The 60,948-nt window shown below is 39.3% G+C and overlaps 1 protein-coding gene across 1 annotated transcript; it reads right to left on the bottom strand.

The window, feature by feature from the left end:
• Positions 1–2,054: 2,054 nt before the first annotated feature.
• LOC148123088 (cytochrome P450 3A11-like) lies at positions 2,055–33,486 on the bottom strand. Its single transcript, XM_087903269.1, has 13 exons — positions 33,346–33,486; positions 32,322–32,415; positions 30,674–30,726; positions 20,055–20,154; positions 15,741–15,854; positions 15,563–15,651; positions 15,119–15,267; positions 11,292–11,419; positions 10,309–10,378; positions 7,921–8,081; positions 6,923–7,149; positions 5,334–5,496; positions 2,055–2,581 (listed from the first exon to the last, which is right to left on the bottom strand). The coding sequence occupies exons 1-13, from the start codon at positions 33,414–33,416 to the stop codon at positions 2,486–2,488; spliced, it is 1,515 nt and encodes a 504-aa protein (XP_087759395.1). The 5' UTR covers positions 33,417–33,486; the 3' UTR covers positions 2,055–2,485.
• Between the last annotated feature and the right edge of the window lie 27,462 nt (positions 33,487–60,948).

The raw sequence follows: 60,948 nt of genomic DNA, 5'->3' as shown, positions 1-60,948 counted from the left end.
GGAACAAAAGGGCAGAGGCAAGTGCACCTGGATTTTTATCTATTTTCTTTGGCCCCAAGGGGACACACCCTAAACAGAATGTGATTGGCTGAGCTTCCCCATCAAAATAGTGTTTTCTTCTTAGATCTCAAATATCTAGTTTATGGTCCATAGAGATGACTCTGTGGGTAAATGAGCTTGCTGCTGAGTCTGATGAGCTGAGCTTAATCCCTGATAATCCACATAGAGGAACGATAGAACCGATGTCCACAAGTTGTCCTCTGACCTCCACAGACACAGCATGGTATTCATGGGTATTCACAGAGAGAAATAAAGAAATTAATAAAAATTTTAAAACATTTTTAGTATTTTAAAAATTTTATTTGATGTGAATGAATGTTTGTATAGCCTTGGCTGTCCTAGAATTCACTCTGTTGACCAGACTGGTCTTTAACTCAGAGGCCTACCTGCCTCTGTCTCCCAAGTGCTGGGATTAAATGTCTGTGCCACCACTACCTAGCCAATTTAGCAGGTAATAAACAGAAAAGAAGACATGAAATTGAAAGGGCATTTTGTAGGACTTTCAGAGGAATTTGAGTGGGGGAGTAAAGGATGTTTATGAACAAAATATATTCTGTGTATGCATGAAATTTCTTATAGCCTAAGATTTAATTATATTTTTAAAAGTATTTTGTTTTATTATTTTGAGTGAGGTATTCCAGACCCATAAAGACAATTACTACATTACTCACTCTTAAATGGTCTTCAAACATAAAGCAAAGAAAACCAGCCTATAATTCACAATCCCAGAGAACCTAGACAACAATGAGGACCCTAAGAGACACATACATACATCTAATCTACATGGGAAGTAGAAAAAGACAAGTCTCCTGAGTAATATGCAGCATGGGGAACTTGAAGAGAGTAGAAGGGGAGGAGAGATGCAGGGAGGGGAGCAGATAAAATGTAGAACTCAATAAAAATCAATAAAAATTTTGTTTTGAATCCTCCTTCATTAATATGTCTATTTTCATGATGTAAAAACATCATGTTATAGGATAGTGTTCACAGTAGTAGAAGGAGCTTTACACAATACTGGATTATAAAAGGAATTAACAGTCTCACTCAGCTGTGAATGACATTAGCTACAATAAGGACCTGTTTGAAAGATATGCCCACTGGTGCAATTGTCGCACAAATATTATGGGAATAGCCAACCACTTTTTAATTGAATTTCAGGCCCATTCCATGAGATGGAACCCATACCCAACACTGTCAATGAGGTTAAGAACCTGAGACTAGATAAAAAGTCCTAAGAGAATACCTACTATTACTAATATATTAAATGAATTAATATATTAAATGAATATAGCAATAAAAAGATTCCTAATGACATAGTGCTGTATCAATAGAATCACTCAACCCTCATCAGAAAGGCTTCTTCCTGTAGTAGACAGTAATTAACAAGAAAACCTACAACTTGTCAGGATGAAGTGAGAAAGAGACTTTGGAATGCTTGGCTCTGACCAGCATGACTATGTCATACCTCTTCCATTCAGGCTCAAAGATCCATGTGGAATAGAAGGCAGAAAGGTTCTAAGAGCCAGAGGTGTGGATGACTTCAAGAAAACAGCATTTTCCAGACAAGCAGCATGACAGATGCACATACGAACTCCCAGGGACTGTGACAGAATTTACAAGATCTGCATGAGCGCAAACCAGACAAAATCTGAGTGTAGAGGAGCTCAGAATCCTCCCCCTAGCCAAGGAGATATTGTCAATTGATAGGTCCTGAGAGAAGGAAAGCCAGTTTTCATCAATGGGGTGACACTGGGTTTGTCAACTGCACTCCAGGGCAGGCCTCACACCCAGGAATTGCTACCTACTTGAACTGGACTCCATGGTTCTTTAGATTAGTTTTGAAACCATGAGAGATAATATAGAGCTGGATAAAAAGGGAGATGGGGAAAGATCTGGAGGACTTGCAGAAAAGGAATTAAATGACCAAAATATATTGTATGAAGCACTCAAAGAATATAAAATATGTTTAAATTGGATTTTTAAAGAAAGAGATATTTATATTTTCAGTTCATTTTTATTGTAGAATATGGAGTCAATACATATGATTCAAATTTTACAATTAGTGTTGTTACAATAATTCACATTTTCATCAAAAATTTATTGATCAATTCCAGAGACATGGTTACTCTCCAAAAAGCTCAAAAAATTGATGGAGACAGCAAGAATTGGATGGAGATGATCTCTTGAGGATCAGAGAAGATGAATTCCTCATTCTCTCAGCTGCCTTAGTCATTTCCTTTACATTGGATGATACTCTATTTTGACAATGAGAAAGCTCAGTGGATGTATTGAATCCTTAACCATGTATCAAGTTCAGTTGATTAATTCTCATCTTCATGTCAGTTTTATTCATGAAGTAAGTTAAAGATTCCAGTATTCTTAGACAGAACCTGAAGAGGAACACTGCAGACTCCTTGAGGAAAAGTCACGCTCCAGTTATGAGCACATCCCGTGGTACAACCTTTAGAACAATGGGTTTTTCTGGTTTAAGAAGTGGTTTTCTGTGTAATTTCAATGGAATCTGCAACCATGAAAGAAAAAATATTGAGAATCAATGAGTGAGCCAACAACAACCCATAATAAAAAGTAAAACTCATTCAGAATGATGTTTTGCAGGTACATCTAAGCTGCATTTGAAGTCATATGCTTGGACTTCCTTATTCTCTGAGCTGTGTCCATTAGATGGTGAAAGCATGATTCCAATATGTATAAGGCAATACATTTATTGAGACTCTACTGAATACAGGGCTTGAGATGAAGCCATGCTTATTTATGCTATTTCTGTTCTATGCTACTATAAAATGCTTTAATTTTTAAATTAAATTAATTTTTAAAGTTTAATTTTTGTTTTGTTTTATTTTTTTAAGATAGGGTTTCACTCTGTAGCTGTGTCTGTCCTGCATCTTATTATGTAGACCACGCAGGCCTTAGCTCACAGAGATGAGTTCTGTTCTCTCAGTGCTGGTATTAAATGCATGTGCCACTAAGCCTGGTCAATTTAACATATTTGAGCCTGATTCTTAGTTACTATATCATATTGCTTTTTCATCTTGAAAAGTTATTTTTGGTTTGTTGACATTTGTAAGCTAACCCTGAGAGGATAGATACTTTTCCACTCTACGAACAGTCCTCACAGCCTAGATCATATGTCACTAGTACAGTTGTCTCCATTCAGATAAGTCTTTAGGAGGATAGATATTTGCTTGCTTTCCTAGCATCTATTTTGGCTTTCAAAGATGGGATAAATGAAGAATTCTGAGTCCTCCTGTGTTTTCAGTGGTGCCTTAGTCCCATTCTATTCAGAGACAGAGGGGAGAAGTGGAATAGTCTTTTGTTCACAAGAGAAGGGAAGGGAACAAAGTTGTCATGGAGATAGAGAGGTGTCAAATTTAAGATGTCTGGAGCTTGCCAGAGCATCTGCCCTTTGACAGGTGTGCCATTGGCTCTCAAAACTTGACCCTTGCTTTGTCTGTCTAAATCTCTGTACATGTTTATGATTTAAATGCTTTAGGGAGAAAGTAGTAAAATAACTGAGGTCATGTGTTGACAAAGCTACATAACTTCCTTAAACCACAAATCACAGAACATCTATTTTCATCCCTCTATTCATTCAATAAAACTAATAGACAAAGAGAAGCCACATTTTAAATACACAAATCTCATAAATTTTAGCCACCCCTTTGCATGAAGCAGGAACAAATTGTTCAGGAAAATGCAAATGCTTTCTCTAAATGTCCTATCACATTCTTTGAAAATGTTAAGTAATATACATGTGTTTTCATGAAGGCCTAAAAAAGATGTGAATAAAATTTATATACAAGTGTTATTTGTTATTTTAAAATTAGTCTTAATGCTTTTTTATAAAAGAATATTATAATAGTAAGCTCTACTTCAAAACATTTACCAAAGGCTTTCAATGCACGAATTCTCCACAAAGAAGCATTTGGAGTTTGTGGAAGGAAAGAAAAGATATGGGATATCCTTCAATAGTGAGAGAAAAATCACAACTAAACTGGGGGCTTTAATGAGAAAGTATTAGCACAGTTAATAAATACAACCTGCAGAAGACAAAAGTAGAATATAAAGCACATGAGGAAATAAATCCAAGATAAAGATTCATTTGAGGAATTAACAAGAACTTGAATTTGAGAGCAGAATATGAAGGGAAAAAAGAATACATTGTTTATGGAAACATTATAGATGTTTGTTTTCTGGTGCATAGATCCTGAGAAGTGAGGCAAACCATCAAGATGTCCCATAAAGTTGGAGCTCGTCAAAACTGTCAACTTTGTAAAGATTTATTTTTATTGTGTTTTTTTACCTGCACATGTGTTTGTATACCACATATGTACAGTCTCAAAGGAAGCAAGAGAAGGACATAAGAGGCCCTGGAAGTGAATTTACAAATGGTTGTTAGGCAACTTGTGGGTGATGGGAAATGAAATCACGTCCTTTGTAAGAGCAGTTAGTACTCTTAACTGTTGAGCCATTTCTTGAGCCCTAACATTCATTTCTATTTTGCAATAATGATTCTCAACTTGGTCATCACACGGAAAGCCAGAGATGGGCTTTTAAAGCCACAATCTGGGTAAATTATTTTAGGATTTCAGACATGAATCTAGGAATCAAGAATTTCTGTTTTGCTTTTATATGTGGTGTCATATGCTTCTTCTGGCTTCAAATGCACAATGTAGCCAAGGATTACTAGAATTTCTGATCATCTTGCCTTGTCCTTTTGAGTATAAGGATTGCAGGTATGCTTCATCATAGCTGCTTCATGCATTTCTGGGGATGGGAACCAGGTCTTCGTGCATGCCAGGTAAGCACTTTACAATTTGAGAAACATATATGAGTTGTAAAGCTACTCAGTGATTCTAATGCACAGCCAGTAGTTGACAGGACTGTCAGAGGATGGCTTCTGTGAGTTCTGGAAGTAGAGTGCACTGCACAACAAACATGAAGTCATGATCACTGAACTTCTTTATGGCACATGGCATATCAATTTTCAGTGGACATGACTGGAAGTTCAAATAGAATATACATAATCCTGTCATACTGGCCTGCACTAACTATTTATAATGCTACAGTTGTACTCTATACTGACACAGCACCAGAGGCCCCTCAATTCTTCCCTGGAGACAAATAACTCATTAGGCCATAAAATGAGTTAGCAAACCTCAAACAAGCAGATTTATTTTTATACACAGAACTTTCAGCTGAAAAATGTCTCCCATAAAACATTATTTACAGAGATAGTTTTTTTTTTTCCTCACCTGTGTTTCCTTGCAAGGCTGGAAAGAAAAATTCTGCAGGAGTTTAGTGAGAGCAAGTTTCATGTTCATGAGAGCAAACCTCATACCAATGCAGTTCCTGGGTCCATTCCCAAAGGGCATGTATACATAAGGATTGATGTTGCCCTTGTTCTCCTTGCTGAACCTGGAGACACACAGTAATGACAAATTAGCAAAGAATAGAATCATAAGAGCTACATATATGAATTTGCCTTTAGACATCTCACCAGTAACATAGAGGTAGTTTAGGAAAAGTTTATTGAACTTCTGCTCCCAGGTATTTGGCTCTGAGAATTGTACATTAAAAGTCCTTTCTGTCCCCCTTGCCCTAAAAAGGTTACCATATGCGAGATAAAACAAACACTGTAACAGAAAATGCATCGAATGTACCCACTAGTGCTATGTGGTAGGGATAATGAACCACTGTCTGATTGGATCAGAGTTCCAATTTACAGGGGGAATTAATGCCTGATACTGTAAATCTGTTGAAAATCCAATGGTTAAGGAGGTTATAGGCACTAGGGTGGAATGAACTGTAGTTGTTTCGCTAAGTGGACATGCTATCAAACTGACTTCTGAATATTCTTGTTTATACACAAAAATTAGTGCTGCTATTAGTCTTGGTCAGAGATGCTTCTGATTGCAGTGGGAGACAGTTAACATGGGGACTCATAACTGGTCAAAATGCTGAGAATGAGTGATGGTGGAGTGCTCAGCACTTAATGAAATATCTGTATCATCCCCTCCAAGGCTCAGATAACATCTCATAAGAGGCTCAGAATAGGGTAAGAGTCAGGTAATGAAAGGGGTGCTGTGAAACACTATCCCCTGGTCCTGACACAGCCACTGTACTCATGAACTCCTAGAAGCTATGGTTGCCTACACAAGGCCAGATCATGTTGATACATTCCATCAAGTATGGGGGAGGGAGTTCATGAAACATTACCTCTGTGAAGAACTATTGACAATAAATGATTACTGGTGTAAGGGGGATATTCTTTCTAATGGTACAGCTCTTGCTGAATTGTCTATTCTCCAGTAAATAACTCCTAGACCTACACTGATGCCAGCAACCCCAACTAAACTCATGAGTTACAAGACAACAGAAAGGCAAGAATAGAGGAGGAAGACTTGATGGGGACAAACAGGAATTCAACAAGTGTGCAAGGGAGAAGTGACAGGAGGTGAAAATGATCAAAATACTTTATACATAAATGCAATTGTCAAAGAATTAAAACAAATGGGAGAATACGTGTCTAAACTTCAAGATAATGCTGGGTTCCATCTCTCAAAAGCATGTGTCAGTTAGACTGAAGGAAAGCGGGTTTCTGCCTCACATTTAAGTTGGTCATTTGTTACTTGATGAAGAATAATTAAAACACCATATTTTAATTCTTGTTTTTTAATTCCCATCTCTCTTCCTCTCTCCCTTTTCTCCTTTTTGTGTCATCCTCTTCACAGAATGCAAATGGATACTAAATCACAATTAGATCATCTTTTCATAAGAGACACTATAGTATATACAGCCCAGCAGAGTTCATAGTGGGTTCCCACTACTGGGATTCTAGTACCTTTCAGGGCGGAATGCTTCAGGCTCTGGCCAGTACTGTGGGTCACGGTGAAGAGAAAAAGTTGGTATCATCACTACTGACCCCTTGGGAATAAACACACCATTCATTTCCACATCTTGTTTACAGACTCTTTCAAGTCTGTTAGCAATTGAGTATAATCTGAGGGTTTCACTCAACACCATGTCGAGGTACTCCATCTCCATCACTTTATCATAGCTGGGAGGTGCCTGGGAAGAAAGAAAAAGGTTTGTTCTTGGATTTCAGATTACCTTTCAATCCATCTTCATTGTACTGTTGAATTCTCAATAACTCCAAAATTGAGTTGAGCATTGCAAAGGTCATAGGCACTTATAACACATTTTAAAGGATTTTTAAATTGTTTTATTTTATGAGTATAACTGTTTTGCCTACATATGTGTATATGCGCCACATAAGCACAATGTCCACAGAAGTCAGAAAGGGTATCATATCCCTTGTGACTGACATTATATATAGTCGAGGGTTGCCATTTGGGTACTGGGAATCAGACCTGGATGGGTCTACGAAAGAGCAACCAATACTCTTAACCATTGAGCTATCTGCCTAGCCTCTTACAGAATGGTTAGAATGACTATCACTTGGGCTTTAAAAATATCTTAATTTGTGAATTGTCTAGTATGCAATCCTGAGTTCAGACTCATATCATTTATAAAGCCAGACATATTAGCTCACATCTATAATCCCAGCAGGGTGGGGGATGGGTCAGAGACAAGGCATGCCTGGTGATCATTGGCCTGACTGCCTAACCAATTTGATGATCTCCAGATTTGGTGAGAATACCTGTGTCAAAAACTATGCTGGAGAGTGATTTTGAAAAATACCGAGTACAGGTCTATGTATGATCTAATCACAAGCACACATACACACAAACGCACGCACACACACACACCCACACACACCACTTTTTGTGATAAGAAGGTGTGTCTTTTTCCGTTCTATTCCAAGCACTATCCATTCACCTTATTGGGCAGAGCCACATCGATTTCCTCCTGAAGTTTCTTCTGGATATCAGGGTGAGTGGCCAGTGAATGCAGGGCAAAGGCAAGGGTGATGCTGGTGGTTTCGTAGCCCCCGAAAGTAAAGATAGTTGACTGGGCCATGATTTCTACATCAGACAGAACTGAAAGTAAGAAAATATTTCAGGAAGTCAGGTCAGGGTGTACCAACACAGAAGAGATAAGGAAATAACCAAACAAGGCTCCTGTTTCCCTAGAGAGAAATATGGAGAAGTCCCTCCGTCACCCTGGGACCGTTATCATCCTGACATCCATGTGACAGCCAGAGAAGGAAAAGATTGCTTCAGTCATGATGTCCCAAGGTTTATGCTATGTTCCTCCTCCTCATCAGTGGGCAGCTTCAAGACAAATAGCTTATTCTGTTTTAAAATTTATTTTTAATTTATGTATATTTTCGTCTGTCTGGGACTTTTGGTTGACTTTCAACTGAGTCTTCATTGTACTGTTGAGTTCTCAGTAGATGCAAAGTTGAACTAAGCATAACACAGGACCTAGGTACTTACAACACATTTTCATGGGTTTTTAATTGTTTTAGTTTATGTGTATAGGTGTTTTGCATATATATATGTATATATGTTTGTGTATGTGTATTTGTGTCTGTGGATGGGATGGGTGCCATGTGTGGGTTTGGGGTAGCCATGGAGTCCAGGAGACAGCATCTGATTTCCTAGGCATGGAGTTTTAGAACATTGTGAGCTTTCAGAGGTAGGTGCTGGGAACTGAACTCCAGTCCTTTGCCAGAGGTTAAGAATTTTAAATTTAATTCTTCACCTTTGATGGAGGTTAAGAGTCTTAATTTTAATTTTATTTTTAATGATCTATTTATGTGTGTGTACTCACATGTGTACAAGGGCCCATGAAGAGCAGACCATGGCCTGGAGTCCATATAGCTAGAGTTACACGCAGTTGTAAACCCTTTGCCATGAGTGCTGTGACTCTGCTCTGGGTAAAGTTTCTTTCTCAATCAGTGTAAGTCCTTTCTTCTCAATTGAAACTGGACTATAAACTCACCATCAGTAGGTATTTTTAAAGTTAATATCAATTTTAGAACTCAAAAATGATACAGAAGTTCAGAGGTTATGCAACTCAGTAGGTGGAGAGCTAGCCTGTCGTGAATAAAGCCATGGTCTCAATCCCCAGTACTGTATAAACTAGGCATGGTAGGATAGAAGTTAAAAGGTCATTCTCAGGAACACCATGAATATGAGGCCAGCCTGGACTACATGAGACCAGTTCTGAAAATGAGCAGGACATATGGACCAATTTGAAGTTAGTTGATCATATGAAAGTGTTTAAAGTGGACAAACTGGAGAGAATTCCAAATAAAACACATGATGACTTTAAAAAGCAAATTTGGGACCTAGAAGATCATATTGCTACATATAAGCAATTGTATGCACTAGATATAAGGGAATAGGTAAGAATGGAAGACTCCCTTTACATTACCTTCTTATGTACACATCTAGAATAAAGTCTGGGAATTAATAACCACGATAGTAAGAATGGTTTTAAATTAAAACATAAACATAGATGGGCGGCTAGAGCTATGGCTCAATAGGTATGTGCACTTGTTGCACATGCCTGAGAACCTGAGTTTGAATCCTCAGTCCCCATGTCAAATCCTGTGTGGTAACATAGTCCTGTAGCTCCCAGCTCTGTAGATCATAGAGACCTTCTGTCTGCCAGCCTAGTTTCAGGTTCAATAAGAGTCTCCATCTGGAGGAAATAAGGCAGAGAGTGATTGAGGAACATACTTTGTGCCTTCCTCTGGAATCCACAGAGATATAGGGGTGTAAACACGTGCACACATGCATATACCATCCAAAGAAGATAAAAAAGTGATTTTTAAGTTAATGGAAAAATGAAGAGAACCACTGTGTTTATACAGAGAGCCTTTCCCCAGATGCAACATTTTCAATATACAAAGAGAAGTGAATGATCACTATAGAATAAGGTAGAAAACATATGCACAGCAGGGGTTCCCAGAAAGCATACGCACCATTTGTGTACATGCCTCCTGACTGGATGTTTAAATTTAGATGTCTAGGTCAAGTTCCCAGTCAGTGTGCTGGGAAAGACGGAAATAGTACCTGTGTAGACCTAGGTGACATTAAGAGACCACTGAAGACTTACATCATGGTTACCCTTCATGTTTGGAACAAATTTGTGCCAATGTACTTCTAGAAAATTCCATACAGATAATAGCCATATCCTTCTTTCAGAAGCCTGACAGAGGTATTCTCCTGCTTAACAACCTTCCTACACATTTTTGAGTGATGTGACCACTCCCTGCGAGCTTCCTTGTTTGTAGACCAGGAATTCCTTGGTTACCTTTATGAGACTCTTTATCTTTGGAGTTATTTTGAGAATTCATCATCAGCTGAAGAAAATCCACTCGGTGCTGGAAGCAGAAAGAGAAGTTGCAAAAATAGAAGGTCAATGATGAAGTCAGAGGTCAAAGGTGGATCAGGAGTTCAGAAGTTTACCCTCCTTTCTGAAACTGTAGCTCCCTTAAATTCACAAATGTGCTTAGTGTTGCTTGAGTCCTCAGATCAAAAGCAACTGTGGTTGAACCAGAAGAAATCTAGCTGATTTATCAACCACTTTACAATAAATTACAATAGATACAATTTTAAACAATATCATTTACTTTTTGAAAAATGTTTTTGTAGGAGATGAAAATAGTGTTTCCCTTGTTTTAATCATTTTTACCTATTATTAGAGATTTTCATAGATGCACACAATGAGATATAGTCATACTCACCCCACCATTTCCTCCATTTGATTCTTTTTAGATCCCTTGTAACATTTCTTCTTCCAAACTTTACGACTTCTTTTCTTTTAATAACCCACTGAGTCCAAGTGCTGCCCATATGTCCCTGTCTCTGGGGTCATTCACTGGTGCATGGGAAACCTATTGGTGACTATACCTTTTCTATGCAGCCATTAAGTGCCAATAGTTTCTCATGGAGGTGTGGGATTTGGAGCGGTCCTCCCTCATCTATGTTGGAGATTTGTTGGTGTTATTTTGTGCTTCTCCTGTATCTTGCCACTTTTTTCTTAATTTCAGTCCTTACAGTGGCTATTCTTGATTTTATTTGTTTTGCTAAGGGTTAATTCTTGGCTTATTCTCAATCGGTTTTTCAAAATTCCAAAGTTTTTTTTTCCCAGAAATAAAAATATTCTTTTCCTCTCTATAAATAAAATCTTTTCTATCTACTTTTAGTGATAGATGAAGTGAAACACACAGCTCACATGTTCACAGCCCAAAATATTATAAACTCTGCACCTCACAGGAGACCACCACTTTTTACCTTCTCACCAGAATTCAGCCGGTTTTCCTTCATTCTATCCACAAATTTTTTGAAGAATGCTATTGAATCCTTTGGGAACACGGAGACATTTAACATCTCATATATTGGTGTAAGAAATGGAAAGAGTACTGGAAAGGATAGAAACATAATAAGCTTTAATGGACATACATGTTTCATGTGAAATCACGAAACAATCTAAAGAATAAGTCATCAGTGTCTCAGCCAAACCATTCTCTCTGTGATCTTTCTCACACTGAGTCACCACCATAACACTCCTTCTGCATTGAGAAGTTGTCAAAGAAACAACTGTGACTCTTGGATTTAACTCTGCTTCTATAGTTTGTGTGGATCCAAAATACAGACAGGGCCATGGACATGGTTCAACAGCTAAAGCCTGCAGAAAGACTAACAACCTGAATTTCATCCCTGTATCCTGCACTGTGGAAGGAGAGAATCAACTACTTTAAGTTGTCCTCTGATCTACACATGCCATGTAAACACCAAAGAACATGTGCATACACACAGACAAATAAATCAATAAATTTCTTTTCAAGCTAATAAAGAAATAAATAAGTAGATAAATTTCTTATTAGCTGATACGTAGTAAAGAAAGAACCACCAAGATAACTTTGGTTTCGCAACTGGCATGATACAAAATAAACTAGCACCAGAAAGGATATTTGGAAAGTCAGAACTTTGTGCAAATTAATTAGTACATTCTTATTAAATAACCATTGGTTCAAGGAACTCCAGCAGGATACTGGAAAATTTATTGAGATATAGTTTTGTGGCAGAGTACTTGCCTAGCATGTGTGAGATCTTGTGATCTCCTTCAAGTAGCAAAAGAATACAAAATATCTTGAGAGAGTATGAAATGAAGATAAACCAAGACTGTATAGAGAAAAGGTGCAGAGAGGTTTATGTTGTGGGAGAATCTTTTTGTGCACTGTGAAGATGTGTCTGTGCTAAGGCACTTTTTGATTGGCTTAATACAGAACTGAATGGCCAATAGCTAGTCAGGAGAGGATCGGCAGGACTTCTGGTTAGAGAGAGGCACTCAGGGAAGAAGAGAGGTGTAATTCAACAGCAAGATGTGCAGGCAGGGGGTTGGGATGGGGAGTCATATGTACATATGGAATAGAGGTAATTAACCACGTGGTAGAAGGTAGATTAATAGAAATGGGTTAATTTGAGTTATAAGAGCTACTGGGAAACAAGCCTAAACTAAGGCCAAGCTTTCATAATTAGTAAGTCTTCATTTCTTTATTTGTGTTCTGGCGGTCAAAATAAAGTCCAGCCACAGGCTTATAGCCTTAATTTTTTAAACCTCAAATATCAGACTTTACATTGTAAAATAAAATTTTAAAACAACTAACTCCAGGGCAGGAGAGACGACTCGTTGAGAAGATGCTTGCTGTGCAAGCACAGGATCTGAATTTGATACCCAGCATCCCTGTAAAGACAAAGTCCAAGATAGGTAACCAGTCTCAGATAGGAAAAAAATCACATGATCTCCCTCAGTTCCAGAGTCTAGCCTATAATGAATAAATGCAAATATGTGAAAAGGTATAAATGTGGATATGGAGTAATGCAAAAAAGTCACCAGGAGAGGATGATACTTGGCGTTGAGGAGGGAATGTAGGGAAAAAGACACAAGAGTTGTGTATGGAAAAGTAATTGACAGAGAAAACATTGAAACCCCAAATAAAGCACCACTGCTAACTGCACCCAGCACATACACACACCAAAAAATTACTACAGGGCCTGTAGAGATTGCTCAACAGTTAGAACTGGCTGCACTTGCAGAGGACCAAGATGTGATTCCCAACACCCATGTAGCAGCTCTTAACCATGCATAACTCCAGCTCCAGGAGATTCAATGCCCTTTTATGGCCTGGGCTGGCCCTTCATTCATGTGGCACACATATGTGTTGGTAAAACACCCATACACATAAAATAAAAATAAGTAAATCTTATAAAAATGTTAAAGCAATTCAGTTATGTAAGAGAGATGGTCTAAAAACAGACATTAACACATCTAGCTCAGTTTTTAAATTGCATTAGGGCTGGGGAAATTCTAATCAAAACCACAGGTCCAGCCTTCAGCATATTCACTAAATGGCAATGATCAAACTCATGGGAGAACCAAGTGTTGGGTGGAACATGGAGAACTTGGAACTCTCCTGTATTTACAGAATACATATAAAAAGCTGTAGCCACTGTGGAAAACATATGTTTAGTTGTTTAATACGTTAAAAATGGGGTTACTTTGTAATGCAGGAACGACAATTCTGTATATATTCCAAAACATAAGAACAAATATTCAAACATAACCTTGTATACAAATGCTCATAGTAGCAAAATTAATTCAAACATATAAAACTAACTTCAATGTCTATAAACTAATACAGACTATTACTCATTCATAGACATAGGAGACAATTATACTAGTATCACTTAATAGTGTCCTAAATGACAGACACCTGTCACAGAGACTATATAGTCTATCATCCAATTGAAGTAAAACAACAAGAATATGTAAATATAGAAAAATTGAATTGGTGGTTGCTTAGGTTAAGGCTCAGGTCAAGGCTGCTTGGAGGATGATGGTCCAAATGTGCAGCATGGCTAGAACAAAGTTCTCTGCAGTTGACATTGGTATCAGGCCATGTAGATCATCAGTCAGTGCAGACCCCTGAGTGATCAGAGTGCTGAGAATAAGTGACTGTTGAGTGCTGAGTCCTACATGGAACATCTGTATCAATATGCCCAACGCTCCAGGCACAAGGAACATCATGAAAGTGGATGTGCGGGTGTGATGATGTGAGATTCCACTTTGTGCAGTCTGTGTGCTATGAATGTTTTATTACCATTGAAAAATAAAGAAGCTTCTTTTGTCCTAAGTCAGGGCAGACTATAGACATATGAGATATCTGAACACACACACACACACACACACACACACACAAATACATACACACACACACACACGTATATAAAGGGGGGGTAGGTGGAGCCAGGGAGACGCCTTGTATGTGCCAAAGGAGACAGACACTGAAATATTACCCAGTAAGCCTCAGCCTTGTGATGATATATAGGATGATAGAAATGGATTAATTTAAAATTTAAGAGCTACCAATAAGATGGTCAAGCAGTGACGTAATTAATATGGTTTCTGTGTGATTACTTGGATCTGTGTGGCCAGGAAGCCAACAAAGAGTCTCCATTTAAAGTGTAAAATACCATATCCTGGACATGGCATGGCCCACTCTTGAACTGATCACCTGTATGAGACCACACCAATAATATTGGTCAACATTCTAGCAGGCAGAATTTGCTGGGCTTACAGTTTGGCCAAAAAGAGATGGGGCATTAAATTGAGAGATAGATGTGCTGGGGTGTCTGAGGGAAGTGGGGGTGCAAATTAGGGGAGGGTATAATCAAGATAGATTGTATACCTTTATGATATTGTCAAAGGATAAAAAAAAAGAATTCTAAAACAAAGAGAGGAGCAGTGGCTTAAACCTATCGTCCCAGCACTCAGGAGACAGAGGTAATGGGATCATTGTGAGTTCAAGGCCAGCCTTGTCTACACAGCAACTTCCAGGCCAGTTGAGCTACACAGTGAGGCCCTCTCTAAAAGAAGATTCTAAAAATATTGGATTGTGCCTCGATGTACAACACGATAAGCTTGTGAATTACATGGCAGGTGAATTATCCACCAATAGGTCTGTTAGTTTTGGTAAGTGTGGAAGAGAAAGGCTGAACTTCAAACATGGCTACATACAGTGCACTGGGTCAAAAGGCAGAAGAACCATCATACATACCGACTGACATTAACAATGGGTCAAAAAAATCTAACTTTATGAGTTTCTTGGTCTTTTCCACAAAAGGATCCTTTGGGTTGTTGAGGGAATCGACGTTCACACCAAATGAGGTGCTCGTGATGACATCCATGCTGTAGGCCCCTAACACTCTGAGGAGATAGAGATCTAGGAATTTACCACATTCAGCAAAAGGCCTGAAATAATTTATATTCTTGGGCAAGACTGGTGAAGCCACCTCAGTTGACCAAGCACCTTCCCCACCTACCCACCCTCAAACCTTGAGACCTTGATACTGTTACATTTCTTTCTCAATTGTACATTTTGTCATCCAGTGTCTAAAAGGGAAGAAGGAGCAGCTGGACATGTGGGACACATAAAAGGATGACTCTTCTTCCCCTGCTGCCCTTCCTCTCCCCGAACCACAGTGGATGTACCATTACTCACTCTTTCATTGTGAGAGGCTTGCCTTTCTCTGCCTCCCTTCTCAAGTATTTTACCAAACTATCTCCATACTGTTCAATGATGGGGAACATCTAAGTGCAAAACACAAGGGTATCCATGGTTTGTTAGGTGTGGAGACTCAAGTCATACTAGCATTTAAATTAACAGTCCTTTTAGTCACCTCTTTGAGTTTTCCACTGGTGAAGGTGGGAGACAGCAAGGCTCGAATTCTCTTCCACTCCTCATCCTTAGATTCAGTGAGGGCTTTACTCATTATTCCCAGTGGGCCAAAACTCTAGAGTTAAAAAAATATAAATATTATTATCTGTAAGTTCAGACCTTTCCATGGTTGCAAAGTGCTAGGTGGATATTGGTGTATAACAATTAATTTGTGACTGTTTACTATGGATCAAGTCTCATCCTAGATGCAAAAAGGGTCAGAATTTCCCCATAACCTTTAAGACATTAGGTACGCAGTGGGCTTCCTGTTGAAATTTTAAACATTTTTATTCCTGGGTTCTTGTAAACTTAAATATCCCTGTGGTTTGAAAATTTGTTCCAGGGCTGGTGGGCGGGGGCAGAGAAAATTGGAACAAGACATAGTAGATTCTCCAGAGTTATGTAGATGGCAAATGGCTTGGGTATAAATAGAAAGTTAACTTTGCATCAGACAAGTTCTTCAGCTCCATATTTACAACATAAGCAATTTGAAAATTGATGCATTGATATGGTGTGTGCACATGTGTGCATATGCACGCTCATGTATGTGTTTGTCTCTGTGTGTGTGTGTGTATGTGTGTTTGTAGAGTAGAACGCTGGTGTGCATTCTCATTTGGAGAACAGAGGTCTGACATCTTCCTCTATACCTCTACTGTATTTTTTAGGCAGGGTGTCTCAGTAAATATGGAAGGGTATGTATTTGCTAGAGTAGCCATTTAGCAAGCCCCTCAGACACACCTATTTCCAAATACAGCTCAGAAATAACATACACATGCTGCTCTGCACAGCTTTTATGTGGATACTGGGGATCTACACTCAGGTCCTTTACTGATAGAGCCATTTCCCTAGCCTGAGACACTTAAAGGATATGATATTTGGGTTTTGTCAAGATTTATTTTAGTATTGCATGTATACATGTATATATTATGTATGTATGTATATGTGTGTATGTATGTAGTGTGTGTATGAATATATGATGTGTGCAGTGTAATCAGAGGACAGAGGAGTGAGTTGGATCTCCTAAAGCAGGAGTTACAGGTGATTTGAGCTGCTGGCTGCTGGTGTGGATGTAGGCAATCAATCTCCCATCCTCTTTTAGAACTTCCAGCCACTATGTCATCTCTCTAGACACTGGTTTATTTGTTTTTTTTTTGTTGTTGTTGTTTAGGAATAGTGTTGTAGGAATCATTTTTCCTTAATTTTTTTCTTCAGTGATAAAAGGGAAAATATAATTCCATTTCCCTGGTGGAAACTCTATTCTATTATCCACTCTTATATTTTATACTAATGTGGAGTTTCTCAACTGCCCTTATATTAAAGCACTCATCACAACAGGAAGAAATGGAACTGGCTTCCCTTGATGAAGGGCAGTTGTAAACTAGGCCTTCAGCAAACTTCACCACATGACCAAAGGCTGAATGAGGGCCAGAGAGGTGGCTCAGTAGGTAAATGTGCTTGCTGCCAAGCCCGACAACCTGAGTTCATTCCTCAGGATGCAGAGGAGCCACACTCTATCCCAGCATGCAGAGGAGCCACACTCTATCCCAGGATGCAGAGGAACCACACTCTATCCCAGGATGCAGAGGAACCACACTCTATCCCAGCATGCAGAGGAGCCACACTCTATCCCAGCATGCAGAGGAGCCACACTCTATCCCAGCATGCAGAGGAGCCACACTCTATCCCAGGATGCAGAGGAGCCACACTCTATCCCAGGATGCAGAGGAGCCACACTCTATCCCAGCATGCAGAGGAGCCACACTCTATCCCAGCATGCAGAGGAGCCACACTCTATCCCAGGATGCAGAGGAGCCACACTCTATCCCAGGATGCAGAGGAGCCACACTCTATCCCAGGATGCAAAGGAGCCACACTCTATTTTGCGTGTTTGTCATTTCACAAATCTAGATCTGTGAAAAACTGTACTGTACCACAAAGGACCTGTGAAATTATTCAAAAATACTATTTCTAGATGTAATTGATCTGTCTAAATAAAAATAACATATTTTTAACATGTTTAAACAGAACTTCAGAGTTAAATCCTAACTATTTGCACACAACAAAATGTCTATTCTTAAAATTACAGAAACATTCTGTGTAGTAAATGAATTAATTCAGAATTTTTGAGAGCAACTGTATTCATTTCTACAAAAAACAAACAACAACAACAACAAAAAACAAATACCTAAAGGTTTTCTCTAGCCGGAAGCATTCAATAAATTATGAACAGTGATGTGATTTTTAAATAAGCCTTTCAAAAAATATGTTACATTGTGCATCATAGCCTGAGGGAACATTATTTGATGTACCATCCTAAATACATATTTAACTCATGAAAGAGGAACAGTTTTTATCAAATAAATACAGCAGTATCTACCACATTATGCATTTAATTAATGTAGCCAAGCTTCCCCCCAAAAAGAGAAACATAAATAAAAAAAATATGCTCTCAATTGAGAATTCAAGGTCTCTTAGCAAATGGTATAATATATTTGTTTAAAATTGTAACTGGGTATTATTTAAATGAAAAGTAGTTTGATTCCACAAATATTTAAATTTGAAATTAGTGTTGATTTTAGTTAAAAGGAGAAGATTCTAGAGGAATCATACTACTTTTCAGAAGACAGACCACACATACAGTTCAAATAGAAAAGCGATTGTGGGGAAATAAAAACGAAGCTGGAAGGGAGAATTTGGTGTGCTAACTTTGCCCAAAACACAATATATACATGTATAAACTTCTCCATAAAAAGAAAGTAGTAAATATAGATTGAATTGATTTTGGCAGTATTATTTTCTTTCCTATTTAGTTCTACTTTTTTTGATAACTAATTATTTTGAATATAATAGACAATTACAATTCCCAGATAAGTTTTTTTAAAAAAAATTTCTCCATTTGTTAAACTGACTTATAAACCAAATTGATACTCACAATATCTTCAGGGTCATTTGCGGATAGTTGTGCAAACAAAATACAAGTGTTTTGTATCACACAGAGCAGACCGAGGTTAAACAAAACCAAGTTATACCTGTGTCAATTCTAAGCAGTGCCCTTTCTGGGATATCTCTAGTGTGATATTTTCTGTATCTGTGTATATTTTGCTGTTTACTTTATTGTCTTAAACTTTCTATGTGCCAAGTGCTAAGGAACTTTCAAGTTCTTTCTATGTTTAAGATTCTTATACTGATCACTAGAAAAATATAATGGGTTTTGCAGAAGCATTCTCATGTATGGTCTCAGGTGCTGAGGGTTTTAAGTTTGACATCAACTTATTGGTAATATAGTAATGTAGTGTCTTAAATCAAAAACATACATAAAATAAAGTTACATGTAGCTCCAATAAAAAAAGAAAGGACTTGTGAAATAGGAAATGCAAACACAATCTAGATGACAGCAGTGTCCATCTACAAGCAGATTATAATAATGTAGTATATTTATACTTCCTCATTAGTAAAACGAATACCCAGACCCTGCTTTTATATTATTGTTGAAACCACTGTGAGCTGACATTCATTTCATTTCTTAAATTCACTAAGTAGCCAAAGAGGTGGCAGTGCATACGCTTATACCCAGCACTCGGAGGCAGAGGCAGGCAGATCTCTATGAGTTCAAGACAGCCTGGCCTACAGAGTGAGTTCCAGAATAGTCAGAGCTACACAGAGATACACTGTCTCTGAAAAACCAAGGCAAGCAAACAAAATAAATTCAATAGGTAAAAATAAAGGTTTGTATTCTTAAAAAGGGGGAGTCTTGAGTGATGATTCAACAGTTAAGGTTGCTTGCTGATCTTCTGGAGGAGCCAGGTCTTAGCACCCCTGTCAGGCCCCTCCAACTGCTTGAAATACTAACTCCATGGTATCTCAACCCCTTTTTTGGCCTCCACAGGAACCTACACATATATGGTATTTACTTTTATAGACACATGCTGTGGGACAATGGTCTTGTTCTCTGTAAAGGTTTGTCAGTTGTACTGGTTTAATAAAATGCTAATTGGCCAGTAGCCAGGCAGGAAGTATATTTGGGGCAACAAGGCAGTAAGAATAGGCAGGGAGAAAAGAAGAGGAGAATTCTGGGAAGAGGAAAGCCTCAGTCTACATTCCTCTTCCAGACACAGAGGAAGCAGGATGAGACTGTCTCGCTAATAGAAGGTATCAAGCCATGTGGCTAGCACAGACAAGAATTATGGGTTACTCGGTCAACAGACATACATATATGCATATAAATAAAATAACAAAAACAGGTCTTTAAATTTTTGAAATTAAAAAAGTTACCTACCCGTCGGTTTGTGAACACAGAATAGCAGTCCTTCACTAGTACATTCTTGATCATATCTGTGTCCGTGATAGCTAACACGGGTGTTTGACCATCAAGCAACCTGTGCAAGGAAACCAACTGATTAACTCAAGCTAGGTTATAAAGTGGGAGCCCCAAATTCTCACTTTGATCCCAATGTTATATGACCTTCACTCTGGCTATACAACATGCTGTCACACTAATTCCAAGTCCAACTTAGGGAGTGTGACCACAGATCCATGGAGTCTTTGTAAAGTGACAGGTGATGTCATTGAAGACACAATGAGTCACTTAAAGATAAAACAGTTTGTAGTGGGAATCTCGTAGAGTCATTGTAAACATCAGGATGAAAAAGTTGTTTCTCACTGTGTGTAAGATAATGGCAGAATATATTAATTTCTTGTTCAAGGCTCCAAGATCTTGAGGAAATCTTAGTCAGGAACAGTGATTGTTTTCTATGACTTACAGTTGTTTTCTCTATGGGATTTTCATCCATTGCATGTCTTTTGTGCTATCCAGCACTATCCAGGTAAGCTTGGAGGGCTTGAATTATTAGCTACTGCAAACAGTGTACAAAAAGGACTGGAATTGCATGGGTGTGATTAGTTCTTTCAGAGAACATATAGAATAGATCAAAGTGGCTTTGGCATGAGGAACTTGTTGTATCCCAAACACAACCTTTGTGTAGAATCAATAAATACATTTCTAAACAGAGATTTGAAGTTTAGTTCACAGAAATTGTTCCTCCCTCTTGCCAGAGAGCCTAAAATTAATTTCTGGAGTTTCTTTCCCTTGAACATCCCACACAACAGGGAGCACTAGGCATTTGGTGCCCAATGTCATGGGTTCAGAGATGAGAGAGGTCCGGACACTCCAGATCTGGTGATAGAGTACGCTCAGAGCAGTCAGGAGTTGAGGATAGGACCAGGACTTGTGAATTTCCCCATCTGAGGAGCAGCAATTTGCTGGTTACTTAGTGTTTGTTAAGAGGAAATGGAGTGAATGTGAGAGAAAAACAGCTCACAGAAATTCTGGTAATAGTTAACAGACATTGCTATTGGTTTTATGCTCTATGTTCAATGAAAACTGATGGTATGGAAGCCAGTGTTGAGAGCCTAATGAGCCCATGTGAGAGAGGAGCCTATACTTCCCAAAGAGGAGTCAAGAGTTGCTCTTTACATAATTTGATCTCAAATGCTCTGCATCCATTGCAGAGTGAGGAATCAGAGAAAGGTCCATCTGAATTTGAACAGGGAAGTGAAAATAAAAACATTTCAGGCTAGTAATAGTCAGTGAGAAGAGTAGAATATTTCCTCACAGGAAGACAGGAATGTTGTTTCAGAGGAAGACGAAATCGAGGAGCATCAAGATAATGGAGATGAGACACTGAGAGTAACAATTAATGGGAATGTTTGAAACTGAGAAGCTTCTGTAAGGCAAAAGACAGGGCCAAAAAGATAAAATGGCAGCCTACAATATGGGAAAAGATCTTCACCAACCTCACATTGGACAGAGGACTGATCTGCAAAATACATAAAGAACTCAAGAAATTAGATATCAATATATTATATAATCCAATTAAAAACTGATGTATAGATCTAAAGACAGTATTCTCAGCAGAAGAATATAAAATGACTGAAAGACATTTAAGGAATTTTTCAACATCCATAGTCATCACAGAAATGCAAATCAAAATAACTCTGAGATACCATCTTACCCCTGCCAGAAAAACTAAGGTCAAAAATACTGTTAACAGCTTATACTGGAGAGGATGTCAGTGGAAACTCCTCCATTGCTGGTGGGAATGCAAATTCATAGAGTCACTTTTGAAATTAGTATGGCAGTTTTTCAGAAAATTGGGAATCAACCTACCTCAAGACCTAACCATACCACTTCTGGTCATATATCCAAAGGATGCACAATTATACCCCAAGGGCATTTGCTCCAGTATGTTCATAGCATCATTATTTATAACCAGAACCCGGAAACACCCTAGAGGTCCCTCAACTGAAGAGTGGATGAAGAAAATGTGGTACATTTACACAACGAAGAACTACTCAGCAGTAAAAAACAATGCTTTTTGAATTTGAAGACATATGGATGAACTAGAAAAAACCATGCTGAGTTAGTTAACTCAGACTCAGAAAGAGAAATACGATATGTAGTAATTTATGAGTAGATATTAGACATAATGCAAAGGATAAATATGTTACATTCCTCAGCTCAGAGAAGCTAGGTGAAAAGGAGAACTCTAAGAGGGACACATGGGGAGGGCACCAGGAAGGGGAAATAGTGAAGATCTAATGGGTGAACTAAGAGGGGATATAAGGGAGGGATGGAGGATGGGAACTTGAGAGATCGAGATGGCCAAGTTGGGGGATGGACAGAGAGGGAGAGCAATGAAAGAGTATTGTGATAAAGGGAGTCAATATGGGTTTAGGGAGAAGCCTGTTGCTAGGGAAACTCCTAGGAATACACAAGGATGACCCCAGCTAAGACTCCTAGCCGGGAGGATGCCTGAACTGGCCTTGCCCTGTAGGCAGATTAGTGACCCCCCTAAGACCCATCATAAAATCTACATAAATCTACATCCAGTAACTGATGGAAGAAGATGCAGTGATCCACAGCTAAGCACTGGGCTGAGCTCCTGGAGTTCAGCTGAAAGAGGGAGGAGAGATCATATGAGCAAGGATGGTCAAGATCATCATGGGGAAAACCACAGAGACAGCCAACTTGTGCTAGCAGTAGTTCACTGACTCTGGGCTGACATCTGGGGAACCTTCATGGAACCAAACGAGGCCATCTGAAAGTGGGTGACAGTTATGTGGCTTGTTCTGCTAGAGGGTCCCCTAGCAGTGGGACCAGGACTTATCCTTGGTGAATGAACTGGTTTTTTTTTTTGGAGCCCATTACCAATGGTGGAATATCTTTTTCAGGAAGACTCAGGCGGGAGGGACTTGGTCCTGTCTCAACTTGGTATCCCAGACTTTGTCGACTCCCTAAGGGAGGTCATATCTCCTGTGCGGGGATGGGGATTCAGATAGGGGGATCTGGGGAGGTGGGAGAAGGAAATAGATGTTGAACTGGGCTTGGAGTATAAAATGATTTTTAAAAACTAAATAATAAAAAGAGAAGAAAAATAACAGAGATTCTACTTCTCTTCCTTCTTTAGATGACACAATCTTAGAGGTGCAAAAGTTGAAACACCAGTTGCACAGTTACAAAAATTAAGGATGCAAATGGGCAAACTCCAGAGACAAAGAATAAGAGAGATTAAAAGAGAAATCTTCCCAGGAGAAAAGATGAAAGGAGAAAAAACCTGAAAAGACATTTTCCTGTAAAATAGGCAAGTGTTTAATCAAGATAAAAGGCTTTTCCCTGTAGAAGAAGGGAAAGTGTTTAATCAAGACCTACAAATAGGAAGGCTCAAGAGATGAATAATGATGGGAGAGGAAATCCTCTTCCCAGTGGAAATAGAGGAAGGGCAAAGGCCATACCAATAGAAAAAGGAATTCAGATCTGCTGGAACCCAGAGCTCTCTGGCTGAGTGATGCCTGTCAGTGCTTTCTGCAAGGGCCAGCAAGTGCAGAGAGGCAACACCTGAATTCCAGAGAATGATGGGTGGGGTCCGCTGCTGCAGCCTGAGGTAACACAGTTGGCTCAGAAGTTAGAATTTTCCTGTTAGTTTGCTTAATTTTAGTTTAAATGTTTTTGCTTTTTCCTCAGAGAGGGAATAACTCAATATGAAATGTTTCTTCATGGGAAATGTTTTTCCTCTTGGTAGTGGGGAAAACTCATTATTAATAATTCCTAATTTGAAGAAAACAACTGAAGCAAGCCCAACCTGTAGTACAGAAAACAATTGTAACGAGATCTTAAAGTACTAAGCCGATGATGTTTAAATTTCCAAATGTATTTATCATTCATTATATGGAGGCTGTTCATTTCTCCTGATCATCTGATTAATTCTTAAATGAATGTTCAATTTTCATAGTAAATGACATAAAGAAAAATTCATAATTTTGAACTATGTAACTGGGTATAATCTTGTCTAGTTATCACTAGTGAGCATTTGATTCTGCTCTTTATATTGCTTTCCAGAAGCTCTTGGTTAAATTCTATAAAATGTAGTTCCTGAAGCTGAGTAGATTTTTAGTTTATTAACTAATATGGCTGTGAAGGTGAAACTCATGGAAATAGTATCTTACTGACATAGAGCCTACAAAAATTATTTTCCACTAAATAAAATGCAGGTAAATTTTACCACCCTGTTAATAATTGGCAGGTCAATTTGACGTGTTTCTTGGGATCCACAAAAAGGATCCTCTTTTTATGATTTAAAAGAAAATACTCCATGGGTATTGCCTTGAGTTAAGTCTTAAAATCAGATAGAGATTGTTTTTAATGCTTATTTAGATGACTTTTAAAAAGAACGTAGAGAATATTCATACATGAATTCCGCATGTTCCTGAAAATGATTATATCCTCTCTGGGTTATACAGCTCAAATTAATATTACTACAATTTCAGCACCCACTCATAAAACGATGTTAGAAATGAGATACAGTCCTAAAACAGGTATTGGAAAAATAGTCAATAAAAGCACAGGCTATTTAGATTGCCCAGAAATAAGACAAGGAAGAAATTATCTACCAAAATTTGGACTAGGGGCCAATGCTGGAAGTCCAACTGCTTTGCCTTAAAAAATTGTTCACTAATAAGTCTGTATGGGTGGAGCAGTGACCCATGATTTAAAAAAAAGTTACACGCACTTGATCAAGTAGGACAAATCAGTCAGATGCTAAACACATGAAAAAAAAATACAAATCCTTGGCATTCTCCTCTATTTGTAATAAAATAAATCTTAAACATGATGGTGATTACTTATTTAAAAAGCTGTAAAACAAGTAATTCAACCCATGGGTTCTTTACAGTCTAGAATTCCATTACTTTATTGCCGAAGGCTTGGTTATAATAGTTGTTAATTTAAAAGGTAGCTTTTTTTGTTATTTCCTTGCAGCAACGAGATAGTGAAAAAAATGCTTTTATACTTTCTACTTATTATAATTCCAAGCCTGTAGAAATGATATAAATGGAGTTGGGAGGTGGTGGCTCACACTTTAATCCCAGCACCTGAGAGGCAGAGACAGGCAGATCTCAGTGAGTTTGAGGCCAGCCTGGTCTGCAAGAGCTAGTTCCAGGAAATGCTCCAAAGCTACAGAGAAACCCTCTCTTGAAAACCCAACCCCTCCCCAATAAAAAACAAAAGCAGAAACAAAAAAAGGTATAAGTGGAAAATACTTCCCTAAGGAATGTTAAATAATCCAACTTTATGTCAATATTTTATAAATAAACCTCTGGAAGTAGTTCATAAACAGTTTCCTCAATTCATTGTTTATCATTCTGTTGAAGGATCATTGATCCAGTGTGAACCTCGAGACTGTATTTAATAAAATCAATCTTTGGTCAAGAGTCAGAGCCAACAGCTAGTTGGTGATAAGCTAAAGAATGCATAAAAATTATTCTAATTCTACTTGGTATAGTTCAACTACATTACCTGTAAGAAGTGATGCTATGGATACTCAAAGAAATGAAATTTGGAAAGTGGATATATTTCACTTAGTACATTAGTAAAAGATAAAATATATACATCATACTATTGATACATACTCAAGATTTTAATGGGTATCTGCCTAAGTTCTGAAAAAGGTTGATTCTGTAATTATAACTTTATTAGAAACATGGCTATAATGGGCAAATCAATGCAAATTAAACATAAGCACCTGCTTATGTTTCCAGTAAAGTAAAACATCTTGTGTGCATTGTAATTAAAACACAATACAGGGATAGCACATAGACAAACAATTGTTGGAAGCTTTAATCACATTTTAAAGGAGATATTATTAGATGTCACTTCTGAAAGGCTATATTTTTAGAGCAAGGCCAATGGTTTGGATGCCAGGGAGTTGTTGACACCATTGCAAGCTCACCTGTGATGATTCCAGTCTAAAAACTCTCTTAAAGAATATTAAGAAGAACTCATAGGACGATTGGATTGATGGTTGCTGTGGTCATGGAAATTATTGTATTGACTGTAACTATTGTCATGCCTGGACTAGCTCTTCATAAGGCAATTCAGACTGCTGAATTAATTAAAGTCTGGCATGAACATGCTGCAGAACTTTGAACTAAGCAAAATAGAATAGATAGTAAGGTAGTCAATGAAATAGCTGATTTGAGACAAGTTGTAATTTTTTTTTCAGTTTTTTGAGACAGGGTTTCTCTGTAGCCTTGGAACCTCTGCTGTAACTAGCTCTTGTAGACCAGGTTGGCCTTGAACTCACAGAGATCCACCTTCCTCTGCCTCCTGAGTGCAGGTATTAAAGGGATGCACCATCACTGCCTGGAAGCAAGTTGTAATTCTAATGGAAGATCAGTTAGAGACTTTGAGGGAGAAAATTAAATTAAAACGTGATGAGAATATTACATCTTATTGTATTACATCTTTAAGGTTTAATGAAAGCACATAAGATTGGGAGACAGTTAAAATGTGTTTGTTGCATCACCCTAATTCTTACATGATTTTATTTACAACAAGCAACAAAGGAAACTTTTTCAATTGAGTTAAATAATGTATCTGGAATGGATGTCATGGAAAGCATTGCAGATTCTTAGCTTCATTAAATCCTATGCATCATTTTAATAGATATCTTATTCTAATGATTGTTTTATTTGTTTGTGCTATAATAATTCTACTGACTTTAAAATGTATTCCTGCTCATAAACATAATACTGTGAGACACTTTTGTGTATATATCTAAAGGATGCTCAACCGTGCCACAAGAACATGGCTTAACTAAGTTCATAGCAGTGTCGTTTGTTTGTCATAGCCAGAACTTGGGAACAACCTAAGTGCCCCTCAGCCAAAGAATGGATAAGAAAAACGTGGTACATTTACACAATGGAGAAAAATGGTACATTTACACAGCAGAAAAAAATAATGACATCTTGAAATTTGCAGGCAAATGGATGAAGTTAGAAAATACCATTTTGAGTGAAGTAACCCAGACCCAGAAAGACAATTATCATATAAACTCACTCTTACGTGGTTTTTAAACAAAAAGCAAAGAAAACCAGCCCACAAATCACAATCCCAGAGAACCTAGACAATAATGAGGACCTAAAGAGAGACATACATACATAGGAAGTAGAAGAAGACAAGATCTCCTGAGTAAACTGGGAGCATGGGGACCATGGGAGAGGGTTGAAGGGGAGGGGAGAGGCGGATAGAGGAGCAGAGAAAAATGTAGAGCTCAATAAAAATCAATAAAAATGACTATGAGACAAATGATAGAGGAAAGGCTATCTTCACTGCATGACTGCATAATCTTCAATGTAATTAAAATCGGTTGAACAAAAAGGGGAAATGTAGTGGGAATCTAGTAAACATTAGGTAAGCATTAGAATGAAGAAGTTGTTTCTCACTGTATGTAGGGTAAGGGCAGAAGGTAACAGGTCCTTGTTCAAGGCACCCAGACCTTGAAGGAATCATAATAGAGAACAGAGATTGCTCTCTATGATTTCTAGCTGTTTTTCTGAAGGGTTTTCCATCCATTGCATGACTTTAGTCACAAGAAAATCCAGGCATGCTTGAAGGTCTTGAGTTATTGGGTACTGCAGACAATACACCGTAAGAAGTAAAGTTGCAGGGGTGTGATGATTTCTTTCTGAGAACATATACAACCGATCAAAGGGACTTTGGCATGAGGAACTTGTTGTACCCCAAACACAACCTTTGTCTAGAACCTTAATTATGCTTTTAAACAGAGGTTTGAGGTTCAGTTCACAGAAACTGTTCCTCTCAGCTCCAGAGAGCAAAAATTAAACTCTGGAGTGACTCCTCATTTGACTGTCCCGCACAATACAAACACCTTACAACAGTTCCTAAAGGTATCACAGTTAGAAATGAGAAATGGAAAATTTAAGACTATATGTGTATATATGAGAGTTGCTTCTAACATTTTCTTTGATTTTTGCTTATTTAAAATATTGCAAAGGGCAGGAGAGATGGCACCACAGTTAAGAGCATATATTCTTGCAGACGACCTGAGTTTGGTTCCTAGCCCCTATGCTGGATGGCTCACAACAAACTGTAACTCCAGCTCCAGGGGGATCCTATGCCTGAGACTTCCATGATTATCAGCAGTTATGTGAAGAGATATGCAGACATGAGCATATATGTAATTAAAAGTATTATAATATATTTTTAAAAATAAAATTTGGGGGCTGGAGAGATGCCTTAGTGGTTAAGAGCAGTGGCTGCACATCCAGAGGACGCAAGTTTACTTCTTATTATATTATAATAATATATTTGCTATATTATTATAGTAAAAATATAATAATTAAACCCTTAAAATAAAATATTAGTATCAATATTAAATGTTTTGAAGTAAAAATAAACTCTTCAAAAATTTAAACTAAAATATTAACCTTAAAAAATAATTAAATATTTCAGTATACATGTTAGGGATATAACTTGGTGGTGGAATGACTGCCTAGATTGCACCAGGCCATGGTTTTGAAACACTGAGCTGAAAAGATGAGTGAACATGCAGAATTTATATGAGGCACCTTATATAACATCTGAAGGTCAGAAAGAACATTAGAGCCAAGTCAGTGGGAAGGAGAGCTGCCAAATCCTGTTTTCAGTACTCTGGAACTCACTGCAACTGGGACTATCTCCATAAGCCCTATGGGTGATGTGACTGTCAACATTCCAGCAGGAGGCTCAAGGTCCTGAGCCTGTCTGAGGATTTACACACAGCTAGTTCCTGGGATGGGAAAGCAAAATGGCCCAACGAACACCAGCTCAGTCCCTGGAATCTACAAGGTGGACTGAGAGAACTGACTGCCGCATGTTGTCCTCTGACCTTTACATGTATGAAATGAAGCACATAATCCTCTGTGATAAATGAACAAGTATAGTAAAAAATTAAAAAGAAAATAGTGGCTGGGGAAGGGCAAGAAGTCTGTCAGTCGTGATGCATTAGTAAGTTGTTCACATTCCTGTAAATACCCTCTTGCTCACTCATGGTTCTTTAAGTCAGTCCAGTTAAATTCACTGGTACACACACAGACACAAAACTAATAAAAATGTAAGAATAATATTTCATATAAAAATGATATTAGGGCCAGACAGGACAGCACACGCCTTTAATTCCAGCATTTGGAAGGCAGAAGCAGTCATATCTCTGCATTCAAGGCAAGGCTGGTTTACATATCAAGCTCCTAGCCAGCTAGGGTACTTAAAGAGATCCTGAAGGGAACCTTGATTGCTCTTAGGACTATAGAGGGAGGGGAATGTGAGCAGGGGGAAGGAAAAGGGAGGCGGGGAGGAGGTAGAAATTTTTAATAACTAACTAACTAACTAAATAAATAATTCTGTTTTTTAAGCATGTCCAATCTCTTCAGTCTTTGCTGTAGTCTTTTGGCTCATATCTAAGAAAACATTGACAAATTCAATGCTCTGAAACTTTTGTGCTGTTAAAGTCTGAGAGTTTTATAATTTAAGCCTTGACTTTGACCTCTGATTGATTTTGGATGAATTTTTTTATACAGTGTTCAGAAAAGGTCTGATTTCATTATATTATGTGCATATCAACATGTTGCCTTTTCAAAATAACATTTTAATTTAAGAATAAACTTTGAGGATGTATAACACATAAAAAAAAGAGAGACCCTGTCCCAAGCAAATAAATAAACAAACAACAATAAAAGGATAAATAAATAAAATGTCAGGCTAGTGAAAAGTTGAAAACACTATCAAATGCTGACAAGCAATAATATTCACATGGGGTCATTAGACAGACAGCAAAGCCTGCTGTTGGCATTGAATGAAACTGTCTTTATGGGCTCTGACAACTCAGCAGATCCCTGTGATAAGGATGGATGAGAAGAGATGAAGAGGAAGAACCAGAGCCTCCTCCCATTTGTTTCTGTCTTACAGCATAATGACAACACTCACTCCAAAGCTCTAATCTAACTCCAGCATCAGTGAAGGGAACAGTTCCTGCTGCTGGCTCAGCCACTTACAGAACCATTGAGGACATGGATCTAAGGAAGAACACTTTGGTTTTTAAATACATTGAATCTCCAAAGTCAGTTCAACAAGACAGGACACAATGATAAACACTTCTATCAGAAGTCTTAGCAGCAGATGGTGATGGTGCATGCCTGTAATTCCAGAACTAAGGTGCCAGAGGCAGGTGGATCTCTGTGAGTTTGAGATCAGTTTCGTCTACAGAGTGACTTTCAGGACAGTCCAAGACTGTTACACAGAGAACCCTGCCTCAAAAACATAACAAAACAAAATATCAAAAACACGACGTCCAGAGTCCTTGGAACATCAAAGCCTTTCAAAAAGCTACAATATACAATGTTCTAAAGATAATTAGTTTTGTGAACCATGGCACTTAATGACACATGGCATCACCTTTCCAACAGAGAGGCCATTACTACAATTCTGGGCTGGCGTTGTCTGGCACAAGTAGAGTACATTCTCCTAAAATGAGTCAACTCCATGGGACTTTCCAGAATACTCACCCCCACATTTTTCCATACTTTTTATAGCACTTAACATCAAATTTCCATATACCCTGGAATGAGAAATAGCATGAAATCCATTATTGTCCTGTATGTGCCAACCCTTCTATAGTCAGGGAACCAAACCCTCAAATCCCATGAAGTAAAGTTTACTGTTTCTGACAGAGAAAAGTTCTTCAGTAACGTTTAGTGGCACCAGCAAGATGTCTCAGTGGAGAAGGCAGAGCAACAATGCAGGACACCTGACACCTTCCTGTGGACTCTGCATGCAAACTCATAGACATACACATGTGCACAGCAGAAGATACACACAACAATAATCTTAATAATAATAATAATGATAATAATGAAATTGTTTTGAAGAATTTGCAATCAAAACATAGAACCTTTAGGAAGAAAATCTGAGCTGATGGTAGTGCAAGCTTTCCCACTCACCCTCTGGACTTGAGCTTGGGAATGTCTGCTGTGGACTGACCATAGGCCAGGAGTCAAAGCTCTTTTAACACAAATGATCCACATAGACTTAAATGTGGCACATGACATGCTTATTATTGAAGTTTCTAACACAGTTAGAAACCTGTGTGTACCAAATTAAATTTTCTTTGTATCCACACAGGACTTCCCACAGGGCAGGGTTCCCTGCCCTCTCTTAAGGAGGAAGGGGGAAGGTGGTGGGTGAATGGGGGAGCAGGAGGGGAATGGGAGGAGGGGAGGAAGTGTAAATTTTTTAATGGAAAAATAAAATAAAATAAAAAATAAAACAATCCAAGCAACATAAAAAAAGATTTTCTTCAAAGAAGTATAGAAGTGCCTTCCCGGCACCTGCACTGGGTAAGAAATAAATTTCTTTTATTGCTCACATAGTCTGAGCTCCTAAATAACAAGATTAAATGGGATGGAGATCTGTGCATTTTACCAGAGGCAAACCTGAGGCTCAATAAATTGACATCAGGGCCACTGAGAAGACCCCGATGGGAAGGCACTTGCCACCAACCCTGACAACCTGAGATTCATTCCTAGGACTCATATGGTGGAAAGAGAAAACTGACTCCCACAAGTTGTCCCTTGACCTACAAATGCATGCTGTGGCACATACACACTCACCCCAAAATTAATAAATATTGGAGGAAGTTGACAATGAGGGCTGTGGAAATGGTTCAGTGGGAAGAGCTCACCATAAAAGCCGGAGTTTGAATCCCCAATATCTGAATAAATGACAAATCTGGGTTAAAGTCCTCCAGTATCTCCACTTGCAGGAGGCCAAGACAAGGGATCCCTGGAGCAAGCTGACCAGCTAAACTAGTGAAGTAAGAGAGAGCTGGGTTTGTGAGAGACCCTACCTTAAAGTATAAAGTGACAAACCCCCAATACCAACCTCTGGCCTCTACATGCACACGTATATCTATGCATATGAACCTGCATATAGATGGGCACATGTTAGTACATTCATACACACTATAAACACACACACACACACACAAAAACAACAAAACATTTGATAGTTTCAAGTTGACAATACAGCCCTAAAGAATCACTGGACATTCTCTACTATCATGAGAACACACAGTATGAGGAAATCTCAGTGTTTTCTATCAAGCAGCATTTAATAGAACTGAACCATTATTGGTCACTATAAGTCAACACTTACCTCATAGTAATTCAGCAGAGTTCCTAAAAATGGCAGAGGTTTGGGCCCAGGAATTCCCTGTTTCTTAAAAACATCATGGTTATGGGTGCCGTATCTAGAGAGTGAAACAGAAAACCTTGTGACCACACATACAGCAGAGAGGAGATAAACATGACCAAAAACAAAACATAAAACATAACAACAAGCTGACTGCCCCTCCAGTTCCTAGGGCTTAGGGTGAGGGTCCAGTGTGCATGGCAGCCCATGGTTTGTATATGTTCCTACTGAGTTCTGGTGGCTCTAGCTGGAACCTGACAATCTATCAGCTCATACCAAGAGTAAATCTTATCAGAAAACCCTCTCACCTCAGCAAGAGGGAGTTGAAAGTATGTGTTTAACTAGTAGATCTGTTTAACATAAACATGAACTTTAATAGCTGGTGTCACTGGGGCTTCAGTACAGCAGAGAGTGCGTGACTAGCACATGGAGACTCTAGTCTGACTCCTTTTTCTGCCAAAAAATAAAAATGCAAAATGTGCACAATTATTTCATCTCAGGCCTTCAAGATGACTGCACAGGTAAAGGCACTGGCTGCCAAAGCTGACAACCTTAGTTTGACTCTCAGGATCCCCATAATAGGAGAGAAAAGACTCCCCAAAGTTTTCTTGTAACCTTCACACACACAGACACATACACGTCTCATGTGCTGTCTCTAGCCTCAATAATTAAAAGCATGTAATTTCAAAGTTTTTTTTCAAGAGTTTATTTTAACTTCTGTTATCACATTTTATAATTTTATTCTGGTGCCTGTGGAAGGCATTAGGTCCCCTGAGACTGTAGTTACAGATGATGTGAGCCACATGTGGATGGTAGGATAGTAGCCTGGGTCGTCTAGCAGAGCATTCAGTGCTGTTAACCACTGAACCATCTCTCCAGCCCCTGCTTTCCTTGTCACTTTTGACCTTGCACTCAATACCAGGATACAGGTCTGAATACAACCCCAACACGAGGACACGGTGGAAGAGGAACTTTGGTGGTTACTCACCGGTATAGGAGCACCAGGCTGATTACCAGGAGCACCCAGGTTTCCAGTGAGAGAATTGAAGTCAGGTCCATCGTTGCTTGTCTGTCAGCAATGTTCCCCTCTGTGCTCTCCCTCCAGTTGTGTGTTACCTTTTGCAGGGCTTCCCTTCCACCAATGGTGCTGAAGGGTGCCCAGCCTGGGGTGTTTATACCCTGGGAAGATGTGGTCCAGGTCTGTGTATGACCAGGACTTTGGTCTCCTCTTAGCCTTGACAGAATATGAAGTTCATCATAGCCTATTTGACCTTCTGTGAGTAAACATTCTGTGTGTAATCAATACACAATGTTCTCACTTTAGGAAGACCAAAGGTTCTTTTTTAAAAATCAAATATTTAAGCAAATTCATTGACATGAAATACCCTTTCACCAAGGCTGGCTTATTTCAAAAACACATGAAGTAAAGCCAAAATTGTGCTATCTGTTTGCAGATCTTTACAGAAAGTCTTTCTCCCTCCCTGAAAGATACTTCATTGTTTTTCAGAACTCAACTCAGAAAAAAAAGAGTCTCTTTGAATCTGTTCTCACCTGCCCCTAAGAGATAAAACCACTTCTCTTGAGGTATGTCTCCTTCACATGCATCTCCTTCCCTCTAGCCAGCACTGAGGGTCTTCCTGTACAGCACCTTTACTAGATTGTGAGAATATTCTGGACAACAGTCACCAATATGTAATATAATGGTCATTCAGTCCTGTCAACTTGAGTTGGGAGGGGTGGCTGGGTCGAGCAGGTTCCAATTATGTGTTAAAATCTCTTTGATTAGTTGTTAGTAAATGTTAGAGGAATTTTTTGGAGTGATGAGAATGTTCTAAAACTCACTGCCTGTGTAGCTTGTATAACCACATAGAATCACATTTAAAACATTTAAAAAACTACACTGTGAATGGCTAAATCATGCAATATATGAATATGTGTGTATTCATGTTCTGATTAATTGCTTAAAGCTGATGTATTGGTTAAAGTTTTTTTTTTATTTGAGACCACTGATGCTTGTTTGTTTGTGAAAAAGAAAATCCAGGAGTAGTGGTAAGAATCAGCTGGGAGAGTGACAGCTCAGCAGTCACAAAGCCCTGGCTCCATCCCCAGCACCACGTAATTTGTGGTGCACTTCTCTAATCCCAGATTCAGGGAGTAGAGGCAGGGGGATCTCAAGTTCAAAGAGGAAGTTGAAAGCTACATAAGAAGTTTGAGACCAGCCAGTCTCACATGAGACCCTGTCTTGGGGAACAAAAACCAACAACAAAACAAAATTCTTCTAGTCCTTCAATACACCAAAATTCATTACCTGTTGCTCCATGCTAGTGGTCATTATGAGAAGAGAGAGACCTTACCACTTACTGCTGAACTGTTGACACGGCTTCTGGGTGAGAGGGAGGCATTGTATGCATTTGTTTGGGGAGTGGTGAGAACACAGGCTCTAGTGGACAGATCTAAACCCACGGTCACACAGATGGCACTAGTTAAAGTCTATATGACACAGAAGAAATCCCAAATATGGGAAAGAGATTTGCAGGGAGAAAGGAAGATTGACAGGGGTGGGAGGGAAATGAGTGAGAGTGGAGAAATTGGCCAGAATGCATTATATACATTGTGTCAGACAACAAAATTTATTAAATAAAAATAAGTACAGAATGGCATTCTGTGTTGGGGATGTAGCTCGGTTGAGAGAGTTCTTGCCTAGTACTCACAAAGCCCTAGGCTGGATCATCAGCACCACAGAACAGGGCCGGTTTCTTGTAAAAAGGAATGGCGAGCCGCTTCCTGCTGCCCAGCTCCAAGCTAGTTTTACCCAGTATAATTACACAGAAACTGTATTCATTTAAATACTGCTTGGCTCCTAGTTCTAGCCTCTTATTGGCTAACTCTCACATATTCGTTTAACCCATTTCTAATAATCTGTATGACCACTTGACTGTGGCTTACTGGAATGAGTCTAACCAGCGTCCTTCTTGGAGAGTAGAGCCATGGCGTCTGCCTGATTCTGCTTTCTTCTCCCAGCACTCTGTTTTGTCTACTCTGTCTATCTAAGCTGCTGTCCTATCAAAAGTCCAAGGCAGTTTCTTTATTTGACCAATGAAAGTAACCCATTGACAGAGGCCCTCCTACTCCATTCCCCCTTTTTCTGTTTAAATAAAACAGAAAGGCTTTCATTTTAACATAGTAAAATTATATATAGCAAAACAGTTATCAAGCAAGAATTACAGTTACAATATTTATATTTACTTTATCTTTTATCGTAACTAAGGAAAACTATAAATATCTATCTATTCTTCAACTCCATCAAAGACTCCAGAAGGATACAATATTACCTAAGCAGACAAGAAATAAGCAACTTCCAAATTCTTGAAATGACAGAGACATCTCGCTGCCTGTACAGTAACCAAAGTTATTCTGTTCCATTGGGGCATCCATCTTCAGCTTACAGACCCATAGTATCCAGCAGACATTTCCATGAAGCAGGAAATATCAAAGACAGTTCAGTCACTTTCTTTTGTATCCTGCAGAATATCTCGCAGATTCTTTCATGAATCAGGAACCCAGAAGGATCATCTTACATTTAGGCAAGTTCAGCAGTCCTCTCTCTGTGGGTTCTTTGTGTCCAGTTTATGCAACAGTCCAGGCAAGAGCAGTTTCTTGCCCAAATGGCTAACAAACTCCATAAGAAGCCTCTTTGATGCCCATCTTCCTCTTGAAGTAGCTGGTGCTGCCAGGAGCAGACGTGTCTCATTGTCATGAAAACTCTAAGTTATTAAAACATTTAAAATGCCATATTCTGTAGTCTTTGAAAGATATGAAGAATGCCTATCTAACTGAAATATATCTATATATATCTAGAAAATCTAACTAACATGACTACAAGCTTGATTATTATTGGTGATTATCCATTAACAACCTACATTTCCTAATTATACATTACATTTTTAAAATGAACTACACAATCACAATACCTTCATCAAGATCAGAAATACATATACATATAACAAAATTGACCTTAAAATCCATACCAATGCAAATTATTCATATCTATATCATATCCCCATTTAAATGTAAAAGAACATTTCTAAACAATATTTGGAAATATGGGTGCAGTTATTTTTCTCCAAACTGCTTCCTGCTGTATTGGGGTGCTGTTATTCAGGTCTTTCATGGTATATCCTGTGTGCTAGGTTCCTCTCAGTCAGCAGTTGAGCAAAGTAATTTTTTGAGGGTGTTCACAGCAACCTTTCAGGAGGGTGTGGTCTATCATACCATATTGGTCTAAATGTAATTCATAGGTCTCATCCTTTGTGAAAACAGAAGAACCTCTTTCCCAAAGCATCATATCCTTAGACCCAAATTCTGAAGTCATTATACCTTTAGAACATATATGTTGGTTTAGTTTGGCAGCCCATACAATGAAATGTTTTTCTGTACTTAGCTCCTTCACCGTCAAAAAATTCAAAGAAAACACAATAAACATAATCCAGACTCTCTGTGTATTTTCCATCTTTATGTGGCTTATTTTTCTTTACTTCTTTTAATCTATAACTATCTGTATTGTTTCTTTGAAGACCTTACCTTCTTTTTTAAAGCACTAACTTTACTTTATGACTTTTTAATACTCTTCTTCTTCTCTCTCCCAAGCCTACATATGTCTGTTTAACACTATGACCCATTTAGAGGTCTTTTATGTCTGAATCTGTCCTATTGTGAATCTGTAATTCTTTACTATCCAGGAGTACTTCTTAAAATGCTAAGCACTTCTTAATAACTTAACTTGCATCATGTAGGGGTAATACAGTACCTCTTGTTTACTGCCCAGTCTAAACATTAACTGAGCTGTTATTATGATAATTACGATGGCTTCTGCCTGAGATCAGCACAGTTTAGCATTACAGAGGCTCTCCACTTGTGCCTCTGAGCCATGTGCATGGCACTGCTAGCATGGTGGAGCTGCTTGTGCCTCTGAGTCATTTGTGCCTCTGAGCCACATGTAGTGCTCCCCTTTCAGGCACACAAGGAGTCCAGTTTGCCATCAAGCAAGCCATAGCATTTTACTCACAAAAGCCCATTCAAATGCTCTGTCTCCCGCAGGAGCCAGAGGTCGCGCTGGCAGCACAGCCTAGAAACTGGTATTTCAAAACTACCACTTTCTAGTAGACCTGATTCTGATGCATACTCAGGCAGGAAGAGTTGAGCTACGGGCATGTTGGGGTTTTTTCCCGGACCCTGAGTGGGCACACAAACATCCGGGCCCAGAAATGCTTCATAGCCAGAGATTGCACCAGCGGCAAGACCCAGATAGCCGCGTTTTAAAATGGCATGGCTTTTTTCTGCTGCTATTGCTGAATCAGGAAATCTCTCTATGGCACCCCACCAGTAAACAGCAAAAAGCTGTGTTAAACTCTTTCTATATTTGAGTCTAGAATTCCTTTTAAAGCCCTCTCAGGTTTTACGTGGCATTAGTTAACCACGTTGGGCAGCCAATCTGTTGTAAAAAGGAGCGGTGACCGCTTCCTGCTACCTGGCTCCCAGCTAGCTTTACCCAAAATAATTGCACAGAAACTGTAATCATTTAAACACTGCCTGGCCCCTAGTTCTAGCCTCTTATTGGCTAACTCTCACATATTCGTTTAACCCATTTCTAATAATCTGTATGATCACTTGACTGTGGTTTACTGGGCTGAGTCTAATCAGCGTCCTTCTCGGAGAGTAGAGCCATGATCTGCCTGACTCTGCTTTCTTTCTCCCAGCACTCTGTTTGGTCTACTCCGCCTATCTAAGCTGCTGTCCTATCAAAAGTCCAAGGCAGTTTCTTTATTTGTCCAATGAAAGTAACACATAGACAGAAGGCCCTCCTACTCCACCAGGTGGTGGTTCTAATCCCTGCACTCCAGAGATAGAGACAGCAAGATCAGAAGTTCAAGGCCGTTCTCAGCCATGTAGCAAGTTTGAAGCCTACCTGCGATACAGTGATAGATACTGAATTAAAAAAAAAAACAAAAAACCACATAGCCCTCCAAAAAGAAAATCAGTAGACAGAGACTCCAGGTTTTTAAATATACAACATTATATACAGCATTTTTATAGTTATATATTTTAATATACAGTATTGCAAATACATGTTCTCTTTTTTGTTTGTTAAATTTTTTATTTAAGAAATTTATTTTATTTTACATACCAATTCCAGTTCCTCCTTCTCCTGCCCTCCAGCCTCCCCCTTCCCACTTCTTAACCACTCTTCAGAGGGGGCAAGGCCTTCCTTGGGGAGCCAACAAATTCTGGCATACCAAGATTTGACAGGATCAAGCCCCTTCCCCTTGTATCAAGGCTGAAGAAGGTATCCCACCAAAGGGAATGGGCTCCAGAAAGCCAGTTCATGCACCTGGGACAGGTACTGGTGCCACTGCCAGCCCCCCTAACATATCAAGTCACATAACTGTCACCCACATTCAGAGGGTCTAGTTCAGTCCTGTGCAGGTTCCCGAGTTGTGTATAGTCCCTGAGCTTCCACTAGCTCGGCTCAGCGGTCTCTGTGGTTTTTCCCATCATGCTCCTGACCCCCTTGTTCGTATGATCCCTCCTCTGCCTCTTCAACTGATCTCTGTGAGCCCAGCCCTGTTGACAAAAAAAAAAAAAACAAACCTACATTGCCCTTCAATAAGAAAATCAGTAGAGAGAAACTATAGATTTTTAAATATACAGTATTATATGCAGTATTTTTACAGTTATACATTATAGTATGCAGTATTATATCTATATGTTCTCTATATAATTCCCTTCTGTGGATGTAAGCAACGCAAATTCCCTGGGGATGTACCTCAGTAGAGCACATGAGCAGCATGCATGATGCCCTAGATTCAATTCTCTTTAGCAGAGGAAAAAATCCCAAATACAAAATGTTGAGGCTGCATTGGTAACACTTTGGGTGGGTGAGACGGCTTGGCTGGTAAAGGTGCTTGCTGCCAAAACCTGATGACCTGAAGCTGACTCTTGGGCCCACATGGTGGGAATAGAGAATCAACTCCTGCAGGATGCGGTCTGACCTCCCCTCCTTGCATGCTATGGCACATCAGACACACATAGAAAGTATAAATAATATAAAAATTTAAAACAGTACCCAAAACCATGTATTTATTTGTTATTTCCCCTGTAGAGAAAAATCATGTGCATGTGATAAAGCATACACCTGTCCGACACACTGACCAGGTGATGACTGTTGGCATGGATTCCAAGCGCTCTGGCCATGTCCTGTGATGAGCAGGGCAGATAGCTGGCCACGGGCCTAAGGCTTCATAGTTTCTGGATTAGTTCCTGACACCCAGTTCTTTCTCATTACTCTGGTCCTATTTACCACTCAGGATCTCCCAAGTCCTCCTGCTCAACCAGGCTCCAAGAGCTCCTGATTGTAGGACAGAGCACTAAGAAAGAAGGATTATAGAGAAGTCATCCACCCATTGTGGCTTTGTGGTCTAAAGATTACATTATTTTCTTGCCACGGACCGGTTCAGTGGAGCCACTCAGAGCGTGGGAGAAGCAGGGTCTTGGTACTCAGGAGGGCACGAGGTCGGTGAATGGCAGACAGACACAACACATAAGAGAGCGGTTGGAATCTACTGTGATTTTACTGAGTTTGTGTTTTCATTATATAATATTCAAACAAAGAACAAATCAGAAGGTCATATATAATCAGTTGGCACAGTATGAAAGCTTCTTTTAGTCACATCAGTGATTTTTAAGAAAAGCATATTATCAGAAGCAGATGTTAGACATAAAACATCCTTTGAAGAGGAACTCTTGCCCTTGGGAATGTAAATCTCAGACAAGCGGTTTCATCTATCTAGTAATAGAAAGTTTCTGTCTTATTATCACTATCATGGCCCTTTCTCTTTCTAACTCTTTCTTGACCGGCTCTCTGCACCTGCTGAAATATACTTTTTTGTACCTTCTTATGCAGCAGACACCAGGGGGGTTGGGATCCAGCAAGCCTATCCATAAAGTTCAAAGTATAATATAACACTATTTGTCCATTAACATAAACCCATCTATTCCCTTGCTCATCATACACCCCGTGTATGACAAGGGTTCTGCTGTAGTCTTATACATTCCTATACTGTGCTTCCCTATCCCAGAACTGTTCCTGAAGAGATAATCCTTGTCTTGTAGATATATAGAATATCAAAAGAGATTGTGCAAAGCCCATATCCCACATTGCCAGCTAATCGAGAAACTGTCTATGCCTCAGCGGTGGCTAATACTGGGCCATCTGCCATTGACCTCCAGGAAGGCTAGTCCCAGAGGACACATAGCTCCCATCCAGCTTAATGATGTATGTCATGTCACACAGATGACACTGGAGTTGGTGTGGCATTTTCTCAACTGGAGTGAAGAGTGTGGAAGATCACTCAGCCACAGATGCATGCACACTTGTGTACCCTATACCAACAAAGCTTACATCAGATAATGATATCTAAAGTTTACTGCTCTATGTACTTTGCACACATTAATTTTTATCATCCATTCCTCAGACCCATGAGTATCGCCCTATTACAAGTGAACAAACTATGTTCCAAATGATAAATATTCATCTCAGGTTAAATAATTGATCCCTAATGCAACAAGGATCCAAGAGATCATGTGGCTGCAAAGCTCACGGTCTTCATCTTTTTTATTTGCATTTTTAAATAAAGACTGCATTATCACCCTTATTCTCTTCCCTCTAATTCCTCCCATGCCTCCACTCCATCTAAATATTATGATCTCTTTTAATTATTATCGTTATACATATATAAGCATAAATATATGAAAACAATGTGCTGTGTCCATTTAATGTGGCTTGTTTGCATGGTTTCAGGGCTGACCACTTGAACCAGACAATCAATTAAGGGACTCATTCCTAGAGAAGACTAATTCTTCCTCTCTCAGCAGTTATTAATTGCCTATAGGTTCATCATCTAGGGGTGAGGTTTTGTGAGATTCCCCTGTCCGCATTAACGTGTCTATTGGTGATGTCAGTGTTCAGATCTTGTTAAGGTGACAATATTGTTGTCATTTCACGGGTGTTACTTCCTAGCATTTCTAGATGACACCATCTCACAGCAGACTTTCTGGTCCTCTGACTCTTACAATAATACTGTCTCCTCTTCCTCAACGTCCTTGAGACTTAAGTGTGGGATTGTGCTGTAGATGTCAGGGTCTTCATCTTTCGCAGACTTAGCCTTGCCCAATGCCACATAGGATTAGTAGGGGAAACAGCAGCTCATTCTCGGCTTTGCCAATGGGTAATACTCAGAGCTCTGCCCTCTAATCAGGGACAAGATAAGGACTTCCAGAAAGCCCACAGTGAGGGCTGGAGGAAAAAGATGTAGGAATGTCATGCTATCCTTCTGGCCATAAAGATAAGCCCTGCTTTAGATTTTTATACCAAAGAAAACTCTCAAGGATGTCCACATGAATTTTTAATTTCCAATCCTTCCCAGAGACTTTTGTCATTGACACGCATACAGCACCTCACAGCTTGTAAGTTTTTTCACACTCTCTCTGTGGTCCTCATGACAAGCCCCTGACATAAGCAGGCTGTTCTAGTCCCCATGTTGGGACTGAAGCCATGGCTCAGTGGTCAAGAGCACTGGTTGCTCTTGAAGATGGTCCTGGGTTCAGTTCCCAACACCCACAGCTGGCTTACAATGGTTTGTAACTCCAGTTCTAGAGATTTTTGGTCACCTATTGGCCTTCAGAGGCACCAGGTATGTATGTGGTGCACAAATATCCATAAAAGTGAGACACACACACACACATACACACACACACACACACCTAATCCCTTTGTTAGAGACTTACAGCTAAAGAGTTTACCCAAGGTGACTCTCTCTCTCTCTCTCTCTCTCTCTCTCTCTCTCTCTCTCTCTATATATATATATATATATATATATATATATATGGTAAAAGCCAAAGGATTGGCTTTTTTACCATATATATGGTAAAAGCCAAAGGATTCCAAAATATCACCTCAGCACTGAGACTTCATAAGGAGCGCACCTTACTCAGCAATATTAGAACTTGCTTCAAATCAAACCTACAAAAAAAAGAGGACACCAAAGGGAAATGTGCATGTCTTTCATGTGAGAATCAGGGCACCCCCCAACTCATCAGAAATCCTAAACATAATAAGCATAATAACAAGAAGTCAAACCCAGTAACAGGGGTTCAAAGATGACACTCTGATAAGCTGGACTTGACTCAAGCTCAAGTGTACTTAGAAAAGAAAACAGTGCTAATATTAGCTGTCATATTAACTTTGAAAGGCAATGTTACAGTCTGGCAAGATAGCTTAAGGGGTAAAGTCACCTGTCTTCAAATCAGACAACGTGGGTTCAATTCCCAGCACCCATTGGAAGGTATGAGGGAATAGATTCCCTGAGGCTGTCTTTTGGTCTCAACAGCCCCCACACATATGCACTCACACATAAATAAGTTAGTATGAAGTAAATAAGTCCGTAAAGAATTCAGTGAACTGGAGAGATGGCTCAGCACATAGTGCTCTTGCCGATGATACAGATGACCTGAATTGGGATCTCAGCACCCATGTTAAATGGCTCACATCTGCTTTAACATCAGTTCCAGTGGGAACTGAACTGGCCCTCTGTAGGTACTGCACACACACACACACACACACACACACACTCATACATACACTCTCATGCATTCAGGCACACCCAATGCACAAAATAGATGCTCACTCAATAAACACACTGTATCTCTCTCACATTCAAATACTAATAATGATTCATTAGTTCTGTAAATAATTTAATTGTGAGCAACTGTGTGTGTATACAATTAAACTATTATATCTCATCAACCTAACAAAGTATCCTTTAAAAGTATAGAGAACACATCCTTTTTACAATTTTCTTGAGAATTTTATACATGAGTATTGAATTGACATCAATTCCATCTTACTCTCTCCTCCCTCCAACTCCTCCCATTACCCAATCCCCTCTCAACTTCTTGACTTAATCACACTAAGTCCACTTAGTTTTGCTCATGTGTACATCAGTTTTGGGATGATCAATTTCAGGTGTGTCAACCCACAGCCCACAAGCCACACACAGCCAAGAGTAACACTAAATTTAGACCCCCCCCCCGGTCATAAACTTATTTGAGGCATTGTAAGTTTGGGATTTGAGGAATAATACAAGTTTTTGTAACTCAATTTTTGGTTTGAAGGCATGGATTGTGTAGATGACAGTGTTGTCACACAATATCAAAAAGCTGGACTCAAATCCATTATTTGACACTTTCACCATTAGCATATCCAGCTTTTTTCTCTGGACCTTTCCCACCCAGAAACTTTTACCTGAGCCATCATTTTATCAGAAAGTCTCTCGGTTGACTTTCTGTGTCAGTTTGTCTTCATTTCGCAAGTCCATCATGTCATGCCATAGTAATCAGGAGGCAAAGTTTAAAAAGTCATAGATGAAAATAAACATTTGTTCTACCTCCCTATTCTGCTTGAACTCAGCTAGCATCAAGGCAGCAAGTGCAGGAGAAATGAGTGTATCCAGAAGGTCATTTACCCAGGATGAACTGGGTTCATGAGTTAAAACTGTAGACCATTAATTGAGACAAGGGCTCACTTGGTAATTAGCAAATAGAAATAATCAGCCATAAAAGTCAGCAAATTTCAATCACTTGCTACATTTTCTTTAAACTACATTTACTTGTTTATTGGAGAGTCATGCCATGGTGTATGTTGAGGTAAGAAGACAATTTTGAGGAGTTATTTCTTGACGCTCACCATGTGATTCCCAGGGACAGATCAAGTCCCTAAGTTTGGCAGCAATTGTCTTTACCCTTGATCCACATCACTGCCCCACACTTTTTAATACAGCAAAATTATGCAATAATGTAGCTGTCTTAACTCGGGTTTCTGTTGCTGTGCAGAGACATTATGAGCATGGCAACTTTTAGAAAGGAAAATCATGTAATTGTGGTGCCTTGCATTTTCAAAAATTTAGTCCCTTAGCATCATGGTGCAAATGGTGGTGTTCAGGCAGACATGGTGCTGGAGACAGAGCTAAGATTTCTATGTCTTGACTTGCAGACAACAAGAAATGATCTGTCTCACTGGGTGTGGCATGAGCATATTTCAGACTTCAGATCTCATCTGTACAGTGACAGACTTCCTCCAACAAGATCCTACCTACTCCAATAGGTCACACCTCCTAGTGTACCGCTCCCTTTGAGATTATGGGAGCCAATTACACTGAAGCTACCATAGATATTTAAGTTTCAATTTGGCACAGCCTAGAGTCAAATGAGGAAGGGATCTCAGGAAAGAGATTGTCCAGGTCAAATTGGTCTGTGGGTACATCTTCAGGGATTGTCTTGATTATTAATTAATGTAGTAGAGTTCAACCTGTTTTGAGAAGCATCTTTACCCAGGTAGATGGCCTTGGGCTGCATGAGAAAGTTAACTAAGGTCGAGTCTGAATCTTACAGCAAGCAGTGTTCCTCTATAGTTTTTACTGAAGTTCCTGCCCTGGCTTCCTTTCTACATGGGAAGTAGAAAAAGACAAGATCTTCTGAGTAAATTGGGAGCATGGGGACCTTGGGAGAGGGTTGAAGGGGAGAGAAGAGTCAGGGAGGGGAGCAGAGAAAAATGTAGAGCTCAATAAAAATCAATAATAATAAAAAGAAACCATTCTCTGTGCTCAGTCAGTATTTCTGTCATTCTGGGAGAGTCTGTCAAATGACCTGTATTACTTTCAAGTCTCTGGATTGCCAATCCTCTTTTTGTGAAGTGAGGATCATTTTTTAAAAAAAAATTTTTATTTTAATTCATTTAAACTGTTTTTTCCCAAATTCTCACTCCCTCCTCTTCTCCCACTCCCCTCCCTCTTCCTCTACAGACCCTCCCACCCCAACCCCTCCAATCCTAAGAGAGGGTCATGCACCCCGCCCTGTGGAAAGTCCAAGGCCCTCCCTACTACAACTAAGTTGAGCACGGTTTATATCCAAAGGGAATAGGATCCCAAGAAGCTGGTACATGCAGTAGAGACAAATCCCAGTGTCACTATCAGTGGCCCCTCAGTCTGCCCCAACTCTCAATCCTCCTCAGAGGGGCTTGGTTGCTTCCATTCTTGTTCACTCCCAGTCCAGTTGGAGTTGGTGAGCTACCATTAGCTCAAGCAAACTGTCTCAGTGGATGAACCCCTCATGGTCTTGAATTCTTTGCTCATAATCTCATTCCTTCCACTCTTCAATTGGGTCTTGGGAGCTCAGTCCAGTGCTCTGATGTGGGTCACTGCCTCTGTTCCCATTTGTTGTTGGACAAAGTTTCTATGGTGATATTTAAGATAGCCATCAGTCTGACTACAGGGTAAGGCCAGTTCAGACACCCTCTCCTCCATTGCTTAGGTTCTTAGCTGAGGTCATCCCTGTGGGTTCTTGGGCATTTTTCTAGAACTGGGATTCTTGCTAAGTCCATAATGGCTTCCTCAATCAAGATATCTCTTTCTTTGCTCTCATATCTGTCCTTCCTCCATCTCAACTATCCCATTCTTTCAAGTTCGAGGATCATTGTTTTTTGTGCACACTTACAGCTTTTTGAGGGTTTGTTAGGAATATGTATTCTATATTTAAACTTAAAATGCTGTGTATTGGTTGTGCTTTGTCCCATGAGAGTTGGTATATTGGAAGTTTGGCCCCAAATCTGATGATATTAAGAGATAGTAAGACCTTGAAAGAGGTAGAGACTAAAAAGAGCCCATCCCTGAATATTCCTGACTCTGGCCTCCTGTCTTACCCAAGGAACATGCTGAGATTCAGCTCTCTTCTTCCCAGCTGAACAATCCTCAGAAGCAACCATGGTTCATATTGGTTTAAGCATGCAGATGGTAGATGCATCTACATGGTGTTCGGTCTTTCAGACTCACAGAATACAAGAGTGATGGAGTCATGGGGGCTTCTAACAACATTTTCAAAGAAAGTTTTGGGGGTCAGACAGATGTCTGCAGCAATATTAAAGCCCCTAAAGAATGCCCTCAAATGGGTTAGAGGTATAAAAATGAAGCTGAGAGTCATACTTAAGAAGAGGCAGAGCAACTTAGAGTATGACATACCTACTTCAGAAAGTTGCAGTCAGAGTAGGAAGCCAGTTCAATCAAGTAGACAATTGCCTAGCCTCTCACAAGCCAAATCATGGAAACAGAGATGTCCAAGATCTTGTGACTCCGCTGCAGTGTGCACAGATTATCATTCTTGGTGATTTAGGACTCAATGCTTGCCTTGGTAGGTTTTTCCTTCCTTTGCAGTGTACCTTAAAGTATGCCACAACTTGTTTTCAGTTTTCAGACTGACTACCAGATTGTTTGTCCTGAGTCTCAGCAGAGACTTTGAACTTAGACTTCTGAGTGATGTTGGAATGAGACAACACTTTGACACTATTGGCATGAAATGAATGCCTTCATTTTCTGATATCAACATGAACTATAAGGGTCAAGTGCAGAATGCTGTGGTTTGGTTGTGGTTTGTTTCTCCAAGAGCCCATATATGGGAAGTCTGACTTCCAGTGTCTGAATGTTAAAAAGTAGTGGGACCACTAAAAAGGACAGGACTTACTGACTCTTTTTTCTTCAATATAGTCTTTTTCTTTTCCTTTTTTAATTTATTTTTTATTGAGCTCTTCTTCCTGCCTCTCTCTTCCCCTTCAACCCTCTCCCATGGTTCCTACGCTCCCAATTTACTCAGGAGATCTTGTCTTTTTCTTCTTCCCATGTAGATTAGATCCAGATATGTCTCTCTTAGGGTCCTCATTGTTGTCTAGGTTCTCTGGAACTGTGATTTCTAGACTGATTTTATTTGATTTATGTTTAAAAACCACTTAAGAATAAGTACATATGATAATTATCTTTCTGAGTATGGGTTACTTTACTACAAATGATGTTTTCTAGCTTCATTCATTTGCCTGCAAATTTTCAGATGTCATTATTTTTTATTCTGTATAGTACTCCATTGTGTAAATGTACCATATTTTCCATTTTCCTGATCCATTCTTTGGTTGAGGGGTATTTAGGCTGTTTCCAGGTTCTGTCTATGACAAACAATGCTGCTATGAACATAGTTGAGCACATGTCTTTGTGGCACAATTGAGCATCCTTTGGATATATATACAAAGGTGGTATTGCTGGCTCTTGAGGAAGGTTGTTTCCTAATTTTCTGAGATATTGCCATACTGATACTCAAAGAACCTGTATAGCTTCTACTTCTACCAGCAATGCAGGAGTGTTCTCTTTACCCCACAACCTCTCTAACATAGGTTGTCATCATTGTTTTTGATCTTGGCCATTCTTACAGATGTAAGATAGAATCTCAGATTTGTTTTCATTTGCATTATCTGATGACTAAGAATGTTGAACATTTCCTTAAGTGTCTTTCAGTCATTTTAGATTCCTCTGTTGAGAGTTCTCTGTTTAGGTCTGTACTCCATTTTTATTGGATTATTTTTTTTCTTTGGATGACCAATTTCTTGAGTTCTTTGTATATTTTGGAGATCAACCCTCTATCTGATGTGGGGTTGGTGAAGATCTTTTCCCATTCTGTAGGCTGCCATTTTGTCTTGTTGACCATGTCCTTTGTTTTACAGAAGCTCTTCAGTTTCAGTGAGTTCCATTTATTAATTGTTTCTCTCAGTGTTTGTGCTGCTGGGATTATATTTAGAAAGGTAGTCTCCTGTGCCAATGCATTCAAGTGTACTTCCCACTTTCTCTTCTATGAGTATAGCTGGCTTTATGTTAAGGTATTTGATCCATTTGGACTTGAGCTTTGTGCAGGGTGATAGATATGGATCTATTTTCATTCTTCTACATGTTGATGTCCAGTTATGTCAGCACCATTTGTTAAATATGCTTCCTTTTTCCATTTGATATTTTTTGCTTTTTTAAAAAAAATCAGGTGTTTGAAAGTGTGTGGGTTAATATCAGGGTCTACCATTCAGTTCCATTGGTCCTCCTGTCTGTTTTTATGCCAATACCAGGCTGTTTTCAGTACTGTAGCTCTGTCATAGGGTTTGAAGTCAAGGACTGTGATGCCTCCAGAAGTTCTTCACACTGTGAGTACCTCCCCCAAAACTAACCCAAATCCCACTTGCCTCTTTATCACTATGTTTTAGCCCCTGACATGTGTGCAGATGCTCTGTTTGAACAAGACACACCAGTTGCTAGAAGTCCATCTAGGCCACCTGCCCACAGACATCCCCTCTGTCGAAGTCCCGAATACTACACTGTTCACTTCCCTACTTCACATTTTCTCAGCTACCAACTTGCACAAAGACACCCTGAGAAAACAAAGGCCATGCCTCCCACCAGGTTTCTAGTAGCAAACATGATTATAGGGGACCATGGTTGATCCATAAACCACACAGACCAGAAGAACAGAGAGGAGAGCAAATAGAAACCAAAGAACAAAACACCCATTCTAAAGAGAATAAATGAGAAATAGAAACCTAGACTCATAATCACCACAAACCCAGATACAGAGATGCCAACTTAAGAAGACAAACAACAGCCAGGGCAATATATTCCCACCAAAGCCCAGTTAATTCTACCACAACAAGCCATCAATACTCCAACCCAGGAGAAACACAAGTAAAATGTCTTCAAAAAAACTTTATAAATACAATAATGGTCCTGAAAGAGGATGTGAATAAATCCCTTAAAGAAGGCAATAAAAGGATAAATAAAATATTGGAGAAAATGGATGAATTCCTTGAAGAATGCCAAGAAAATATAAAAAAGCCAAAGGACAGAATAGTTCATGACCTGAAAATGATCATAGAAGCAATGAAAAAGCATAAACTCAATGAATACTGAAATGAGAAATTTAGGTAAGAAAACGGGGATTACAGAAGACAGCTTCACCAAAATTATAGAATTCATGAGGGATAGGATCTCTGGTGTTAAGAATATGATAGAAGAAAACTTAAAATCTTAAACACTCCTAATACATAACATCCAGGAAATCTGGAAAACTATAAGTAGATCAAACCTAGCAATAACAGGAATAGAAGGAAAAGAATTCCACCTTTTACTCCCAGAAAATATTTTCAAAAAAATCAGAGCCAAAAATTTTCTTACCAAAAAGAAGGACACCAGGGAACACAGAACACAGAATCAACTAAACAGGCCTCATGGGTGTCTATAGCAACTAAGCAATAACTCTGCAGCCTATATGGGTGTGAGGCATGTTCTCTGCAGATATGCTATGGTAGTTTGGTGTTTTTGTGGACTTCTAACACTGTGTGTGGGAGGTACCTCTCTGACTCTTTTGTCTGGCCTTGTGATCCTATTCCTCCTATTGGATTATTTCATCAGGCCTTGATATGAGGATTTGTGCTTAGTCATATTGTAACTTGATATGACATGCTTGGTTGATATCCCTGGGAGAACTTCTCTTTTAAGAAAGGCAATGTAGGTGGAGGGGATCTGGAGGACAGGGGATCAGGAAAGGAGGCTGAGAGGAGCAAAAGAAGGGGATGCTGTAGCTGAGATGCATTTTATTAGAGAACAATTTTAAAAAGAAAAGAGAGATGTGGACACAGTGGGGGAAGACTGAAACAAAGGAAGTTTAAAACCCAACAGTACATAAACCAGATCCTGTAGTTCTCTCTCAGACATATCTGGGATTCTCTCTCAAAGAGTTTAGATAGCTCTATCCATGCAACTTTTTGTCATGTGTCTCATTTGCTATTATCACTCTCTGATTGTAGCTATCCATGGCAAATGCCTCATAGTTTAGGTTTTTCACTATACTATTTTCTCAAAAGAACACAAACTTCGTCTTCACAGCTTCACGCTATCAACTCTCAAAGGCTCCTTGGGTTCAACAGTGCTGAACTGAAACCACAGAGGAAGACTCCATGACCTTTACTTTTGGCATCTTTAGTGTTTTCAGAACCAGGACAACATGGGGGATCATGCCAAGTTTGGTTTCTATGTTGGGATGGACCCTACCAGAATTGCATGGACAAGAGTTACAGTAGATTTTGTATGAAGTTGATTTATTGAACTAGGAAACACGTTGCTTACTCCTTCCATCAATTAAATGTTTGGAAGAATGGAATCTTATTCTTAAAGCACCTTGCTGGCCCTTTTGTCTCCTATGTCCTTGGACTACTAGCTATCCCTGTGTCTGTGCTGAGGAGTTCCATCCAGAGGGGTGAGTGTGTGTTATCGGGGCGGACTGTCCCAGAAGAGAGTACAGCCCCTCTCCCCCAGCTCCTGCTGCAGGGTCTTCTGTGTTCCACTCGACCCACCCTGCCCTGTCTCCACGATTGCCCTTTTGTCTCTGGTGTCCTTGGACTACCAGGAGACCCTGTGTCTGTGCTGAGGAGTTCCACCCAGACAGGAACAGTTCCTGCACATGCACTGAAGAGATCCACCTAGAGAATCAGTCACAGCAAAGACTGGACCAATACACCAAGATTCTTCTGGCTCCATTTGAAGGAAGAGATGGGTAGGCGCCAATGCAAGAATTCCTCAAACAATCTGAAAGGCAACATGACATCATCAGAATAAAGCATAAAGTATCCTGGGGTAACTCTAACAAAGGAAGTGAAAGATCTATTTGACAAGAACTTTAAGGTTTTGAAGAAAGAAATTGAAGAGGATATCAGAAAATGGAAAGTTCTCCTATGCTCTTGGATTGGGAGGATTAACATAGTAAAAATGGCAATTCTCCCAAAAAAAATCTATAGATTCAATGCAATCCCTATCAAAATCACAACAAAATTCTTCACTGACCTTGAGAGAACAATAACCAAGTTTGTATGGAAAAACAAAAAAAAAACCCAGGTGAGTCAAAACAATCCTATACAATAAAAGTACTTCCGGAGGCATTACCATCCCTGACTTCAAACTCTATTACAGAGCTACAGTAATGAAAACTGCTTGGTATTGGCACAAAAACAGAGATGTTGACCAATGGAATAGAATCGAAGACCAGGATATTAATCCACAAACCTATGAACACCTGATTTTCGACAAAGGAGCTAAAACTATACAATGGAAGAAATAAAGCATCTTTAACAAATGGTGCTGGCATAACTGGATGTCAACCTGTAGATGAATGAAAATAGATCCATGTCTATCACCATGCACAAAACTCAAGTCCAAATGGATTAAAGACCTTAATATTAATCTGACCACATTGAACCTGATAGAAGAGAAAGTGGGAAGTAGTCTACAAGACATGGGCACAGGAGACCACTTCCTAGGTAGAAGCCCAGTAGAACAGACAATAAGAGAATCGATGAATAAATGGGACCTCCTGAAACAGAAACTTCTGTAAAGCAAAGGACACTGTCAATAAGACAAAAAGGCAATCTACTGATTGGGAGAAGATCTTCACCAACCCCTCATCATACAAAGGTCTGATCTCCAAAATATACAAAGAACTCAAGAAACTAGATATTAAAACTCTAATTAACCCAATTAAAAAATGGGGTACTGAACTGAACAGAGAATTCTCAACAGAAGAACTTCGAATGGCCAAAAGACACTTAAGGTCATGCTCAACCTCCTTAGCGATCAGAGAAATGCAAATCAAAACAACTTTGAGATACTATCTTACACCTGTCAGAATAGCTAAAATCAAAAACACCAATGATAGCCTATGTTGGAGAGGATGTGGAGTGAGGGGAACACTCATCCGTTGTTGGTGGGAATGCAAACGTGTGCAGCCACTGTGGAAATCAGTGGGCGGTTTCTCAGAAAACTGGGAGTCAACCTTCCTCAGGACCCAGCAATTCCACTCTTGGGAATATACCCAAGAGATGCCCTATCATACTACAAAAGCAACTATGTTCATAGCAGCACTCTTTGTAATAGCCAGAACCTGGAAACAACCTAGGTGCCCCTCAATAGAAGAATGGTTAAAGAAGGTGTGGAATATATACACATTGGAGTTTTACTCAGCAGTAAAAACAATGACATCTTGAATTTTGCGTACAAATAGGTGGGAATAGAAAACGCTTTACTGAGTGAGGTAAGCCAGACCCAAAAAGAGGAATATGGTATGTACTCACTCATAAGTGGATTCTAGCCATAATTAAAGGACATTGAGCCCATAATTCGTGATCCTAGAGAAGCTAAATAAGAAGGTGAACCTAAAGAAAATCATATAGTTATCCTCAGGTCTGGTCTGGATTCCAAATCCCAGGAGGTCAGGGTATTTAAGTAATCTGCCCAAAGAGGAACACGTGGTTTCCCTTTCTTCCTCCCAGGGGTTGCATTCCCGCGGCTTCTCAGTTCCCCCTTGGGGCTACCACTATGTTTTGGTGTTACCATGTTTTGCTTTTGTTGTTGAAGAAATTTTTGCATTGGAGTCTACCCAACTCTTCCTTCAAATGAGGCCAGGAGAGTCTTTGCGTCTTGGTCCAATCCTTGCAGTGACTGAGAGTTTGGGAGTTTTCCTTGATCTGTTCTGCACTGTCAATGTCTGTCTCAGAAAGTCTCTGACGTTTCTATAAACCTGCTCTCTTGATCTTCTCTTCTGGTTTGCTCTCTTGGTGCTCTCTCTTAATCCCCTCAGTGTTGTAGCAAGCTCTTGGTCCCCTCAGTATTATAGCAAGCTCTCAGCTCTTATTGGGGTGTGGCTAGTAGCTTGGTGGGTCCAGTGGATGGGTTTGAGTTTTATGAGAGCCTATAGGCAGGAAACTCCCTGTTGGCTTGCTAGAAAAGCCAAGGGAGGGACCCGGGTTTTGTTCCACTGTGGAAGTCTTAGAGAGTGGGGTGTCCCATCGTGTGGTTGTTCACCATGCTCTTAAGTCCCCTCAGTATTGGAGCAAGCTGTGTTTCAGAGTTGTATTTTAATAAATAAAATTTACCAAAACAGCCAGCCACTGGCTCTTACCTCGAACTCACACTGAAATAGCAATCCTGCCTTCAGAAATCTCAGAATGAGAATGTGAGCTGTTTCCTCCCAATTTTTAATCCTCTCTAGGACTGGGATTAAATATGTGTATCACTGGGATTAAAGATATGCACTGTCAAACTAGTGTGGCTATTGGGATTAAAGGTGTGTGTTACCACTGCCTGGTCTGTAAGACTGACCAATGGAACTGTTTTACTCTCTGATCCTCAGGCAAATTTTATTTATTAAAATACAAGTGAAATGCCACTGCATATCTACCTATGGGTGGACAGGAAGATGACTTTTCATTTGGCTATATAATTTTAATATATAGAATATATATTAGGACATGCTTCATAACTAGATCTATTTGTCCCATGAGAACTGTAGGCATTTAAAGGCCTGCTTTGTTCCTCTTGGCTCAGACTAACTGTACACAATTAAGTCCCTTTCACCTTGGAGCAAGTTCAAATTAGACTAAAGGCTTTTTGTAAATAGATCATAAGTTTGAAACTTTTCAGCTATGCACAAGGTCAGAGCCACAGATGTCCAATGAAGGTTACTAAACACAGAGCACTCATGAAAAGCATGGGAATCTTTGCTTGCCAGTCTGTTAACAAAAGACCTGTGTCTCAAAGCTTATCTCACTGGGCACTGTACCCCACCTCCTAACCACAGTCACTATTTTAGTCCCATATCTTGGACCCTTGTGTTGCCTTGGTAAATAACTCAGGTCCTTATCACTTGCTCTAGGTGTGTACTTTTGACAAATGAGAGATAAGTCTTGTATAGCTTCAAGGCTCATGGGAAAAGGAGAGTTTTTAGACTAGAAAGAATAAGCCAGAAGAAGCTAGGAGAAGTTAGAAGTAGGACAGGAAAATTAACAGAAGCAGAGAACAATAAACTGGCATGAAGTCGTTCAGAGTGAGAGGTTCATTTCTCCCACTCAGATCTGGCTGTAGATTTCTTTTTTCTTTTTCTTTTGTTGGTTGTTTTGAGACAGGGCTTCTCTGTCTAACAGCCTTAGCTTTGTAGACCAGGCTGGCCTTGTACTCAGTGAGAGCTGCCTTCCTCAGCTTTCTGAGTGCTGGGATTAAAGGTGTTTGCCATCACTGCGCAGTTTGGCTGTAGATTTCTTTCTAGACCCTGAGAGAACATTGGGGCCGGCCCTCAAAAAGCCCTCACTACTTTTTCCTCCTACTGCATTGCCTAGTCTAGGCTTGATCTGAGAATTTGTGCCCAGTCTTGTTGCAACTTGTCATGGTATGTTTGATTGATATCTCTGGGACTCCTGCTGGGTTTTTTTTTTCTTTTAGAAATGGCAGAGAGTTGAATCTGGTGCAGAGGGGAGGTGGGGAGAAGAGGGAAAACTGCAAACAGAATGTAATGTGTGAGGGAAGACTAAAAAGTTGGGGCCAAATTATAGATAAGCACAAACTAGAAGCTTAGTGCAGAACGTTCCTAATACCAAAGCTGTCTGCAGGGTCACACACCCGAGATGGTGTAATACACAGAGTGAAACATAGAGATGAACCCACACCTAGCCTTTGTTGAGAAATGTACAAATGTAACCAGGGGCAATGCTAAGGTTGAGCCAACTTATATGATTGTACCCACCCAGGACTGGAGAGATGGCTCAGTGGTTCAGAGCTTTGGCTGCTCTTCCAGAAGACCAGGGTTCAATTCTCAGCACGTATATGGAAGCTCACAATTGTCTGTAGCTCCAGTTCCAGGGGATCTGAAACCCTCACACTTATTCACATAAAACAACACAGCTATGGGAATTCTAATTCTGTCATCAGTCTGTTAGCTGATTAAAAGGAACAGCTTGGCCTAAAGGGCAGAGTTTTTATTAGAAGGTACATGACCTGAATAAAAAGCGGGACTGAAGGATGCATGGAAGGTGGACGAACTGGGAGCAAGCAGCTGGTGTCTTTGTTCAGGTTCCCTATACCCCTTTTGAACGAAGAAGTGGTTGCATCAACAGCAGCTACTGCGGCAGCATAACAATTGGTGTCCTGATTTGATTTCTTCATCCTATCTTATAATTATTGTGCACGTTTTTTTGCCTATTAATAAATGGTAAAGCAATCTCCTGACTTCCTTCTTTATCTGGAGCTTAAACGTGGGCCTTGTTGACCCTCCATCAGGGGCCCAGGAGAGTACACGCCTGGGAGACTACAACACAAAGAGAGTGTGCGACTTTGCCACCACACCATGTGCTGCCTGTGGGGCCTTCCTTCCTGGTGCCTGGGTACATACACTGCACTATAGACCCTCAGTCTTTGTGATCATGGTTCTCAGGTGTAGAGCTCTCCAGACACACTGCAGAGCCTGGTCTGCTCTGCCATCTGGTCGCTTGTAGCCAAATCATGTAGCAGTGGGCCCAGTTGTAGAAGACTGCTCTGCAGTCCAGTGGAGGCCCTCGGCTTCCCAGGGCACACACCCCCGCTTTACATTTCTGCCTTCTCTGGCAAGGACTCTTTCTTGCTCCCATCCCAGATAGGTTCTGCTTGCGATCCCTGTGCCCATGTGCGCCAGTGACTCTGATGCTTCTTGCACTGGCCTGTTCCCAGGTCTGGGCACTTACAGGTGTCTTTCTGGGCAAATTCTAGTCCTTGAGTGTTTGCTAAGCATGCAGAGCCTGAGCTGCAGGTGTGTGGCTCCTCCTCTACCTGCTGGTCATGCATTGTCACTACATCTGAATACCTTCACTAGTCCCAGCCATCAGAGCACTGGAATCTGCTGATCAAACATCATCACTAATTCTACAACAAATCTCTGAGGATCTGAACTGCTCTAAGTCACTTGACAGCTATTAAACGATAAACTAGTAATGATTAAATAATTCAATAAATAAAGAAATAAATTAAAGGGGGGGGAGTAAAAGAGAAAAAGCAAAGGTCAACCTTAATACCTACCCCAGGTAATATCACAATACAGGGAATTAGGACCCTCATCACTAGGACTAGGAATGAGATGCTAGAAAAATTAACTGAGGAGATAATCAACTTAGCTGGGATGGATATAATTTTGGTCATAATTGTTATTAGTCTGGCAATTCATGTTTTATCCTTAAAAGTGTTTTGATAATGGTGTCAGATACATTTAGTTACTAAGGAAAATAATATAGTTTTGACTGACAAGATAAAGGCTTTAGAAACATGGGAACAAGAAAGTGACTGAGAATATACAAGCCTCACAAGTACTTACTAAGGAGAACATGGCAGTTTTGATGGACAAGACAAAGGCTTTACAAATATTTACCAATGAAGAGAGAAGAAGGGTGACTGGTAATATGTGAGCCTAAGAACAGCTTAGTAGTGAAAAGACACAAGCCTTAGGAAAAACCACTACTGGTAAATTGCAAGCCTTACAGAAATTTATTAAAACTGATAATAAAAGCATTCAGATACAGACACAAAAATTCAGAGGAAAACCAACCTCATCATTACCTTATGAAATTAGAGAAGAGCAGCCTAAGGTTATTAAAACACCAATTGTGATTCATTCAGTTACTATTCAAGAAATATTGTCAAGGCTGGACAGGAAGTTCAGCAGTTAAGAGTTAAGAACTGCTCTTCTAGAAGTTCTGAGTTGAATTCACAGCAACCACATAATGGTTTACAAGCATCCATAATGAGATCTGGTGCTCTTGTCTGGCCTGTAGAACACAGTTTACATAATAAACAAACAAACAAACAACCAAACAACAAAAAAGGTTCTACAAAGTTTAAATGGGATCCTATAGAAATGTTAGATGTAAAGAAAATTAAGGAAGCAATAATTTTCTACGGTATACTTTCAACTTATGTGATGCAGATGTTGATCCAAAGGTTAGATGAATATTAATTAAATTTTTGGCATTTGAAAATGCTGATTCACAATACGGAAGCATAATTGGGCCCTTAATGATCAGATCAGCACCATAGATGAGTGGATCCAACACACAGTCGATATTGAGACACTCAAACATGATGATGCTTGGATAGGAGAGGTGATTTCTCTAAAGGTTTAAGACAAAAAAATCGAAATATCAAATGTTTTAGTTTCAATAAACAAAGTCATCTAAGGAGAAATTATAGACATGGGTGTTTCCAGAAACAATGTTTCTTTGAGATCACCTGAACAAAGCCCCAGACTTCTGGATTATGCAGAAGACTCGACAAAAGCTGACATTAAATCAATGAATGCAGATCAACAAGGGACAAGGCGACCCTTTACCATTGGGAAACACCTTGGGAGACCTCTTGCAGGGCCCCATGTTAAATTTGGTTTAGTCTTTCTCTGTCACCATGGGGAAAACTCCTCAGAGCAATTAAAAAACCTAGTGTCTGTGGTAACAACAACAACAACAGCAACAACAATAACAACAACAGCAACAACAATAACAACATACTGCTCTGGTTGATAAAACAGCTTTAGAAGATAAACCAAAAGTTTAAGAAGAAACCATTAAGTGAATATTTTGACAGACTTCTACAAATGATCAAAGACCAAAGAAGCTAACGGTTTGAATAAAAGACATAGTTAATGGAAAGTCTTGTAGACACAAGGCCAGATGTTAAAGTAATTGCACCAGAATCTTGGCCTCCAAGTTGGCCCCTTCAGGAGGTAAATGTTCAGCTTTTAAGGACTGGAACTTTATCTTAGGAAAAACAAAGAGTGAAATGGGTCAAATGTATAGGGCCAATAGGACGGAGAGGAAACTTAAAGCCATATGTGACTAACAAAGCAATAAATTTATGGGGACATGATTTGTTACAGCAGTAGAATACCCAGATTAACATTCTTACAATCTCAGAAACAGACCATAAACTAGGGTATCTTTCTGAGAAAAATATTAGGAGGTATTATAAGGAATAGTCACCAATCATTCAGGCTGTACAAAAACAGGGCACAACAGCTGTTGATCTTTCACATCTACCAAAAGTCCTACCTTTAAAATGGCTACCTGATAAACCTGCCTGGGTGGAACAGTGGCCTTTGACATAAAAAATTACAGACCTTAGAAAAACTGGTACAGGAACAGTTATATGCTCAATATATTTAAGAATCAACCTGTACTTGGATTTCTCCTGTTTTTATTATTAAAAAGAAACCTAGAAAATAAAAAAAATGTTGACAGATTTGAGAGCCATAAATAAAGTAGTTCAGCTGATGAATTCTCTGCAATCTGGAATCCCCCTGCCTTCTCTTTTTACCTAAAAAGTGGTCTATTATAGTTATTGATTTTAAAGCCTGTTTCTTTACTGCACCTTTACAAAGGGAATAGAGAAAATTTTCCCTCTATGGTGGCTACTTATAACAATTCTCAACCTGTTAAAAGATATCAGTGGGAAGTCTCCCACAAGGGATGATAAACAGCCCCACCTTGCGCCAATGTTTTATAAGACAGCCATTAGAAATTGTTTGTGTACAGTTTCCTCAATCTGTAATTTGCCATTATTTGGATGATACCTTACTAGCTGATTCACATGTAGATACTATAGGAAAAATGTTTAACAAATTTAAAAAATTTCCTTGTTGGGGATTATAAATTGCTCTTGAAGAAATACAAATAGGAAATTCTATTAATTATCTAGAAAATATCATAGGTTCACAAAAAATTCAATCCCAAAAGGTGCAAATCAGGAGAGATCAATGTTAGACTCTGAATGACTTTTTAGAAGGGAGACATTAACTCATTAAGACTCACAATTAGATTAACAATTCAAGAACTGAGTAATTAGTTTCAAACCTTACAAGGTGAGATAGACTTAAATAGTCCAAGAGAATTATCAACTGAAACTGAGAGAGAATTGGCTTTGGTAGAAAAGAAATTGCAAGATTCTCTACACATTTCCCTACATGGATTTTAGTACACAGAGAAAATAATATCTTAGAATGGATTTTTTTACCATACAAATGGAGTAAAAAATTAAAGACCTGTGTAAAAAAGGTTTCTGAGTTGATACTAAAATAAAAATTTAAGAGGTCATTTAACAGGAATAAACCCAACAGACATTTTAGTACCTTTTCCTAATGCTAAAATCTTGTTTTTTGGATAGAAAATGAACATTGGTAAAGAGCTTGTAGTAAATTTTGGGGAGAGATTAGCAACAAATATCCCCAAAACAAGAGACTTCAATTCTTAAGAATAACCAATTGGGTCCTTCTTCACATTGTACAGGGATACCACTATCTGGAGTCCCTACATTCTATATTGATGCAAATAAATTAGGAAAGGCAGGTTACAAATAAAAAATTTCAGTTATGTGGCTCTTTGATTTTGTTCATTGAGCCCTCATGATTTGTTCAAAAGTCAGAATTATATGCTATTCTCATGGTGCTAGAGGATGTTTCAGAAGATCTTAATATAATTACTGACTCCTAATATGCAAAAAGAGTTGTTTTACACATTGAAACAACAAAACTGATTCCAGATGATCAAGAATTAACTTTGTTATTTATGCAGTTACAGGAAACAGTTAGGAATAGGAACCATCTCACATATATTACATAGCAGAGCCCATATTGGTTTGACAGGCCCTCTAGCACAAGGTAATGATAAAATTGATCAATTATTAGTAGAAAATGTGCTGGAGGCCTCAAAACTTTATAAAATATACCAGGCCAATAACAAGTGTTTGAAAAAGGTTTTTTCCCCATTACTTTGCAGCAAGCCAAGGAAATTATAAGCAAATGTTTTACTTTCTCCTTGTATAACCAAACTCCACTACCTGCAGGAAGTAACCCAAAGGGTACTCAAAGAAATGAAATTTGGCAAATGAATGTGTTTCAATTTTGCAGAATTTGGAAAATTAAAATTTATACGCCAAATCACTAATACATATTCAGGATCTTTTTTAGTTTTTTTTTTTATTACATACCAATTCCAGTTCCCCCTTTCTCTTTTCCTCCTGTCTCCCCTTCCCTCCACCCCACACCCACCCACTCCTAGAGAGGGTAAGACCTTCCTTGGGAAGTCAACTAAGACCCATCACCTCATTGAGGCAGGAAGAAGGCCCTCTCCCCTGTGCCTAGGCTGAGCAAGGTATCTCTCCATAGAGAATTGACTCCACAAAGTCAGTTTATGCATTAGAGTTAGATCCTACTCTCACTGCCAGGGACCCATATATCACCCAAGCCACACCATTATCACCTGTATTCAGGGGCCCTAGTTTGGTTCTATGCAGGTTCCTCATTTGTCAGTCGGAAGTCAGTGATCTCTCACTAACTTGGGTCAACTAATTTTGTGAATTTCCCCATCATGGTCTTGACCCCTTTGCTCATATTATCCCTCCTCCCTTACTTCATTTGTACTCTGGGATCTGTGCTCAGAGGTTAGTTGTGGATTTTGCATCTGCTTCCATCTATTTCTGTAAGAGGATTCAAGCCTCTCTGGGGTTGTGGGCTGCAGGCTGGTTATCCTTTGTTTTATGTCTGGTATCCACTTATGAGTGAGTACATACTATATTAGTCTTTCTGGGTGTGGGTTACCTCATGGAGGATATTATTTCCCCTACTTTTGTCCATTTGCCTGCAAATGTAAAGATCTTGTTTTTTACACCACTAAGTAGTACTCCATTATATAAATGTGCCATATTTTCTTTATCTATTCTTTGATTGAGGAGCATCTTGGCTGTTTCAGGTTCTGGCTACTATGAATAATGTTGTTATGAACATAATTGATAAA

Source organism: Myodes glareolus, chromosome 2 (genome assembly GCF_982192425.1).
Source record: "Myodes glareolus chromosome 2, mMyoGla1.1, whole genome shotgun sequence".
NCBI lineage: Eukaryota > Metazoa > Chordata > Mammalia > Rodentia > Cricetidae > Myodes > Myodes glareolus.
The sequence above is the reverse complement of the archived record's forward strand: the minus strand, read 5'-3'. Positions and strand labels throughout refer to the sequence as shown.

What these genes read in the sequence shown, in the direction of transcription:
- LOC148123088 (XM_087903269.1), bottom strand. Translation starts at nt 33,416, where the DNA reads ATGGACCTGACTTCAATTCTCTCACTGGAAACCTGGGTGCTCCTGGTA. An exon ending in CTCTGCTGAATTACTATGAG is followed by an intron (nt 30,727 to 32,321) that starts GTAAGTGTTGAC and finishes TTCTCATTCCAG; the next exon opens with GGTATATGGAAATTTGATGT. An exon ending in AAGTATGGAAAAATGTGGGG is followed by an intron (nt 20,155 to 30,673) that starts GTGAGTATTCTG and finishes TTCCTTGCACAG; the next exon opens with GTTGCTTGATGGTCAAACAC.